Source organism: Lactuca virosa, chromosome 5, assembly GCF_052849685.1.
Source record: "Lactuca virosa cultivar CGN04683 chromosome 5, Lactuca_virosa_CGN04683_v6, whole genome shotgun sequence".
Taxonomy (NCBI): Eukaryota; Viridiplantae; Streptophyta; class Magnoliopsida; order Asterales; family Asteraceae; genus Lactuca; species Lactuca virosa.
Window position 1 is genome coordinate 31,498,140 of NC_136430.1, and position 72,089 is coordinate 31,570,228.

The 72,089-nt window shown below is 39.6% G+C and overlaps 1 protein-coding gene across 1 annotated transcript; it reads right to left on the bottom strand.

Moving 5' to 3' along the window:
* Positions 1 to 264: 264 nt before the first annotated feature.
* On the bottom strand, positions 265 to 3,579 carry LOC145116497 (uncharacterized). Its single transcript, XM_079052838.1, has 2 exons — positions 3,360 to 3,579; positions 265 to 2,622 (listed from the first exon to the last, which is right to left on the bottom strand). The coding sequence occupies exon 2, from the start codon at positions 2,502 to 2,504 to the stop codon at positions 507 to 509; it is 1,998 nt and encodes a 665-aa protein (XP_078908964.1). The 5' UTR covers positions 2,505 to 2,622; positions 3,360 to 3,579; the 3' UTR covers positions 265 to 506.
* Positions 3,580 to 72,089: the final 68,510 nt, after the last annotated feature.

Genomic DNA, 72,089 nt, shown 5'->3' on the forward strand with positions numbered 1-72,089 from the left:
GTAGACATATAATTTAATAAATATATTAAAAAAAAAAAAAAAAAAACTGACCAACCAGAGGAGGAGAGAGAATGTGGGGAGCATTCCCCTCAACTCCTTCCAGCACCCTTGGTGTAGTGTTCCGAGGTGTGTGTTCGGGAACTTTCCCGCTACACTGCGCACAGCCTAATACTTATTGCGTTTAGTTATATGATACAACCATATGAGTGTTAAAAAAAAAAAAAAACAAAAAAACAAAAAACAAACAGGGCGCTTCAAACGAAATAGCAATTGAAACATGGAATTTGAGATTGAAACTAAAATGGAAACAAATGAACCAATAACCTGCTCATTTGTACATCTTCCAATCTTTTTACGTTATTTTCCTCAGTCCTCACTATGTACAAATCCTATGACAAATATCCAGGGGTCAATTCAGCAATAATCTTACAACAATTGTCTTAGATACCGCAGCCTACAATAGAATCTGAATCTCCCCCTTGGCCCTTATAGATTATCAGTGAGTTTCAGGTATTTGGTGGTGGTAAAGCCACCGGTTCTAAATGCCAAGAACTCTCCGGAATCCCATGCCCTCCAATTCCGGGCACCCGGAAAGCCGGAATCCGGTGCGAAAAACACAACATTTCTCTCTTTGAAAACCCACGAACCATTTCAAACCCATCTTCACCTTGCAATCGCTCATAAAAAGTCAAACAACCCTTGACTTCCACCAATCTAACCACCATCATCTTCTCCCCTTCAGAAAAATCAGACAAAATCTCAACCACCCAACATTTATAATTATCATAATTCAGTCGATTAAATCCCGATTTACAATTTTTGAACACCGCCCAAACCTCCCCCTTTAACGGAAAGATCTTGTAAACCGAAGCACTCATGCTTTTGTAGCAGTTAACCGAATGCGAGAGTTGACTTAAGTCAAAATTGAGTACGGTGTCTTTCGCTCTAAACATACCACAAACAATCGGGAAATTCCGGTTTTTCCAGCTCAGATCGATGTCCGGAACGGGCTCCGGTTCGAGAACCGTTGCAGATAACCGGGTCGGTGAAATCATGCTATTGATTACAACGTATTGGCGAGGCATCAGGTCTTTCCCGGTGTACACGGACCAAACCTGGCCCATTGTGAAGTCATTTACAGACCAATTTGGGCCCAAAACCGTGCTATCTGGGCCAGGTGTAGGGTCCACAAACTCGGGCTCTTTCTCTTTAGCCACAGTTGAATCCTCGGGTTCTTGACTTGAGTTTCTCAGAGCTAATTGATCGAGCTCAAACATGCCGTTGCGGACCCCATCGATCTCGCCACCTGTAAATCTATACGCTGGAATGTTGTGGGCCAGCATGTATAGGTCTCGTGGCCCGACATGTAGAATGACATTTTCGTCCTCGGTTCGTTCAAAAATGCTTTTGAAACCGTTCACTTTAACCAATGGACAGCACTCGACTCCTGTGTATATCGAATAATCGGATACGATTTCAAATGGTTTAAAAGAACAGTCTTGTATGACATCAGGATTGTAGGACCATTCTTCGAGGTCAAAATCTTGATATAACGCCCAAACTTCGCCCTTTTTCGGGTAAATCTCGAATAACTCCTCTGTAACTCCGGAATCCCATGAGCATTTGTACGAAAATACCCCTTTCGACCCGATGATTCCATTTGTTTCTGTATCCAAACAAAACGATCCACAAGCAACAGGCAAACCCGCATCAAACCATCTTCTTTCACCTTCAGTAACTGGAATCGGTTTCAACCATGTAACTTCAATTTCACCTCCTGATTTTTTACAAATTTGCCCGTATCTACCACCAATGAAAGGCTCACGTAAACAGCAATGAACAGCCCAAATATCTCTTAATTCAAAACATTCGTGTGTCCTGAAACTATCAAAACCGTAATAATCCTGTTCGACCCTTTTTAAAACACCCTTTAGTGTACGTGATACCGAATTAATATCCATGTCTTGACCTTTATGCCCTTCGGAAACAACATCCGAAGAGGAAGAACCAGATTCTTGTAATATGTTATTGACATGAACTTTGTCACCATTGTTATCGGAAATCGCATTCGGGTTGAGTTCAAAAGATTCGTAATTTACCCAACTTATACCTCGTTTTATATCAAAAGTCACGCGCTTCTTCTTATCAGAAAGCACAGAATATGCTTCATGTAAAAGCTTAAGGGCCAATTCGGTAGCAGGGAACTTGTATTTTATAGGTTGTAATAAGGACACGAGTTTCTGATATTGAGAAGTTATATCTGTGAGGTTTGATGAAGGCATAAGCTGAAGAACCCAGTAGTAATCGGTTTCATAACCTGGGATTATGTTTGTGGAGGCTGAAAGAATCTCACAAACAGTAAGCATTGGGGCAATGTGATCCAGTGCTGGAAAAAGTTGTTGGGCTTTCTTGAGTTTTGTTCTAGCAGCAACATAATCATTAGAAAGAATCAACTTTTCAGCATCTGATTTTTCTCGAACTGCTTCTACTTTATTGTAAGACATGATAGCCTGATTGTTATTGTCTTTTATATTATATCAGTTCATACTCAACAAAGCTTCTAAAGAAACGAAGAGCATAACTGAGTAAACCAACAACATATAGAGCTATCTTTATCTTTTCCTGCATTATAGTTTTATGTTATGAATTTCTTGTAGAAAAAGAGCACTTAAAATGCAGTAGAGAAATAGAAGCATATATGATAATTGATATACCTTTTGGCTTAAAACCATACCAATTGCAGTTACATTGTAAATTCAAATATCAAAACAAAGATTTTCTAACCAATTTAGCATCAAAGATTTTCTAGATCTGGTATTTTTCTTCAAGCTAAAGATGGTCAACACTTTGATGTTAAAAACTGATCCATCGGATCAAAATAATTCAATTTCTATTAGGAACAACGGATGCATAATGCAACATATTGCCAATTGAAATCCTTAGGACAGCATTTTCGAAGTACTAGTGAGATAAGTTTCTACTCATATGATTAACTTGGATGCTTAACCTATTTAGGTAACTAATTGAAGTAATTTTCAGTAGCCAAATCAAACTCTTTCTTCCAGGTCTGGTTTGAATTATCAACTTTAGGGTAAACATCCTACAAATCCTTAAAAACTCCCAATTATTCACAAAAAAGGAGCAGACACCGAAGATCATAAAAATGCACCCTAAAATAATTTCGTAGTCAATCTTTTGCTAAAAAACCTAACTAACTCAACATTCATAGAAAACGTAAGAAATCAGCTAGCATTTAAATACCAAATGAATCCAACAAGAATTCAGATAAATTGACAGCAAAGCAACTAAAATGCATGGAAATCAAAGCAGAAATTGATATCACTGTGTGTAGAGTATACCTTTTCTCAGACATGAAGCTTCAATTCTTGACCAAATTCATAAATTAGAGCTGAAAATACATAATATATGGGGTGAAATTGAGCAGCTAAACAAATTTGGTTACAATGAAACATGCATGTAGAATGTAAAGAAAGAAGGTTGGGAGAAAAAATTGGGAATATTTTGGTGTTGTGTTTTAGTAATTGGGGGAGACGAGGGTGTGGAATGCGTGCTATTGCAATGTTTTCCACTTCCTCGAACCCATCGATGGGTCCCATAAAGTACTGACATTCAAAACCGGCCCGATATAAATTGGGCCGGACTCAACTATTTTAATTATATATCAATAAAAGTTTTAAATTAAACTAATAGTAAATTACAGAAATAGTCCATATAATTTCACAAAATTTATAGTTTTGATCTATAAATTTAAATCATTATATTAGACTATCATAGTTATCCAAGTTTCTGTTTATTTGAACAAAATATTAAAAATAATGTAAACGAACAAAACAACATTAAATAATATATTAGAATAAAACGTCAACAATATTAAAAGATATTTAAACCATAAAAAATAAATGAATAAAGTTATGAATAAATAATAATATGATATATATAATTTAGATAATTAATTTAAAAAATAAAAAAATTATAAATAATCTATATTAGTTTTATTAAAATAAAATTGATATATATATATATATATATATATATATATATATATATATATATATATATATATATATATATATATATATATATATGAAAAAAATGACAAATTAGTCTTTTTATATGGAAAAATGACCTGAAGTGCAATATTCATAAACCATAGAGATCCAACCTATCAATTTTTGAACTTAGGGACCGAAACTACAAATTTAACCAAACCACATGGACCATTTCTATAATTTACTCTAAAATAAAGTAAAACTTATATTGAAAAATTATTTAATTTTTTAATAATAGCACATAATAGATGTAGGGTGAGCATAGTTGGGTACCCGACCAAATTTACTAGAACCGGAATCGATGGTTCCTAGGAGGTTGGAACCAGAACCGGAACCGGTTACACTGGTTCCAAAGATTTCAGAATCTCTCCCGGAATCGCTTCTGATTCCGGATACCCGATGTCTAATTTATAAAAATAAAAATAATCACAAAACTTACATTAAAAAGGTTATTTTTATAGACTTTCGGTGTGTGTATTTTAAATAAAAATAAATACTATATGTTTCTCTTGTTACGGAACATAAAGAACATAAATGAATTATGGATATGCATATCTTTTTTTTTGAACCGACAAATATAAATATATAATCTTGTAACGACCCAATTTTACGAAGAAAATTTTCATTTTTGATTATTCAAACACACTTTGCATACATTAAGAAATCCAGTTATAATTGTTTTCAAAACATAAGTCAAATACAACTTTTATTCCAACATCAGAGTGTCCCATAAAATGCCTGTGAGAGAGTGTATGCCGCGCCATTAAGTCTAGCCCTTGCCTTTAGGATCCGATGTACCCGAAACAAATCCACAACCTGTAAGCTAATGCTTAGTGAGTTCCCTAGAGCAAACCCCACACACAATCCACATATCATGTTAGCTATAAAAGCTACCTCTACCACATAACACATATCGATTAGCTATAAAAGCTACCTCTACCACATATCACATAACAATTAGCTATAAAAGCTACCTCTACCACATATCATATATCAATCAGCTATCAAAGCTATCTCTACCATTAGCCAAGAAGGCTATCTCTACACTTAGCCATAATGGCTATCTCTACCCTTAGCCGTGAATGCTATCTCTACCATTAGCCCTGAAGGCTATCTCTACCATTAGCCGCGAAAGTTATCTCTACCACATAACATTGCATAATTATGCCACACACCTCTACACAGCAAGTAAACCAACTATCATAAAATGGGCCGACCTTGGTGCCTTATACCCATTATTATGGTGAGGAGACTCACCTCTCGAATGCTGAACTGGTAAGCTGAAGTCAAATATATCCCACACGCTGCTCCTTCTCAACTGCCTATAATCATCAAGTGATTATCTTAACACCATCCCATAAATACTCTCAGATCAACCCTGGTCAAAGTCAAGGTCAAGGTCAAAGTCCACAGTCAAGGTCAACAGTCCATGTTGACCTCGACTCGTCGAGTATAACCAGCCACTCGTCGAGTTCCTTGCTTAACTCGTCAAATCGCCGAGTCACTTGAGTGACTCTTCGAGTTCCTTAATGTTCGCGACTTCAAACTCTCAACCGCAAACCCCTGGCCGTAAACTCTTTGGCCGACTCGTCGAGTCAATTAAAGGACTCGACGAGTTCCTTTAGTCTTTTTCGTTTTCGGCCTCTTCAAGTGGGATCTAGAGTCCCAAACTTCAGATCTAGCCTTCCCTAGTGTAGATGTCACGTAAAGTTGCAAACTTTACGTGCATGCAAGGCCTCACATGACCATAACACCAAAACTATCTTCATACAAGGATCTTATGCATGAAAAGGGCTGAACTGCATAAAGGGAGCAACTTTATGCCATTGGGGACCTAAAGAGGTCCAGATCTGGGACCATAAGTCCAGATCCAAGCTTGACTCCATTTTTCCCAGAAATGGTCATTCACTTCCAAGAAATGAGATCTAAACAACTAGAGGTCAAGGTCATGACTTTTTACCTTAGAATGGTGACCAATACATTGTAAATGTCGGGTCCACTGCTTCCCTTCTTGTTCCTTCTTCTAAATCCCTTCTTCAACATTCCAAGTTTGCTAAACCAAGCTCTTCTTCTCACTCAAGGGGGGTTTACGGCCGAAAACTACTTTTTGTAGGGAGATAAGGTGTTAGGGGAGGACACAAGGGCAGTTAATGATCTTTATATAGGGGGCAAACCCCGAAATTAGGGTTTTCTCTTTACAGCTCCAACTCGTCGAGCTGGTCCCGATCCGCGTCCATGATTAAATGCCGCTACTCGACAAGTTGAACTCCCAACTTGCCGAGTCCACGCATCAAAACCTTAAAAATTTAAATAAAAATAAGTAATACCTGGAACTGGTGTTACAAATCTCCCCCACTTGAACTAGACTTCGTCCTCGAAGTCTTCTGCGGTTACCCATCTCGGATACTCCCCACGCGTCATGTCCTCGGCTTCCGCTATCAATCACCTACCATGCTGTGACAACCGTCAAATTTCGGTCAATTCAAAGTCAACAAGTCAAACCGGTCAACTCCAATAACCCTTGTATGCTAGGGTTTACGTTATGAAATCACTATACAATTCGCTATTTTAATGAGAAATCATCATTTGGAAAGTTCATGTGTTTGATTTTCCTTAGCCTTAACAAGTGCTAAACAACGAACCAAAGCGATAAAACACTATTACACAATCATCGGGATTGTGTAAGACACTAAAACACGGTTTAATGGGGTTTACGAACCTTGCGTTGTGAAGCCGGACACTCAAATTAATCACAAACGAAACCTCTCTAAATCGTTTTCACTCTATCTCTTTCTATTTGAAATCTCTCCCAAATCTCTCCCAAATCTCTCTCAAAAGTTACTTTAACTTTTTGTAATCATTTGGGTCATCTCGACCCTTGACCGGGTCAAAAATCGCTTGAAACGGGGTAAAAACGAGTAAAATAGCTTTAAGGATCCGAAACCGAAGCTTCTGGACCGAAGCCTCGCATCCGAAGCCTCGCATCCGAGGCCTCTGATCCGAAGCGAGGGTCCGAAGATCCGAAGCGAGGGTCCGAGGGTCCGAAGGTCCGCAGACAGCTCCTTTTTACCGGTTTTTCGACTACGACTTCGTTTTAACTCCGTTTTTCATTATTTTAACGTGGGATTTTCACCCAAAACTTTATTTTATAAACTAAGGCCCCAAAATATATAAATCTCCAGGGTTTTTATAAAATATATTAAAAGAATTGGTGATTGAACTAATTATTGAAGGAATATTTGCTTTTCCTTAATTTATGGCAAAAGCAAACCACTACCACCTCACTCTATGATTAGCCACTCTTTCCCACTACCCCTTGTCTCCTTAGTGGACCTTTACAGCCAATCTCCAGCTCTTCCCACGTTCTAAGAGCTGGAGGATTGATCCTCTCTCCTCATTCTCCATAAAACTCTTTCATTCTACACTTAGCAACCTAGAACACTCTCCAAAATTCTCTCATCTTTTCTCTTAACTTCAAGAACTTCAAGGCTTTCTCCAGGGATTTCTTTCTTCAATTAGTAAGTATCTTCATCATTCACATAATTATTAAACTCCATTCTACTCAAATCATTGATATCTTACACAAGTTCCATCTTATTCGGTGTTAGATTCTCGAATCATCAAGACATCTTCTTAGTGTTCTTGAGTTGAACACTTCCTCTCTCTCACTTTCATCTACTGAAACCACATAAGGTGAGTTCATACCCATACATTTACATGTTTTTCTTAAGTTTTAAGGGGGGAATACAAGTAAAATCATGAAGAACACAATTAAACTTTTTCTAACAGATTACATCAGAAAAGATGGACGTTAATCACAGACTGTTTTGGTCAACTTAATTATTTTAGTTTTCAAAACTGTTTCAGGTGCAAGTAGTTCAAACTCTTAGCTTTAAAATGACTACTTGCACATCTCCATATGATTTTTCTACAATTTATGGTGATTTTTACAAAACTGCCTGTCATTTCAGAGGCAAACCCGGACCAGTCTGTGATTATGAACCTTTTCACCTCTGTTAGAGATCACTAAAAATCATGATAAAATTTACGAACAAACTAGACTCATATTCCAAACTCTCAAAATTTGCGGATTTGGATTTAGAGCTTTGATGATTTTTCTATAAATTTTCTAAGAACGGTAACAGAAACTGTTTTTAACGAAAAGTTGCTGTTAATTTCATTTCACCTTGTAACATGTTGAGCAAGGTGTATATCTTTATGTGATTATATGTTACTGCAATATATGACATTTTATCTTAATATTTAGACACACATCAGTTTACAAATGGATTTGGTCATATAAAATATAAAGAATAACAAGTGATTATAATCAAAGTACAATCGATACATTCAAACATTAAATAAACTATTTTGAATATAGTTTGCATACATTACCACGTACTACCCTTGGTTGATAAACTATAATAGGTATAGTTTATGATACATTACATAACACATACATTTAAAAAGGGTACATTTATACAAAAGATATTTTCATTAAGCAAGGTACGGCCATATGGTACCAAGTTTTCATAACACGTAATTCCGTTAATGACTTTGTGAGACATTTACTTCAAATTACCATTAAGTCCTGTATTGTAACCAGAGTCTCCTTGAGGGAGAGCGTGATACTTGTGTATAGATCTATATTGGGTTTGACAAACCCACACCTAAACTGCATGCAACAGTTAGACCGATAGGTCTGGGGTGACAAATGTCATAACATTTCCGACGCCTGAAGAACGTCGTTTTAGGCAACCTTGGTCATAGTATGGTTATAATAAACTCACATAAAGTATTAACAAACATTGGAATTTACGGGGACTTCATTAAAATTTAACGAGTTTATGTCGATTTAAACTTGCATTGTTTTACTATAAATATGATAAATTACTTGTACATTTCGGTCTTTGGGTTTTAAGACTACATTTACACATTAAGGAAAATATTGGATTTTTCTAACACAAATACTACTTTTACAAACGAAAAGCTTATGAACTCACCAACCTTTGTGTTGACACTTTTTCAAACAACTTGTATTCTCAGGAAATCATTAAACAGGTAATCAAGTGCTTTTGAGGATGGGACGCTAAGGCGTCTACTATTTCATATCTTATCAACATATTGTAATTGATTCGTAAACATGTAATTCATACAATGATGTAATTTTTCTCAATTATATATATGTTGGTTGTGTTTGCTTGAATTACTATTACAATTGCTGTTATGATACTATACATGAAGTCCTCCACCCCTGGACGTTTCCGCCATCCTTGGTTTGGGGGTGTGACAGATTGGTATCAGAGCGCAGTTTATAGTGAATTAAGTATATCAAACCACATAAGATATACAAACTATAAACACAATTGGGACTAATAGTCTCTGATTTGTGCATTTTTCAAATAAATATACTTTTAGAAAATAAATGATTTTTTTTTATTAAAAGTATAAATACATGCATACATGCTCACATAGTGTCATAACTAGAAAAACATAAAATAAAAGAAGAGGAGTTGTACATTATGGGTATGCCTTGGTATATGTAAATCAAGTCTTGGAAGGATATAGCCTGATCAACTATATCTGTCCGGGAATTGACTTGCATATACCGGGGGATGGTCAGGATGGACAACAAATCTAACAAACCTAATAACATACTACAAAGGATACTTTAAGAACTCAAAACTAAACATTTACAAATACTATAGGAGTATTTTGTGTTACTATAATAAAAATATTTTATACTTTCATTTTACCTCATAACCCAATGTATTGGGTCAATAAAAAGTATAAAATCGTATGTATCGTAAACATACCGGAAAACAACGTAATAATATACTTTATGTATAAAAAGATTTCTCTCCCTATAAATACACTTTTACTAAAAGTACATTGGTTTACGACTTATGCCAGAACCATGCCGCCAAGGAGAAGACCAAGACCTTCCAGCAACACAGCAACACCTCCTCCGCCGCCGCCTCCACAGTTTGATCCCGCGATGTTCCAGGCTGCAGTAACAGCAGCCGTAGCGGCCGCAATGTCGCAGATAGGGACCAACGGAGCTGGTGGTTCGGGATCGGGAGCTACACACTCTAACCACGGAGACAGTACGTGGCGTGCAAAAGAGTGTTCATACAAAGACTTCACAAATGGCAAACCCGACAACTTCAATGGAAGCGGGGGAGTCATCGCTTTGATGCAATGGTTTGAAAAGACCGAAGTAGTCTTTCAGGTGTGCTCTTGCCCCGAAGCGAGCAAAGTTAAGTTCGCAGCCTTCACCTTCACCGGCCGGGCCCTTACTTGGTGGAACTGCCGGATTAAGTCACTTACTCTCGAAGTGGCTAGCTCCATAACCTGGGCAGAACTAAAAGCGTTGATGATGAAGGAGTACTGCCCGAGAGGTGAAATTCAAAAGCTGGAACAAGAACTTTGGAACCTCAGGATGACGGGCTCTGACCTTGAAACCTACACCACCCGATTCAATGAATTGGCTCTCCTCTGCCCAACAATGGTTACTCCGGAGGAGAAAAAGGTGGAGCGATACCTTTGGGGACTGTCTCTCCACGTGCAAAGTAGTGTCCTGGCTTCAAGGCCAACTACTTTTGACAGTGCCAGGGAGCTGGCACAACAACTTGTTGACCACCGAGCCGGTCATAATACTACAACCACCACCACTGATAAATCAAAAGGAGGAAACAACAAAAGGAAGTTCTGGAACGAAAAGAAGAGCCAACCAGCACAGGACCCCGCTAAGAAGCAACAAATTGTTGCTGTCCATGCTGCCACTAATACTGTCACTACTGCTACCACTCCAGCACCACCGAAGCCATATGCGGGAAAACTACCTAAGTGCAACAAGTGCAACTTTCACCACAATGGTGCTTGTAGGGAGATGCACTGTAACAACTGCGACAGGAAGGGGCACACTGCTCGTTTCTGTAAAGCGCCGGCTCAACCAATCAACCAAGTCGCCAGTACGGGGGCAACCCGGACCTGCTACAACTGTGGAGACGCAGGTCACTTCAAAAGAGACTGCCCCAAAGCACAAGCCCCTAATGCTGGTGGAGTAGGAAGAGTCCTGGCAATAGGACATGGGGAAGCAGTCGAGGATCCCACGGTGGTTACCGGTACGTTTCTCCTCAATAACTCTTATGCATGCGTACTATTCGATAGTGGAGCGGAGAGGAGTTTCGTGAGCCACCAATATAAACATTTACTTGAACAAAATCCCCAATCACTAAAGGATACTTATGTAGTAGAAATGGCAAATGGGAAAGTAGAACGCACTAGCGATATATACTCAGAATGTACTCTCACTCTAGACAACCATACATTTAAAATTGACCTGATGCCAGTCACCATAAAAAGCTTCGACGTAATCATCGGGATGGATTGGTTAGTTCCTCACCGTGCCGACATTCTATGTTACGAAAGGGCCGTTCGCCTCAATCTACCAAATGACGAAACCCTTCTCATCTATGGTGACAAACCTAGTGCGAATTTACAAATCATCTCATGCATCAAAGCCCAAAAGTATCTCCGGAAGGAGTACCACGCCTTCTTAGCCCATGTAGTAGACAAGAAACAAGACGTGAAAGACATCAAAGACATCCCCGAAGTGTGTAACTTCCCGGATGTGTTCCCAGAGGATCTTCCTGGTGTACCACTCGCACGACAAGTCGATTTCAGAATTGACTTAATACCCGGAGCTACCCCCGTAGCCAGAGCTCCATACCGCCTCGCACCATCAGAAATGCAGGAGTTGTCCAGTCAGTTGACCGAGCTTTTGAGCAAAGGGTTCATCAGACCAAGCTTCTCACCTTGGGGAGCACCAGTCCTTTTTGTAAAGAAGAAGGACGGATCCTTTCGCATGTGCATCGACTATCGGGAACTAAACAAACTCACCATCAAAAACCGATATCCTCTACCCCGAATCGACGACCTTTTCGACCAACTCCAAGGAGCAAATTTCTTCTCAAAAATCGACCTAAGGTCAGGCTACCATCAGCTACGAGTTCAAGAAGAAGATATTCCCAAAACTGCATTCAGAACTCGCTATGGGCACTTCGAGTTTGTGGTGATGTCCTTCGGTTTAACAAACGCACCTGCGGTATTCATGGACCTAATGAATAGAGTGTGTCGACCCTACCTAGACAAGTTTGTAATCGTATTCATCGGCGATATCTTGATCTACTCGCGAAGCGAAGAAGAGCATCGCCTACATCTACGCCAAGTGCTAGAGACACTAAGAGCGGAGAAGCTTTATGCTAAGTTCTCTAAGTGTGAATTCTGGATTAGAGAAGTGGATTTTCTTGGACATGTGGTAAGTGAGAAAGGCATACATGTGGATCCCTCCAAGATCAAGGCAATCGAGAATTGGTCAGCACCCAAGACGCCAACCGAAATTCGACAATTCCTTGGGCTTGCTGGCTACTACCGAAGATTTATACAAAACTTCTCCAAGATTGCGAAACCACTCACCACCTTGACGCAGAAAGGTGTGATATTCAAGTGGGAAAATAAACAAGAAACTGCTTTCCAAACGTTAAAACAAGCCCTATGCAGCGCACCGATCTTGTCTCTCCCAGAGGGAACCGAGGACTTCGTAGTGTACTGTGATGCTTCGAATCAAGGCCTCGGATGTGTGCTCATGCAGAGAGGGAAGGTTATCGCGTATGCATCAAGACAGCTTAAGACGCACGAGGTTAATTATACTACGCACGACCTGGAATTAGGAGCAGTGGTATTCGCTTTGAAGATCTGGAGACACTACCTCTACGGCACGAAATGCACTATCTTCACTGATCACAAAAGTCTTCAGCATATCCTCAATCAGAAAGAGCTCAACATGCGACAGAGGAGATGGGTAGAGTTGCTGAATGACTACGAGTGCGAAATTCGTTATCATCCGGGCAAGGCCAATGTAGTGGCCGATGCTCTAAGCAGGAAGGAGTACTCGGGCCGCCGAGTAAAATCCTTAACAATGACAATCCATTCCCACCTGACCATACAAATCAAGGAAGCTCAACTGGAAGCTTTGAAACCAGAAAATGTGGCAGGAGAGACATTAAGGGGAATGGATAAAAACTTAGAAGTCAAGGATGATGGAGCACGTTATATCATGAACCGGATTTGGACACCGAAGTTCGGTGGACTCCGAGATGTCGTCATGAATGAAGCACACAAGACTCGATACTCCATCCATCCCGGGTCGGATAAGATGTATCTGGACCTCAAGAGATTATACTGGTGGCCGAACATGAAAGCTGAGATTGCTACCTATGTGAGCAAGTGCCTGACTTGCGCTAAGGTCAAAATCGAATACCAGAAACCATCCGGGCTATTACAACAGCCGGATATACCTGAGTGGAAGTGCGAACGAATAACCATGGACTTCATAACCAAGCTGCCTAAGACATCGGGCGGGCTTGACACAATATGGGTAATTGTAGACAGATTGACCAAATCAGCACACTTCCTACCAATGAAAGAAACCGACAAGATGGAGAAGCTGACTAGAACGTACATCAGAGAGATTGTACGACTCCATGGTGTGCCGATATCCATTATCTCCGATAGAGATAGTAGATTTACCTCACGGTTTTGGCAGTCTCTACAAAAATCATTGGGAACTAGGCTTGACATGAGTTCGGCCTACCACCCACAAACCGACGGACAGAGCGAACGAACCATTCAAACGTTGGAAGACATGTTAAGAGCTTGTGTGATAGACTTCGGTAAAGCATGGGATACCCATCTACCGCTTATCGAATTCTCCTACAATAACAGCTATCATACTAGCATCAAAGTCGCTCCATTCGAAGCTCTTTACGATCGCAAATGCAGATCACCCCTGTGTTGGGCTGAGGTGGGGGATACACAGCTAGCTAGAGGGCAAGTCTCTAATAGCACCCTCACTGGCCCTGAAATCATAAGGGAAACCACAGAAAAGATCGTTCAAATTCGAGAGAGACTGAAAGCGTCTCGCGATCGGCAAAAGAGTTACGCAGACAAACGACGCAAACCCTTGGAATTCCAGGTGGGTGATCGAGTACTACTAAAAGTTTCCCCTTGGAAAGGAATGATACGATTCGGCAAACGCGGGAAACTAAATCCAAGGTACATCGGGCCATTCGAAATCCTTGCTAGGATTGGGCCAGTAGCATACAAACTTCGATTACCTCAGGAACTCGACAAAGTACATCCCACATTTCACGTGTCGAACCTAAAGAAGTGTTTGTCTGATGAGACACTCGTAATACCACTCGACGAAATCAAAGTTAACGAAAATCTCCACTTCGTGGAGGAACCAGTCGAAATCATGGATCGGGAAATCAAACGAACGAAACAAAGTCGTATTCCCATCGTGAAGGTACGTTGGAACGCTAAACGAGGACCCGAATTCACCTGGGAACGCGAGGATCAGATGAAACAAAAGTATCCACATCTCTTCCCAAACTCTTGAAATCCGAGTCAAAATGAAAATTTCGGGACGAAATTCCTTCTAACGGGGGGATGATGTGACAACCGTCAAATTTCGGTCAATTCAAAGTCAACAAGTCAAACCGGTCAACTCCAATAACCCTTGTATGCTAGGGTTTACGTTATGAAATCACTATACAATTCGCTATTTTAATGAGAAATCATCATTTGGAAAGTTCATGTGTTTGATTTTCCTTAGCCTTAACAAGTGCTAAACAACGAACCAAAGCGATAAAACACTATTACACAATCATCGGGATTGTGTAAGACACTAAAACACGGTTTAATGGGGTTTACGAACCTTGCGTTGTGAAGCCGGACACTCAAATTAATCACAAACGAAACCTCTCTAAATCGTTTTCACTCTATCTCTTTCTATTTGAAATCTCTCCCAAATCTCTCCCAAATCTCTCTCAAAAGTTACTTTAACTTTTTGTAATCATTTGGGTCATCTCGACCCTTGACCGGGTCAAAAATCGCTTGAAACGGGGTAAAAACGAGTAAAATAGCTTTAAGGATCCGAAACCGAAGCTTCTGGACCGAAGCCTCGCATCCGAAGCCTCGCATCCGAAGCCTCGCATCCGAGGCCTCTGATCCGAAGCGAGGGTCCGAAGATCCGAAGCGAGGGTCCGAGGGTCCGAAGGTCCGAAGGTCCGAAGGTCCGCAGACAGCTCCTTTTTACCGGTTTTTCGACTACGACTTCGTTTTAACTCCGTTTTTCATTATTTTAACGTGGGATTTTCACCCAAAACTTTATTTTATAAACTAAGGCCCCAAAATATATAAATCTCCAGGGTTTTTATAAAATATATTAAAAGAATTGGTGATTGAACTAATTATTGAGGGAATATTTGCTTTTCCTTAATTTATGGCAAAAGCAAACCACTACCACCTCACTCTATGATTAGCCACTCTTTCCCACTACCCCTTGTCTCCTTAGTGGACCTTTACAACCAATCTCCAGCTCTTCCCACGTTCTAAGAGCTGGAGGATTGATCCTCTCTCCTCATTCTCCATAAAACTCTTTCATTCTACACTTAGCAACCTAGAACACTCTCCAAAATTCTCTCATCTTTTCTCTTAACTTCAAGAACTTCAAGGCTTTCTCCAGGGATTTCTTTCTTTAATTAGTAAGTATCTTCATCATTCACATAATTATTAAACTCCATTCTACTCAAATCATTGATATCTTACACAAGTTCCATCTTATTCGGTGTTAGATTCTCGAATCATCAAGACATCTTCTTAGTGTTCTTGAGTTGAACACTTCCTCTCTCTCACTTTCATCTACTGAAACCACATAAGGTGAGTTCATACCCATACATTTACATGTTTTTCTTAAGTTTTAAGGGGGGAATACAAGTAAAATCATGAAGAACACAATTAAACTTTTTCTAACAGATTACATCAGAAAAGATGGACGTTAATCACAGACTGTTTTGGTCAACTTAAATATTTTAGTTTTCAAAACTGTTTTAGGTGCAAGTAGTTCAAACTCTTAGCTTTAAAATGACTACTTGCACATCTCTATATGATTTTTCTACAATTTATGGTGATTTTTACAAAACTGCCTGTCATTTCAGAGGCAAACCCGGACCAGTCTGTGATTATGAACCTTTTCACCTCTGTTAGAGATCACTAAAAATCATGATAAAATTTACGAACAAACTAGACTCATATTCCAAACTCTCAAAATTTGCGGATTTGGATTTAGAGCTTTGATGATTTTTCTATAAATTTTCTAAGAACGGTAACAGAAACTGTTTTTAACGAAAAGTTGCTGTTAATTTCATTTCACCTTGTAACATGTTGAGCAAGGTGTATATCTTTATGTGATTATATGTTACTGCAATATATGACATTTTATCTTAATATTTAGACACACATCAGTTTACAAATGGATTTGGTCATATAAAATATAAAGAATAACAAGTGATTATAATCAAAGTACAATCGATACATTCAAACATTAAATAAACTATTTTGAATATAGTTTGCATACATTACCACGTACTACCCTTGGTTGATAAACTATAATAGGTATAGTTTATGATACATTACATAACACATACATTTAAAAAGGGCACATTTATACAAAGGATATTTTCATTAAGCAAGGTACGGCCATACGGTACCAAGTTTTCATAACACGTAATTCCGTTAATGACTTTGTGAGACATTTACTTCAAATTACCATTAAGTCCTGTATTGTAACCAGAGTCTCCTTGAGGGAGAGCGTGATACTTGTGTATAGATCTATATTGGGTTTGACAAACCCACACCTAAACTGCATGCAACAGTTAGACCGATAGGTCTGGGGTGACAAATGTCATAACATTTCCGACGCCTGAAGAACGTCGTTTTAGGCAACCTTGGTCATAGTATGGTTATAATAAACTCACATAAAGTATTAACAAACATTGGAATTTACGGGGACTTCATTAAAATTTAACGAGTTTATGTCGATTTAAACTTGCATTGTTTTACTATAAATATGATAAATTACTTGTACATTTCGGTCTTTGGGTTTTAAGACTACATTTACACATTAAGGAAAATATTGGATTTTTCTAACACAAATACTACTTTTACAAACGAAAAGCTTATGAACTCACCAACCTTTGTGTTGACACTTTTTCAAACAACTTGTATTCTCAGGAAATCATTAAACAGGTAATCAAGTGCTTTTGAGGATGGGACGCTAAGGCGTCTACTATTTCATATTTTATCAACATATTGTAATTGATTCGTAAACATGTAATTCATACAATGATGTAATTTTTCTCAATTATATATATGTTGGTTGTGTTTGCTTGAATTACTATTACAATTGCTGTTATGATACTATACATGAAGTCCTCCACCCCCGGTCGTTTCCGCCATCCTTGGTTTGGGGGTGTGACAGATACATACATCTCATAACAGTTATATACAATGCATAACTCTGTCTCCGCGGTCCAATCCTCGAAAGACCTCTTCTATTGGCCTTCCGTCATGTGTTCCTGAGCGAAAAGCTAACCCTTAGAGTTAAAAATCTTGAAGATTCTCTAAACACTGTCAATCCTGGATACATCACTCTTACACAACCAACAATCCTTCTGGTACTCCCCACTTGACATCCAAGGGGTTCACCCTTTACCATGCGCAGTCCACGGGCTTCCCAAGGCTACTGTTTTATACGCAACAACCCTTCCTATTCCTTGTGAAGGATAGATCCTTCACTGAAACTAAATTTCCAGCCACTCCCAGTGCAGGTCACCACGTTGCTACTTACTGACTGCTTCCACTTACTATGTGTCGATGCTGAATACCCAACTCAACATGCGGATCAGATAATCCTTCGAGTAAAAGACTCATCCATAAAATGGTTAGACTCAGACGAGAGCTGCGCAACAGGGTCAGATCAACCACTCTGAGATTATTTAATCCAACTACAAACAACTTAGTGTATCACCCAAATATAAGCGACTCCACACACAATTCCCAAGTCACTAAACCCACCTCGACTCTTCTTGCTACTACTTGCTGCTCTCTAAAGGCAGCCGAGACCACCCTGATCTCACCTTATCTGTCAACTGCTCGAAACATCGGACACCTAACCAATTGCTGGGCCAGGACACACACACAACATTCCCACATGACCTCTGAAGGATACCTCGTCTGAAAATCGTTGCCCTATCAATACCGCCACTCATGGCTCCTTCAATCCTTTGATCCATACGATCATAATAGGCTGACAACCTGTCGCCACTGAATCTGATGCAAAAAGGTGTATGCTCCTAGAATAACTGTAGTCTTACATCATACCTGGTCCCCTTCGATCTACCGTTTCCTACTCTGCTTCCATCATGTCGTGGTTCTATTACGGATAGAGCCACCCAAGACACATCACAATGGTTTAAACTACCATCAAAACAACGCGTTCATCACCCTGGGGTTCTGCCCTCGATGCCCTTGGCATATAGGTGCCCCACATCCCATCTCACTGAAACAAAATCCTGCACCAAACATGCGCGAATTCCGATTTGGGTTCCTATCCAAAACCGAATTGATACTTCGCTCCTATCCAGAGATCCTCGAATCGGCATTTCATAATGCACCATGACTTCCCGTCATTCTTTACTTGACCGATTAATAAATCTCCTTAGCTGATTCCCTGAGACTACCAGTCTCGCACACGGTCCAACCATCAGGTTCCCAAGAGACTAAACATTAGGACTACGCAGCTGTAGCCCTACTGTGTCACATACCACTCATCCACGAGACCCTGCAACTCAAGATCCAAACCCTTGACTCAACGGTCTCTACCAGTTCAATTCCGAATTCCCTTAAGCATTCGGGCTCGCCCACGGATAATCGATCGAATAATCATCTCCGATCCTGATTCTACTTAAACTGTGGCTTCCCACAACCTTGCGAACTGGTCTACTCTGTAGTCTTACCACACTTTCACCCTGACTGTCCATTAGTGATTGCTACAGCTCCCTCGTAGTCTTACAACACCTTCATACCACATGATCGCTGCCCCTGGCCCTTCTGCTTACATATCAATCCGAACACATCTCCACGTTGAGCACCCACGTGGTCTATCCTCCCAACTAAACTTGAATACTAACCGGATCAATACATGGTTCCGTCCTTCGAAGCCTGCTATAAAGCGTCAAGAAGACGCGATTCAAATGTTGGGGAGTTTACCGAACCCCCATCCTTCGATATCCTATATTCAGTCGGCCCCTAAGGCCGCCTTTCCACCCCCAATGGGAATGTGAAACGCATCCTTGTCTCACAATCGCGGCACTCGCCGTGTATTCATTTGCAATCTCTACCTCGAGCGGGAATCCAGAGTTCCTGGCGCGTCCCGAAACTTCTTGCTAAGCGCAAGTGACATGAACGATCGGGTAGCACCCGAACCAACCAAGACATGCACCGACATACCATTGACCAAAAAGATCCTCATACAAACATACTATACACATAAATCATACGAATAATAAAGAGCAGAGAATAATAAATGCGTACAGCCACAACGTCTGGCGCTGCCCGAGCCTCCTCCATGATCAACTGGAATGCGCGACTCTTCACCGCTGGAGCATCCGACTTGGCAGGGCGGCCATCTGTAATCCTCATCGTGGCGGGTGCAGTCGCCGCCACCGCTCCTCCCCCTCCCTGCAACCTCGGACACTTGACCCGCTTATGGCCGGTCTGGTGGCAGTGAAAACAAATCAAGCCCTTCGTGGGGCAGTCCCTGCTCAAGTGGCCCTGCTGGCCACATGCATAGCATCCCGAGCCTGTGATACAACAAGCTCCACTATGCTCCCTACTGCACTTGGCACACTGGCCCTGACCCTGCTGACCCCTGCTGAAAATGTCTGAGGTCTTAGGCTTCTTAGCCTGACCCACTGCTGCCTATGCCTGCTCCGGCTTCCGCTTGGTGCAGAAGTCCAACTCCATTTCCCATTCCCAGGCCTTCTCTACCATCTCATTAAGGGTTTTGCACCCTGTAAAGCTCACAAACTCCCGTATATCATCCCTCAGCATGGAATGATATCTCGTCCTGCACATATTCTCGTCAGTAGCATACTGAGGAATAAACAATGCTCGCTCATGAAACTTGGCGGTGATCTCTGCCACAGTCTCGGTGGTCTGCTGGAGTTCCTGGAACTCCCTCACTATCCTCTGCACCTCAATGGCTCGTGCAAACTCCAAGTCAAATCGCCAAACGAACTCAGCCCATGTCATCTCAGCCACACCGGCTGCTCCCAGCTGGCTGGTAACCTCGCCCCACCAATCCCGGGCCCTGTCTCTCAGCATACAAGAAGCAAATCCCACCTTTGCCGCATTCGGGCAAGAACTCGTGCGCTCTACGTTCTCGATATCCGCCACCCAACATCGGCTAACAATGGGGTCCCTGACCCCGATAAACTCTGGTACTCTACACGCCTTGAACTCCCGAAACGAGGGAGTTTGGGCCCCGATCTGGCCTGCATCAATCTCGGCTCTGAATGACCTGAGCCTCTCCTCCATGATCTCCATAATACCCTCCTTGACCGTCCCAAAGATCACTGGGGAAGTGTCAAGGATACCCTTCGTAACCTCAGCTGCAATGATCTCGCCCAGCCTCTCATCAACGGGCTCTGCATCGCTACCCGATCCGGATCCTGATCCTGATCCCCGTGCTCCAAATCGTGTCACCACCATGCTGAACTGAAATATCATAAACCATGATGATCAGGATTTCCATAATAGGGATCTTCCCTCACCGGTCCTCCTTGAAGTCGTCAGATCTAACACTGGTTCGGGTACAGGTCCTGTGCTTTCAGTAGTACAGGCCCAATACTACCTTCCACACCTACCTGTACCTTTCCCTAATGCTCTACCTGATAACTCCAATTCATCCCAAAACTAAACCATATCCATAAGCTACCACTTATATCAATCTCAGGCTGTCCTAAGATTTGTCCTACTCATATCGATCAAACCAATCATAACAGGTTGCCTTTATGCATGCAAATTGTACACAGAAGAGGATCAAATAGACTTTAGAATAAGAGATTCTGCCCTAGGACCAACACCAAACAAGGAATAGGAAATAAGGCTAGATCAATCCTTCTGAGGCTATAAGCTCCTAACCGTATACAATTTTAAAAGCATACACATAACAATTCCATATGATCAATAAAGCTCAAATATTAGTATAACATGGCTAACATATTGGGGAAACTACTTACTTGGCTCGGCTGGTCACGCGCGTTGCACTCTCATATTTTCCTTCCTTTTAAAAACCTTTTATGTTATTTTTGAAAACAATTTTACCATTTCTTTAGTTTGACTCCTGACATACCCGAGAGTGTGGTCGAATCCCTCAAACCAAGGCTTTGATACCAACTTGTAACGACCCAATTTTAAAAAGAAAATTTTCATTTTTGATTATTCAAACACATTTCCATACATTAAGAAATCCAGTTATAATTGTTTTCAAAACATAAGTCAAATACAACTTTTATTCCAACATCAGAGTGTCCCATAAAACGCCTGTGAGAGAGTGCACGCCGCGCCATCAAGCCTTGCCCTTTCCTTTAGGATTCGATGTACCTGAAACAAATCCACAACATGTAAGCTAATGCTTAGTGAGTTCCCCAGAGCATACCCCACACACAATCCACATATCATGTTAGCTATAAAAGCTACCTCTACAACATAACACATATCGATTAGCTATAAAAGCTACCTCTACCACATATCACATAACAATTAGCTAAAAAAGCTACCTCTACCACATATCACATATCAATCAGCTATCAAAGCTATCTCTACCATTAGCCACAAAAGGCTATCTCTACACTTAGCCATAATGGCTATCTCTACCCTTAGCCGTGAAGGCTATCTCTACCATTAGCCCTGAAGGTTATCTCTACCATTAGCTGCGAAAGCTATATCTACCACATAACACTGCATAATTATGCCACACACCTCTACATAGAAAGTAAACCAACTTTCATAAAATAGGCCGGCCTTGGTGCCTTAGACCCATTGGTATGGTGATGAGACTCACCTCTCGAATGCTGAACTGGTAAGCTGAAGTTAAATATATCCCACACGTTTCTCCTTCTCAACTGCCTATAATCATCAAGTGATTATCTTAACACCATCCCATAAATACTCTCAGATCAACCCTGGTCAAAGTCAAGGTCAAGGTCAAAGTCCACAGTCAAGGTCAACAGTCAATGTTGACCTCGACTCGTCGAGTATAACCAGCCACTCGTCGAGTTCCTTGCTTAACTCATAATCTCGCCGAGTCACTTGAGTGACTCGTCGAGTTCCTTAATGTTCGCGACTTCAAACTCTCAACCGCAAACCCCTGGCTGTAAACTCTTTGGCTGACTCGTCGAGTCGATTAAAGGACTCGGCGAGTTCCTTTCGTCCTTCTCGTTTTTGGCCTCTTCTAGTGGGATCTAGAGTCCTAAACTTCAGATCTAGCCTTCCCTAGTGTAGATGTCACGTAAAGTTTCAAACTTTACGTGCATGCAAGGCCTCAGATGGCCATAACACCAAAACTAGTCTTCATACAAGGATCTTGTGCATGGAAAGGGCTGAACTGCATAAAGGGAGCAACTTTATGCCACTGGGGACCTAAAGAGGTCCAGATCTGGGACCATCAGTCCAGATTCAAGCTTGACTCCATTTTTCCCAAAAATGGTCATTCACTTCCAAGAAATGAGATCTAAACAACTAGAGGTCAATGTCATGACTTTTTACCTTAGAATGGTGACCAATACAGTGTAAATGCCGGATCCACTACTTCCCTTCTTGTTCCTTCTTCTAAATCCCTTCTTCAACACTCCAAGTTTGTTAAACCAAGCTCTTCTTCTCACTTAAGGGGGGGGGGGGGGGTTTACGGCCAAAAACTACTTTCTGCAGGGAGATAAGGTGGTAGGGGAGGCCACAAGGGTAGTTAATGATCTTTATATAGGGGGCAAACCCCGAAATTAGGGTTTTCTCTTTACAGCTCCAACTCGCCGAGTCGGGCCTTTCGACTCGCCGAGTTGGTCCCGATCCGTGTCCATGATTAAATGCCCCTAGTCGACGAGTTGAACTCCCAACTCGCCGAGTCCACACATCAAAACCTTAAAACTTTAAATAAAAATAAGTAAAACCTGGAACAGGTGTTACAAATCTACTCTTAAACTAACATCTAATTCCACCTATGTCCACCACGGGACTTGAACCCTCGACCTCGAAGAGGGAGGGCACCAAATGATACCACTGAGCTAAAAGCCCTTTGGACATGCATAACTACTTGATAGTTTTGGCGATACATATATATATATATATATATATATATATATATATATATATATATATATATATATATATATATATATATATATATATATATATATATATATATATATATTGTAACATCCCAAATTCCAAGCCCAAAATTTCATTTTTAATTAAGTAATTCACAACATAGTTTACCAAAACATGTCCCATATCATGTCATTTGTAAAAGGAAACATAACAATGTGTTTGAAAATCATATTGTCAAAAGTAGAATAAATTAGAGTACATTCCCAGAAAACTCCATGCGGAAAGCATGTGTGTGTGTGTGTGATGCGCTGCTACACTGCCGGCTCCTTCCCCTTAGACGAAGAGGTACCTGAAACCAAAACTAAAACTGTAAGCACAAAGCTTAGTGAGTTCCCCCATCATACCGCATACCATACAATCACATAGCATACATACTGCCGGGAAATTCTGGGGCGCCCGTCCTACCCATGTCAAGCCATTCAGGGATGCTGACCTACCCATGTCAAGCCATTCTGGGGTGCTGACCTACCCATGTCGAGCCATTCTGGGGTGCTGACCTACCCATGTCAGGCTATTCTGGGGTGCCGACCTACCTTCCGGTCTTTCAACCGAACACGGGGACTATTTCACCCCTACTGCTAACACATAATATCATATCTCAATCATGTTGTCAGACGTATCTAGGGTGTCGGACCTACCCGTTGGTCCTAACGACCGATTCAGGGACTAGTCCCCTCCTACTGATACTATCTCACATAACATAGCAAACTAGCATAGTCACATATCAAGCAAACTAGCATACTCACATATCAAACAATAGCAGACCAGACAATTATCACAAAGACAATCATGTCAGCTAAACAACTACTAGTGGGCCGGCCTTGGTGCCGTAGACCCACTTCCACTAGAAGGTAACTCACCTCGATGTCGTGTAGTGTCACAACTGTCCTCTGCGTGAAGGTCAGCTCTTCTCGAATCCTAAATCCCTACACGACAACCCTCAAGTCATCAGATGGAACATACAACCCTAACCAGGGTCAATGCCAAACCAGGCAAAGTCAACATTAGTCAAAGTCAACACCCAGTTGACCTGACTCGCCTATTTGTTCTACCAACTTGTCGAGTCCATGCCCCACTAACCTGATCCAACCCCGACTTCACTCGTCGAGTCTAGCAAGAACTCGACGGGTTCTCCTTCATCCAAACCATCGGGACCGTCTTCATCCGACTCGTCGAGTTCCTCCTTGAACTCGGCGTGCTCATCTCCCTCATAAGAATGTGTACGGTCTATGACTCGCCGAGTTGTATGAACAACTCGTCGAGTCCATCTTCAAAGATTGGGAGATTGCCTTGGACTCACCGAGTCTGTTCATCCACTCGTCGAGTCCCATGATTCCCAGGTCCCTTTTATGACTAACATCTACGGGACCTTTCCTTCCTAACAACTAATCCCTCCACAGAAAGAATTTGGTGGTCATTACACCGCAACTCGCCGAGTCCCAAGAGCAACTCGTCGAGCCCATCCATGACCATTACTATACAGTCGATTTAAATGGGTCTTAACTCATCAGAACCATAGATCTGGCCTCCTAATGTCCATTTTACACGTAAAGCTCCAAACTTGGTGCACATGAATGAGGTCTTTGGCTCAAAAAGCCATAAAAGGTGTTCTACCAAATGCATGGGGCTCTCATGGCCTTAAAGTTGGCACCTTTATGCCATGAGACCCCTCCAATGACTCAGATCTAAAGTCAAGATTCCATGTACACCTCACAAATCCGAAAATGGCTTGGAAAGCCCTAAATGTACCCAAAACCCAAGTCCAAAGATGAATAAACACATAGAAGACCAAGACAGGGGCATTTTACCTTGATTGAGCTGAAAATGGAACTAGATCCCTGAATCTCTAAGCCCCAACTCGAACTATCAACTTCTTTCTTCTTCTCCAAGCTACACCAACCACCAAATGTACCAAAATGGCCTTAAAACACACAAAAACGGCTAGGGTTTCGTTACACAACTTTCTGGGAGTGATAAGGGCGATGGAGGTTGAGATAAGGTGTTTAAATAGGGTGCAAAGCCTCAGATTTAGGGTTTCACTCAACCAACACCTACTCACCGAGTCAGTATCCCGACACGTCGAGTAGGCCACTTAAACTGTCCGCGGATCTCGACTCTACTCGACGAGTCGGGCCTCCAACTCGTCGAGTCCCAGAGAAAAACACAAGAAATGCTTGAATTAACTGCGTACCAGGAATCGGGTGTTACAAATCTCCCCCAATTATCTTAGAATTTGTCCTCGAAGTCTGCCGCTGAATCCGGAAAAAGCTCGGGGTAATGTTCCCTCATCTCGTCCTCCGGCTCCCAGGTCCATTCCGAGCCCTTGCGGTGCTGCCACTGCACCTTTACCAGCTCCACCCTCTTGTTCCTCAGATCCCTTGACTTCCTGTCAAGGATTGCCACTGGCTGCTCGATGTAGTTTAGGCTGTCATCAACCTGAATATCCTCTAGAGGCACCCCCGCCGAATCGTCTACCAGACATTTCCGCAACTGGGAGAGATGAAATGTGCTATGAATCTGACTGAGTTCGACTGACAGATCCAGCCTATATGCCACCTTGCCCACCTGGGCTATAACCCTGAAGGGTCCAATATACCTAGGCCCCAGCTTGCCCCGCTTCCTGAATCGAATGACGCCCTTCCAAGGCGACACCTTCAGGAGCACCATATCCCCGACCTGGAACTCCATGTCCGATCGACGCTTGTGGGCATAACTTTTCTGCCGACTCTGAGTAGTCTGAAGCCTGCTCCGAACCTGCTGGATCCTCTCCGTAGTTTTGAGTACCACTTCGGTACTTCCCATGACTCTCTGTTCGACCTCTCCCCAGCATATCGGGGTCCTGCACTTCCTCCCATACAACATCTCGAAAGGAGGACGGTCGATGCTCGCATGATAGCTATTATTATAAGAGACCTCCGCCAACGGGAGGTAAGTATCCCAACTACCTCCGAAATCTAAAACACACGCCAGCAGCATATCCTTTAGCGTCTGGATGGTCCGCTCGCTCTGTCCATCCGTCTGCGGGTGAAAGGCGGTGCTAAAATGCAGACGAGTACCCAGCTCGTCATGAAACTTCTTCCAAAACCTGGAAGTGAACCGCACATCCCTGTCGGAAATCACTGAAACTGGCACCCCGTGCCGTGCCACTACCACTCTGATGTAGATGTCGACCAACTTTTCAGCCAAAATACTCTCCTGAATCGGAATAAATTGGGCGCTCTTGGTTAACCGATCAACGATGACCTAAATCAAATCCACTGCACGCGCGGTCCTAGTAAGCTTCGTAATGAAGTCCATCGTAATATCCTCCCATTTCCACAACGGGATATCCAACGGCTGGACCTTGCCGTGAGGTCTCTGGTGCTTAACCTTGACCTTCCTGCAGGCCAGACACCTCTCCACAACCCAAGCTATGTCCCTCTTCACACATAGCCACCAATAATCGAGACGAAGATCCCTGTACATCTTCGTCGCCCCGGGATGGATAGAAAACCTGGATTTGTGCACCTCTGCCATCAATACATGACGCACACCCTCATGATAAGGGACCCACACCCTACGGTGAAGAGTCAACAACCCCCGACTATCATAGTCGAAGGAGGAAATCTGTCCCACAATATGCTCGCTCTTCCGATGTTTCTCCTTCGGCCTCCTGCTGGGCCTCCCGAATCTGCTCTAACAGCGGAGTCACAACTGTTATCCTCAGACAGATGTCCCTGATCGGCGCTACCTTGCGGCTAAGCGCATCGACTACGACATTGGCCTTCCCCGGGTGGTAAAGGATCTCGCAATCGTAATCCTTCACCACATCTAACCACCGACGCTGTCTCATGTTTAGATTCGGCTGATCCATGAGGTACCTCAAACTCTTGTGGTCCGTGTAGATAGTACAACGGACCCCATAGAGGCAGTGTCGCCAAATCTTGAGGGCGAAAACAACAGCCCCAACTCCAAATCGTGCGTCGGATAATTCGCCTCGTGAAGCTTCAGCTGCCTCGAAGCATAGGCAATAACATGCCCCCTCTGCATCAATATTGCGCCCAAACCTGAGATGGACGCGTCACAGTATACAACAAAATCCTCCATGCTCTCCGGCAGGGCTAAGATTTGCGCCTCGCACAATCTCTGTCTCAAACGCAGCCTGCTGCTCGGGCCCCCAACGAAAGACCATGGCTTTCCTTGTCAGCCTGGTCAGGGGAAAGGCTATCTTGGAGAAGTCCTGAATGAATCTCCGATAGTAGCCTGCCAATCCCAGGAAGCTCCGAATCTCAGATGGAGACCTCGGAACCTCCCACCTCATCACGGCCTCAACCTTGGCCGGATCAACTGATATCCCGTCCTGGTTGACAAGGTGCCCAAGAAACTGCACCTCGTGTAAGCAGAATGCACACTTGGAGAACTTAGCATACAAGCGTTCCCTCCTCAAGGTACCCAAAACCTCTCGCAAGTGCTCCTCATGCTGCTCTTGCGTCTTGGAGTAAACCAAGATGTCATCGATGAAAACTATCACGTACCGATCCAACATCGGTCTGCACACGCGGTTCATGAGGTCCATGAATGCGGCAGGAGCATTGGTGACCCCGAAAGGCATCACCACGAACTCATAGTGGCCATAACGCGTCCGAAACGCAGTCTTCTGCACATCCTCCTCTCTGACCCTCATCTGATGATACCCTGAACGCAAATCAATATTGGAGAACCAAGATGCTCCTTGTAGCTGGTCAAAGAGGTTATCAATCCTCGGGAGTGGGTAACTGTTGGGTCAAAATTATGGTTTATACTTTAGTTTTCTAAGAAAATGTATTTTTCAGTGTTTACGGTTTCGTTTACGGTCAGGGTGTTTACGGTCTGTTGTGACCGTAAACCTGTTTACGGTCTGCCTAACCGTAATTAGGTTTATGGTCCGTCTTCCTATAAATATAGGTGTAAGGGGTGAGGAGTGGGGGGAATGCATGAGTGGAGGGGAGCTTAAGTGTGTGTATTCCAAGGTGTTCTAGAGAAGGAAACAAGAGAGAAGAAGAGAGTGTGTGTGAATCTATTGTAAGGATCTTCATTCATATCTTCAATACATCATAGATTCAAGTTATTCTTCTTCTCCTTCTTCTTCATTTGATCTGGCATCATCCAATTGATTGGGATTCCGCACCATCAATTGGATCTGATTGATACACAAGCAGATTTTGGGACTTACAATTGGTATCAGAGCTTGGTTGTATCAATCAATTTTGTCAGATATGGAGCTTATTTGATCTTATTTTGGAAGGATTTTTGCGTTTTTGGATAGATCTTGGCAAAATAAGGGGGGGTTTGTTCTTCGTGTTTTTGATAAAAACGAGTTTTTGATCGAGTTTTGGAGCAAAAAGGGTGAAAAACGCTGTTTTTGGTCGTAACCAGCGAGGGGGTGACGGCGTGTACGGTCAGCAGCTAGGGTTTCCGAGGTTTACGGCCTGGAGTTTACGGTCCGAGGTTTACGATCCGGAGTATACGGTCCGAGGTTTACGGTCCGGTCCTCGCACGTGTACGGTCAGAGTTTGTGGTCCTTGGTGGTTTGCGGTCCAGCAGCGTTTCCGGTTCGCACCTCGGTCTCGTGTACGGTCCAGCATCTTCGCTTCGTTCTCCCACCTCGTCCTCGCATCTCGCTTTGCAGAAGCATCCTCACATCGCACTTAAAAATTGGAAACGGAATTGGGGGTGCCGAGATTCGAACCCGGGTCCCTTAAGTCTACAAGCAGGCGGCTTACTAGTTGATCTACCAAGCTTCTTGTTCCATTCCCCTCGATTTTAATTCAAAAACACTCCTTTTCGTATCTATTTTCGCAAAATTGTCAATTTCAGCCCAAAATTCAAATTTCTTTTAATTTTAAATTCTATTTTCTTCCAAAATTTTAGCTTTTAATTTTTAAATTTCTATATTAACTTTTGACCTTAAATTTTGACTTTGACTTTCAAGTTTGACCTTTGACTTGAAATTTGACTTTCTCGTTTGACTTTCAAATTTTCAAATTTAGCTTTTCGGTTTGACTTTGAAGTTTGACTTTTTAAATTTGACTTTTAAGGTTGACTTTTGAGTTTTTAGTCAAAGGGCATAATTTTTAAAAATGAGTTCCTCATCCATTCCGGTAAATGAAGTTTCATGTACTCCATCTTGTGATGCTACGATTAAATTTCTTCGCGAACAAATTGATTTGCTAAAAAGAGAAAATGAGGACCTCAAATACGAAGGCTATACCCTTAGGAAAGGTCAGAAACCTCTAAAAGCTCAATTAGAGACCAAAACCAAGGATTTCTGAAAACTGCAAGAAGATTACAACAACAAGTGTGAAAATTACGATCACATTATGAAAAAACTTGCTGCTGTAACTGCCGAACTTGATGCATTGAAAGCTAAATATAATGATGTTGAATTTACATTTAAGAAATTTGATGTATCAAGTGAGGTAGTTGCGTCCATGATGGAACATAGTATGAAATTTAAGGATAACCAGCAAAAGGGTCTAGGTTATGAGGGTGTCCCTCCTCCCTTCAATCATAACTACACTGCTAAACCTTTGACTCAGGAAGAGATTGACCGAGAACCATTTATGGTATACGGTAAACCGGCTGCTGAACAGCCAACTGAGGGTGTTGAGGTGAAGAATACCGATGCATCTACTTCATGTGCAGGTAAAGTAGCGGAAGATGAGATCAAGGAGAATACCACTGAACAAACTAATGACTCCTTGAACTCTGAATCTGTTGCTTCGAACTCAATTGCTTCTAATCAACCTGCTGTTGAGAAATACAGGCCACCAAAACAAGCGAAACCGACAGCCTGTTGCAACTGTGCGTGTGGGAAAAGCAAGAGACAAGGCAAAGATACGCCACCAGGGGCAGTAAGAAACAACTTCACAGTGAAGAAAAAGACATGTTTTCACTGTGGAACACCTGGACACATTGCCATAAATTGTCCTAATCGCGCATACGTTCCCTACTATGCACAAGGGTGGCAGAACACGCCAATAGGGAGATTTTCCAAAAGAAACCCCTCAAGGTCACGTTCAGACAATGGTGACTGGAACGCGCAGAAGGACAAGAATCAAACCCACAAGGCCAAGAATCCGAATCCCAAGGGCAAGAAGGGAATGCCGGCCAAGAAGCCAAATCCAAGAGATGCTCCCGTGAAGCCAAAATCAAAAGTCATCTCAACGGCCGACATCAAGATCAAAAGCAAGTACCGAGGCACCCATCGGATCGAAAAAGAAATGGGTCAAACCCAACTACAAATGGGTTCCAAAGGTTCAATCTCCCAAATCACCTAATGACTCTAATATTTCTACATCTTCTGTTTGTGATAAACAGGACATGTCGTGGGAGAATGTTCCTTGCAAAGATGACAAAGGTCGACCTAGTTTCAAAATGGACTGGGTTCCAAAGACCAACTGATCCCGCTCTGTGTCGGAGAAGCTATGGAGGCATATCATCAAACTTCAGTTTGTTGGTAGTGGCTGTTCCAGGCACATGATAGGGGACATCTCTCAACTGTACAACATTCAGACCTTTGTTTGAGAGTATGTGTCCTTTTGCGGGAAAGGAGGAAAGGAAGAGATCACAAATGGGGTCAATGCTTAATGACATGAAGAATTTTCGGATATGTTCTGAGATTATGCGTGCTGTTCTCAGACCTTCTGGATGCAAATTCAATTGGTGACTTACGGTTTGAGTTTTCTTCTCTATACTCCTGAGTTTATCTTTCATTGATTCTTTTTAAAGACAATTTTCTTTATTTTCTTATAGTTTTTCGTTAGTTTTGTTTTGGGAAGTGATATAAAAATAAAGTGATAACGGGCAGTCTAAAACTTGTGTAAGGGACTGAATCTGAATTGTCTAGACTCTGTGTTCAATGTGCTGGTAGGCACGAAGGATTTGACAGTGTGGATTTGGATAGAATTGTTTGGACTGACCATACGACGCTCGGGTAGATTGAGCAGTGAGATAAACACGGGAACCTACGGGATACACTAAATTAATACGCATCTAGAACAGTGGTTCGAATTTTCCTTGATGTACGGACTTATGTCCTTAATTCTGGTTCTGATAGGGCGACTGCGGGGTTCTGATAAAGTAGGTCTGTAGGAAATTATTTTCTTGCTTTCTATCTGTCAGTCATATGTTGCTTCCTCTGCGTGATTGGAAGATCCGACCTGGAATGCAACATATGCAACTCTATCTCTACACACCTTCTTATCTATGAAACTATTTCTATCTGTTAGCCATATGCTGTCCCCTCTGCGTGATCGGAAGATCCGACCTGGGACACAGCATATGCAATATTCTACCTCTCAATCCCTCTATCCTAGTTAGCCATATGTTGTCCCCTCCGTGTGATTGAAAGAGATCCGACCTGGGACACAACATATGCACCTATTTCTAAATCTAACTTCCTCCTTAATAATTGTTTACTCACCTAAAGTAAGGAGTCCTTAGGAAGCTCTTGATAACCAGGGTATATAGGGAAGTGGGGAACACGTTCTAGTGCAACTAAAATTGAATCATTTAGAGGTAGTCTGTAGATCCCGCTGCTTAATTTAAGTGGACAACAATACCCGTGGTCGTCGTCAGCTAAATGGTTTATTTAGAAAAGTTTGTCAATATTCTTCGTGTTTAAGTAGACCACAATACCGGCAATTGACCAGATCTATTCATAAAGGTGAAGGTACTGATAAACAAGTTCAGGCTGTCTCACAACTTTGATCCCAAATATTTTTGTTTTTGTTAAATTTGTTCATAGTTTTTCTCTATGCACAAATTTAGGGGGAGAATTAAAAAAAAAATCAAACAAAAATTAAAAAAATCCAAAAATAGTGTTATTTCTTTTTCAGAAAATATGAAAAACCCAAAAATATTGTGTGCTAAAGTTTTCTTTTAGTTTTGTTTTGTCTTGAAAAATGAATTCAGATGTAGATGAGACTCACGAAGTCTGTATCGAGATTTCTGAGCCGAAGCTTCATCCGTGAGCATCAAAGAATTCTCATTCGAAGGAGCAAGAAATGAAGATTATTCTTTCAACATTCAATCCTTCAACCCCAGAAGCAAGGTGAAGCTGACTTGAAGATTATGTGACAGATTGCATTGAAGTCTCCTCAATCAATTTGCTGCTATCTATAAACCTGCTGAAGCGATCCAGAAGATTTGTTCTCTCTGATGTTCTCTCTGAAGATTCTCAAGCTGAAAGCGCCATCTTTCAAGAATCTCTACAAGAAGCCTCCTCACCCAATGTGCATTCAGAGTCAAAATTTGAAGACAAGGCCAACTGCTCAAGATGAAGTCATTCGTTGAAGATTCATCAAGTTCATCTTGAAGTTTTGAAGAATTTGAAGATTAATGCTGAAGCCAAGCTATCGATGAAGATTGATAAGAAAAGCCAGCTACTTTTTAGGGGGAGCTTGTTGGGTCAATTAAGAAAAGAAAGCTATAAACCAAGGGGAGATTGTTGGGTCAAAATTATGGTTTATACTTTACTTTTCTAAGAAAATGTATTTTTCAGTGTTTACGGTTTCGTTTACGGTCAGGGTGTTTACGGTCTGTTGTAACCGTAAACCTGTTTACGGTCTGCCTAACCATAATCAGGTTTACGGTCCGTCTTCCTATAAATATAGGTGTAAGGGGTGAGGAGTGGGGGGAATGCATGAGTGGAGGGGAGCTTAAGTGTGTGTATTCCAAGGTGTTCTAGAGAGGGAAACAAGAGAGAAGAAGAGAGTGTGTGTGAATCTATTGTAAGGATCTTCATTCATATCTTCAATACATCATAGATTCAAGTTATTATTCTTCTCCTTCTTCTTCATTTGATCTGGCATCATCCAATTGATTGGGATTCCGCACCATCAATTGGATCTGATTGATACACAAGCAGATTTGGGGACTTACAGTAATGGTTCTTCACCGTTACCTTATTCAGCTCCCTATAATCTATACACATCCGATGCGACCCGTCCTTCTTCTTCACAAACAGAATCGGGGCTCCCCAGGGTGAACTGCTCGGTCTAATGAATCCCTTGTCTAACAGCTCCAGTAACTGTGTAGACAATTCTTGCATCTCAGGAGGAGCCAACCGATACGATGCCTTGGCTATCGGAGCCTCACCAGGGACTAGGTCGATCCTGAACTCTACCTGCCGTTCTGGAGGTATCCCAGGCAACTCCTCGGGGAATACATCTGCGAACTCTCGTACCACTGGCACGTCGCCCACCGCCGCCTTACCCGCCTCCCGGGTGTCCATAACATAGGCGACATATCCTGCGCAACCCTACTGAAGGTAGCGCCTAGCCCTTGCTGTTGAACATAAAGCTGGTCCTCGCTGTGGCCTCTCGCCCTGAATCACCAGCTCTCCCCCACTTGGGGTCCTGATCCGCACTAACTGCTGCGCACAGTCAATCACTGCCCCATTGGGGCTTAGCCAATCCATACCAATAAGAATCTTGTTCCCCCGCAAAGGTATGGGAACCAAATCTACCGGATAACGCTCCTCGAACAGCCGCAAAACACAATCTCGGTAGACCTCTGATGCTCGCACTGACCGGTCGTCCGCAATCTCGACCTCTAGAGGGCAATCCAACATGCCCGAAGACTCATGAAAACTTCTTGCTAAGCACAAGAGAGACAAACGATCTGGTAGCACCCGAATCAAACAATACCGAACTGGGATACCGTTCACATGGAACGATCCTAAACAGAGCGCATACATAACATATCAAAGTCACAGCGTCATAACATAAAAGCTTAAGAAAGAAATTGTACCCGTCACCACATCGGGTGCAGCGCATGCCTCCTCGGCTGTCAACTGAAATGCTCGGCTCCGCACCACCAGAGCCTCTGCCTTAGCCTTCCGTCCATCTGTAACCCGCGCTGTCGCTGGAGTCGACGCCACCGCTGGCGCTGCTGTCAATCTAGGGCAGTTGGCCTTCTTATGGCCCCTCTAACTGCAATGGAAGCAAATCAGGTCTGACATCTGCACTGTGGGGGCGGGGGCAGTACAATCCCTGCCAAAGTGCCCCATCTTGCCGCACTTGTAGCAGCCTGACGATCCCGCTCTACAAGCTCCATCATGCGGCCTTCTGCATTTCCTGGAGCGGCTTTGGCCCGACTGGCCCTTCAACCTAACGTCGGATCCCTTGGGTTTCTTCCCCGAAACCCTTGCCACCTGCTCAGACTCTGCTTTTCTCTTCCCGACGTGATCCAAATCGAGCTCCCTCTCCCACGCCCTGGAAATCATGGACTCCAAGGTCCGGCAGGCTGAATAGCTGACATGCTCCTGAATATCAGCCCTCAACATATCATGGTAGCGGGTCTTCCGCATCTCCTCATCCCCCGCATATTGGGGTACCAACAGGGCCTTCTCCCTGAACTTGGCGGTGATCTCCGCCACTGTCTCAGTCGTCTGCCTCATATCCAAAAACTCCCTGGCTAGCTGCTGAAGCTACACAGCCGGCGCAAACTCAGCCCTGTGTCTGGTCACGAAATCTGACCAAGTCATAGCCTCGACGGCTGGGGCTCCCAATGAGTCACCAACCGCCTCCCACCAGTCTCTATCTCTATCCCTCAAACATCCTGCAGCAAAGCGGACCTTCGACCCCTCCGGGCAGAAGCTCGTCAACTGTGCAAACTCGATGTCTGCGATCCATCTCCTGGCAGCAATGGGGTCCTTGACCCCATGAAAATCCGGCGCACCACTCCCTCTAAAGTCCTTGAAGGACAGTGTGCACGTACCCGACTGGCTGGTCGCCAAGTCACTCCTGAATGCTCGGAGGCGATCCTCCATCAGCTCAACAATCCGTTCCTTGATCGACCTGAAAATAACCGGGGTCAACTCAAGGATGCCTCTCGTGATCTCAGACGCGATGAACTCGCGTAGCCCGTCATCGACCTGCTCGGATCCTGCACCCGAGCCTGATCCTGATCCTGATCCTGAACGTCCTGCTCCACGTCGTGTGATTGCCATACTGCAAATAAACACATAAACGTCAGGATCATACATGCTCTCGAGAGGTCTTGCATACTCTCCAAGTTCCCTGGTTCCATCTCGGCTCTCCCTGACTCGAGTACGGATCCTCTGCTTCCAGTAGTACGGTCCCATACTACCTTCCACATCTATCCGTACTTTCCTCAAGGATTGCTTCAACTTCACCAAGTCCCTTTACCTATACCCTTTTCCACTAATCTCGTCCTAGGCTCTCCTAGGGCACCCTTTGACATACTCTCCGCCATCAGCTGCACTAGGGGTCCCTGCTATCCTTCCCTATCTATCTTGCGAATACTGTTACATATTCGCTTACTAGATAGTTAAAGTTAGCCAGAACTCTTATAGCACAAAGCAAGCAACATTCGTGCATTGAGTAACCAATTCAGGCATAACCTATCCAGGTCATCCTACTGTTGACTAAACAGTCCTAGCATACACACTACTAGAAAACAACCCTTTAATGACGCGCAAACAATGACACACGCCGATAGAGGACGCGCATTTGTGCGTGCCCTAAAAAATAATGTCACTTTTGCAAAATTTGAAGGATAGACGATACACATTTATGCGTGACCTAAAATTAGTGTCCAAAAAAAAAATTACAAACACGGAGGGCGCTTATCTTAAATGTGCGTCCTCTATTATCGTCGCTTTATAATTTTTTAGACAAACGCGCGTTTTTAAAGAGGGAAATTGAAATCGTCTGAAATTCTAAAATTTTGAAGTTCCCTGCTTCTGTACAGTCTCCTGTAGATCTATCTCCCTTCATTCTTTCACTCCATTTTCTCTGCAAACCGTAATCCATCACCACCACCATTGAACCCTAAAAACTCAATCCACACTTCACGCTTCTGTGATTCTCTCCTCTTCGGCTCTCCAGTCTTTGATTTCACTCTAAAAACATCGATCGAACTCCTCGCTTTACCTATCGTCTACCAAAAATAAATGTTGATTGCAACCACCTTCAAGCACGATACCTCTCAGCTACACATCCAGAACAAGAACATACATCACTCTCAAACACCCCCTTAGCTTCTTCATTATTCTTGACGTCGTCTGATTTCTAGGGCTCGAAGCAACCTCCTCTATCTTACATTGAAAATCGTTTCCCCCTCCCCTCGTCGACCCCTTTGGAGCGATTTCGGGGGCTTGAATCAACATTTACCCATGTCGACACTCCATCTGATGCCGTCATCGCCTTTTGTTACCTTTCGAGAATTCGCTTGATGTACTTTGTATCCTTTGTGAGATAGGGATGAACCGTCGAGATCTTCAATATATTTGAACATGTAAGAACATCTCTTAATCCATTTATTTGAAGGTTAATGATATATATAAGTTTTCAATATTTATCCCTTTAATTTCTCCTTTTTCTTTATATCGTGGCTTCTAATCTGATAATGGTTACCAAATATTGATGTCTGTGAGGATCAATTCGATAATTTACACTTTATCTTTTAAGCCTTCGAGTTTCAGTAATACAAGCCCTAGGGTGCGACTTGCTCCTGTAAGAATACAATATGGATATTACCAAGGTACATAAGATGAAAAAAAAACTGATTAACAGGGGAGAATGGAAGAAGAACAGGGGACAAATTGCTTTTTGGGAAAATTGCTTTGTTGGTAAGCCTTATTAATAAAAAAACGAGAATGTGATGCCTTTCCTTTTGTTCCATGTTTGATGAGTTAGAAGAAATAAGTGTTGTTTTTTATTTAACTTACTGAAGAAAGAACGACTTAGCAGAACGACTTAGCCATCAATTCCAATGCAGTCGACTGTTTTTTAGAATCTTTATGATTTGTATTTAGTTTAATCTTCTATCCAGACCAAATTATCATTGAAAGGACTTATTAATGATGATCATTTTTGGTAATACATGATATGGCATCCTGTGAAATTGTTCATACTTGGGCTGTTAATGTTCCTGTTTGTTTTCATTTATGTAGGTAACAATCTTGTTGAATTAGAGGTGAAGAACACATGGCTTTCTATGGACCATATGAATAAGATGTAAATGGTAACAAGTTGAACACTCGAGTCCATACGATCAGATGTTAATGGTAACAAGTTTAACACATGTGTCTTTGTTATACATACAAATTAGGAAGGTAGATCCGACTTTGGACATGGATGATTATTTGTTAGTTTTATAGGAATGTATAACCCATGTTAGCAATGTATTATTTTTGTTTAACATTTGAATGATTCTTTGTATGACATATTATAATTTGTGCAATTTATTTTATTTTTTGAGTATGAAATTTTATTTTATATTATGCAATGGATTGTATTTTTTCTATATGGTATTTTATTTCTATTATGAGACATTAAATGCAAATTTAATTTAAAAATTAAGAAATATATAAATATATTTTTTTAAACATTTAAATTTACGATACGCAAAAATGTGTGTCATCTTCGTTTATGACATGGCCTTTCTTGACAGGGGTTTTAATGATACGCATTGCGTGTCATAAATGCGCGTCGTAAATGCGCGTCATCTATAGACGATGCACAAAAGCGTGTCGTCTCTCGTTATGACAGGGCCTTTCTTGACATGCATTTGCACGTCGTCTGAGCGTTTTACGACACGCATTGCACGTCATAAAAGGCTGTTTTTCTAGTAGTGCCTAGCAATGCCACACTATAAAAGTGACCCTTTAACAGCTAAAATCGGCCAAGGCATACTAAAGGATAACCATAACCGATTTTGTGCTTCCCAAACTCTCTCTCATAAGCATCCTCTTGCTTTTGGTGTTTGTGACACATTAGAGGCATCACATTTGAGGTGCTAAGCTTTTGAAAGGCCAAGAACTACAAGCTACAAATAAGAGGTATTCTTCTAACTAGTTTTTATGTTGTATATCTCCAATTGCATGCTAGTTAGGGTATATGCTTTGGAAAATGAAATTGCATGTATAATTAGAGAAAACTTAGATCCAAAGCATCTAGGGTTCTATGTGCACCATAGGCGTGTTATAGTACTTAAAACCTAACAGTTGTATCAGAGCCTAGGGTGTTTTCTATTATATTGATGCGATTGTGTTATTTTCAAAGCTGAAAAAATTGCAATTCTGGACTCTGACTGCTGGACTCGATGAGTCCTATGATTGGACTCAACGAGTTGGATGATTTTGGTGATGAACTCGACGAGTCCATTTCCAGACTCGACGAGTTGGATCATCAGATGGCAGTTTTTCCGAGTTTTTGGCCAGAATTGGATTAGGATCATTACCACAAACTGTTTTGATTGATAAAAGTCGGTTTTTTATGATAAGGTAATGCTTATCCTCATCCAATTAAAGGATGATTGTCAAATTATTTATAATTACTTGATTTTTTAAAGAATGTTAATTATTTGTAGAATTTGAATCATCTTGCTATATGAGTTAAATTAGGTCAATTTAGTAGATGATAAATTATATGATAATTTTATTAGTTAAATTTGATCTAAATGTTTCTTGAAGAGTTTCATAACTTGCCCTCCAGTTTTGGAATTTGAAAATTCTCATTCATGAAACATTAACTCCTTAAATTATGGAATTCAAGAGTTTTTGAAGAGTTTCAAAACTTGCCCTCAAGTTTTTGAATTTGAAAAGTCTCATTTATGAAACTTTAATTCTAAATCCTAGAATTTTAAAAGTTTAAATTTCAACCCTTATACATTTATAATATTAAAAGATTAATACTTATATAATATGTATAAGACAAGTCAGTCTTACCATTAGTAGGCCTCATTCACGAAGCTGGTCTATAAGGGGGTTATAAGGAAATTGCCTATAAAATGGCGATTGAATGAGTGTCCACTCTCACCCACTGCTTCCTTGACTAGTGGAGGGTCGTTAGTCGAACGGGTAGGATAGAACATGAATTCTTATTTAAAAGTATAATGATAATTATAAAAGTAACTAAATTTTATAAATTCTTAATCTTAGTTACTTTAGGAAAAATGTGAAAATGGTGCTACTCCATGAAATTGCACTTCGCACCTTGTCAATTCGTTAGTGGCGCATGTGTGGTTAACTGGCACACTAATTTGGGACTAACAAGGGTGGCAAAGGTTAGCTCGAGAATTGTCATAGATCAATAGAGCGTGTGTGATTTGCCGGCACATTGATTAGGTGGTAAATGACTCGAGAGTAACAAGCACATTTGCATGGTTATTCACACCTTGTTTGTGATCCTCGGTATCCCAGTCACAAACTTGAAGGGCATAATTGAGATTTAAACATGCCATTGAAAAGTACAATGAATCTCAAAGAATCTAGGAATTTCAATTCATTTAAAATCTAATCTTCATTTTCGTTTTTAATGGTGGAAATTGGTAAATCGTAATTTACGTACCTTCAAATATTTTGCAATTGGATTACAGCATACCTCTTCCGAATTGTGAAATATTGTGTTGGGTCCTAGCCTTAATATTTCATATGGGTGTAATATTAAGGATCCTTATCTAATCTAAAATGTCTTTCTTTTCAGATGTCTACTTCGAACACTGCTTCAAACTCAAATGCTTCTTGCTCTTTCTCCCTCATGAATTTATGTGGGAGGGTCATCTTTGATGGATCGAATTTCAATGACTGGATTCGAAACATCTGCATGGTTATTCGATACGAGGAAAAGGAATATGTCCTCGACAAAGAGCTAAAGGAGATTTATGAGTCTACTACCACTCCTGAACAGATAGTTGAGTATAAGGCTCATGAGAAGGACGCCACAAAGGTGTCGTGCATCATGATATCCACTATGACTCTTGAGCTATAGAAGTCATATGAGGACTTTTGGCCTTACGAGATGCACCAAGACTTGATGGAGAGGTACCATCAAAGTGCTTTAAAGGAAAGGTATGAGATCATTGCCTCCATGATCACAACAAAGATGAAGGATGGAGATTCCATCACGGGTCACTTGCAAAGGATGCAAATGTTTGTGGACCGCCTGCTGAAGTTGAATGTTAACTTCGATGAAGAGTTGGCTATTGACATTATCCTACACTCTTTGCCTCCTTGTTATGATCAGTTCAGAATGACTTATCATATGAACAAGGAGCAAGTCACTCTTAGCAAGCTTCAAGGCCTTTAGAGGACTACTGAAAGGAGTTTAAAAGGCAAATCTGTTGTGCCTACTCCTACTACTACTGCCCCTGTCTTGGTAATTGGACATGGGAAGGGAAAGAAGAGGAAAGCTTCGTCAAAGAGTCACAATGGAAAGTCTCATGATGGATCCTCTTCTAGTGGGTCCAAAAGTGGTTTTGCTACTCCCTCATCCAATCCAAAGGAAGCACAGTGCTTCCATTGTCATGAAAAGGGGCACTGGAAACGAAGCTGCCCCAAATACTTGAAGGACCTAAAGGATGGAAAGATCAAGCCCACATTTGTAGGTATTTGCACTATTCATTCTAAAAACTCATCACATGCTAATTCTTGGGTCGTTGACACAGGATGTGGTTTTCACATTTGTTCTCATTTGCAGGGTCTAAAAAGAAGTAGGGATGTGGAGCACAGGAAGATGAACTTAATCATGGGGAATAGGAAAGTGTTGCCTGTCACCAAGATTGGAGTTTATACTTTATTGCTTAGTAGTGGGTTAAATTTAGAGTTGAATAATTGTTGCTACTCATCTGATATGGCAAGAAACATTATTTCTATTCATGGTTTATATAAAGAAGGTTTTAGATTTTTGTTTAATAATGAAATTGGTTCTATTAATGCTTTTTATAATGGTACTTTTTATTTTGAAGCATTGCCTTGTAATGGTATATATGAAACTGTGATGGTTGTAGATAACTTAGGAAATAATGTGTTACATATCAATTCGTCCAATGGTTTGGACAAAGCATGCTTGTGGCATTGTCATCTTGGACATGTCAAAAAGAAGCACATAGCCCAAATCCAAAAAGGATGGAGTGTTGGAGTGATTTGACCTAAAGTCAGGTGACACATGTGAATCTTGTTTTCTTGGAAAGATGACCAAGTCACCCTTCACTGGTTCATGTGAAATGGGTGAGATTTTGGTTGATCTCATACACACTGATGTGTGTGGACCCTTCAAATCCGCCACAAAGGATGCTAACCGCTTCTATGTGACTTTTACTGATGATTATAGCAAATATGGTTATATCTACTTAATCAAGCATAAATTAGAAACCTTTGAAAAGTTCAAAGATTTTAAGCAAGAAGTGGAGAATCAATTGGGCAGGAAAATAAAGGTGCTCTGATCCGATCGAGGTGGGGAGTATCTTAGTATTGAGTTCCATGACTATCTTAAGGAATGTGGAATTATTTCACAATTGACGCCACCTAGGACAACGCAGCTTAATGGTGTGGCTGAGAGGCTTAATTGAACCTTGTTGGACATGGTTCGGTCCTTGATGATTCGAGCTTCGTTACCTATCTCATTCTGGGGGTATGCCTTAGAGACTGCCGCCCATATCCTTAATCTATTCCCAACTAAGAAGGTTACCAAAACACCTAACGAGACGTGGACAGGGAAGGTTCCCTCATTAGCACATATCAAGGTTTGGGTTTGTGAGTCTTTCGTAAGACGAGAGACTCACGAAAAGCTTGAACCTTGTAGTGAGCATTGTATTTTCATCGGCTACCCACATAAATCCTTTGGATATCTCTTCTATAGACCGAGTGACATTGTTGTCTTCGTTGCGAGGAGAGGGGTTTTCTACAAAAGAGAACTCATATGCCAAGAGGACAGTGGGAGGAAAATTGACCTTGAAGAGCTTCAAGAGTTAAGTGATGAAGGAACCTCAAACACTAGCGCTCAACCTGAGGAGGAAACTCCAGTTGAACCAGTTGACGGGTCCTTACTTCTGAGACGTTCCAGTAGAGTTAGAATAGCACCTGAGTTTCATGGTTTCCATATTACTACAGATGGTGATACATTTATCAGTGATAGAACACTGAGAAATTTGGATGAACCTAACCACTACAAGGAAGCCATGGCAAGCCCAGAGTCTGCAAAATGGAAAGAGGCGATGGACAGCGAGATTCAGTCCATGTATGACAATCAAGTTTGGAACTTGGTTGACAATGTACCAGGTCGTAAGACAGTCGGGTGAAATTGGATCTGCAACAAGAAGACTGACATGGATGGGAAAGTACACACTTATAAGGAGTGATTGGTTGTGAAGGGATTTACTCAAACTCTTGGAGTTGACTACGACGATACGTTCTCACCAGTAGCAAAGATTAAATCTATAAGGGTTATGCTAGCCATAACTGCATTTCATGATTATGAAATATGGAAAATGGATGTCAAAACTGTTGGATAAGGTGTCTAAGTCCATAACTATTTCTGGTATGTACTTGACCCGACCCGGCATGGTCCATTTGGGTTGCATGGCATCATGCATTTGTATAGACTAAATGAGAAAAATAACACTTGTGGTTTATTAATATATTATAAGTTCTAATATATTAATAATATTATTTAGTTAGTATTGATCAAGAATTAATCTAGAATTAATTAAGTGATCAAAAAGAGAATAATTAAATATATGGGTTGATTGTGTAAATTATCAATACTTGTATAGTGGGCTTGATGCTCCATGGATTATCTAGTTGGGCTAAGGTCCATAGGATGCTCCATGGATGCTCCATGGGAGTTACAAACCCATGGGTCATGGAAATGAAGAGCCATGTTACATTAGGGTTTACATGGTGTAACCCTAATGCAACATACTATATAAGCATACTTAGAGCAACCAAAATTTGCTACACTAGTGAGACAAGAGGGCAAGGCCGATTTCAAGTGTTATACAATTCTCTCAAAGTTTATTCCAAGAGCATTTGGTGTTGTGTGAAACATTTGAGGCATCAGACTTGGGGTGCTAGGCTCTCAAGGTTTTCAAGGAATCAAATCAACTACAAGGTATGTAATTCTAGCCATATTTTATGTTTAAAGTTCCCCATGTATGCTAGATAGGATTATGAACCTTGGTGTGACAACCCGAAATTTTCTATTGCCTAGAAAGCTCAGCCAGTCAACCCAATTAGTGTTAGACTTATTCCTGCTATCATTTAGCACAATTTAGAGTCTGTTCGAGCGTTCTGAGCCCAGTACACTTAAGGAATAAGTGTTGGGGTTTATCTGCCGAAGCTATAGTACAACGCACGAGCCTGAAACCCATTGACCTGGAGTTCACGGCCACCACATGGGAGTTTACGGCCGTAAACTCCATGTGGGCCGTAAACTCCACTTTATATGGTGGGAAGTTGGCCATTTGTTCATTCCACCCTTTCCTTTGGCTCAAATCCTCTCAACTATCATCCCGTTCTTCGTCCCCGATCTCCAAAACTCGTAAGTTTCTCGTCCTAACTAGTTGATATCCTACTTGAACTAGTGATCTTACATGTTTTCATCCATGAAATTCATGTTTTCATAGATCTTCAAGTTTCACCAAGAACACCAAGAACACACACTAGTGTTCTTGGCCAAAACCGACCATTCAAGCTCCTAGATCGTAAGTACTCTTGTCCTAACTCGTTGTACACTAGGTTTAACATGTTTAGGCCTTAGAAACATCAAGAAACAAGGGTTGGAAGAGAGTTTACGGCCAAGGCATGTTCTTGGGCCATAAACTCCCTTTAAGGGTGCAAAGTTGCCCTTTCTTCCTTTCCTTATGCCCAGAACTTAGCCTAGAACCAACCACCATTGAACTAGGGACCTTAAACATCAAAGAAACCATGTCCTCATAGAGTTTACGGCCGTAAACCCTTAAGGAAATGGTCCTTTGGCCGTAAACTCTATAAAGGGGTCATATTGTGCCCCTAACACCTCCTATGGCTTGTATAAATGACTAGAACCTTGCATGCTTAACCTAGGAACACCAAAACATGGAATGGGTGGGCAAACATGAGTTTACGGCCGTAAACTCATGTGTTTACGACCGCAAACTCCACCAAGGGTCCATTTGGAGCCCTAGTCACTTCCTAAGCCCTTGATTCGAGTCTAGCTTAATTCCTTGAGTGGTTTAAGACCTTAGAACACCCAATGGCACCACTTCCATGATTTTACGGCCGTAAACTCATGGGGGAAGTGGTCCAGAAACCGTAAACACCCCTAAGGGCCACCATTTGAGGAGTAAACTCCAATATGAGGCCATACACTCTTTATATGCAACCCTTGGTACTCCTAACACTTGTATCAAAGTGTTTTCATGCATTAGGATGTCCTTACTTGCATAATTAGTTATTAAATGACTAATTAGATACTTAAATGTATCATTACATGTTAAATAGGATTCGCGTGTGTGTTCAAGTCCTCACTTGACACTTAGCATCCTATACCATCCGTTCATCCGAATCACCCACGTCAGGTGAGTTCATACCCCTGAATCAACCTTTTAAATGATTTTAAATACTTTTATGGGGGGGGGGGGGGAATACAAGTTGAACTAGAAGGTTATTAGATCAATCACATATGATTAATAACTGCCTAGCAAATAGATTTCTACATGATAAACTGTTTTTATCCAGCTAAAGGTTTTCAAAGCTTGTTTTATAAACTGACATCAAGTCATAAAAACTTACTTATAAATTTTCCAAAGGTTTTACCAAAACTTCTTTTTATACTTTTTATATTGTCAAATGCATGCCTGTATATGTATAGTTATATAAGTAATGTTTAAAGGACTTAGGAAGGCTAACTCGCTTTAACTCCTTTTCCTTGTTTGGATGTGGCTTTAGGGTATCGATTATCCGGCCGAAGGTCGTTTAAATATTAGTTATATATCATGTATACATATATAGTCATAAAAGTTCTATCAGCCAGTTCAGTACCTTTGGGTAGCAAAGGCATCCTTCCATTATTCATATACCTAAAATACTAGTAACTATTATAGGAATAGTTAGGAGATTCTATTTACTATTTCTAGTACGAAGAATTACACATGAGTCAGTTCATTCGTGAGTCTATACCATTATTTTAATACTATAAATAGAATGTGGCGTACTACTTCCCGATACGACGCTTCCTAGCGCTATCACCTTGTAACCAGAGTCTCCTGGAGGGAGAGCGGACATCATGTGTATAGATCTATACGGGACAAACACTCCCACATCCTGACTGCTAGCTACAGTCCGAGCCGACTAGGCCCAGGGGTGACATAATGTCACCATACTACGCGTGACCTGGAGAGTCATCAGGTATTCGATCGTCAATCAGCATGGTTACATACGAGTTCACATTCACCCTTTTATTTATTTTAGGCTTTGCTAGGCGTCCCGCCTGGAGTCTATGCTTTATTTATTTTAGGCTTTGCTAGGCGTCCCGCCTGGAGTCTATGCTTTATTTACTTTTAGGCTTTGCTAGGCGTCCCGCCTGGAGTCTATGCTTTATTTACTTTTAGGCTTTGCTAGGCGTCCCGCCTGGAGTCTATGCTTTATTTATTTTAGGCTTTGCTAGGCGTCCCGCCTGGAGTCTATGTTTTATTTATTTTAGGCTTTGCTAGGCGTCCCGCCTGGAGTATATGTTTTATTTATTTTAGGCTTTGCTAGGCGTCCCGCCTGGAGTCTATGTTTTATTTACCTTTAGGCTTTGCGAGGCGTCCCTCCTGGAGTCTATGTTTATTTACTTTTAGCCAGCAATGTTACTGCTGAGGTAAAATATTATTTTTCCCTATTACTTTTACTTGTGATTTTTCTCACAATTTCTTTAAAGTAAAAACTATATTTTGATAATGATAGTACCTGTAAGGGAAATTACTCTTTAAAAATAGAACAGTTGGGTCTTGGTAGAAGGCTGCTTTTAATAGAGAAACTCACTTGCTTAAACATAAAATAACTGTGTCTTGGTAGAAGACTACTTTTATTTAGAAAATATTGGATTTTCTGGAAAGGATTCTAATACTCTGTAAATTCTAAACCACCATGTTTTATGAGATTATTTTGAAGAAAAACACGTATTTATAACAATGCCATTAAATACTTATGAACTCACCAGCATTAAAATGCTGATACTCGCTTTCAAAATAACTTGTATTCTCAGGTCATAAATAGACAGGTACACTTCGGGAGCTTTTGCGAAGTCAGCCTAGTACCAAGCTGTAGCTTATGCTATTTCTATATCTACTTTGATATTATTGTTAAATGTAACCTATGTAAAATTATTACTATTAATGCAATGGTTGTTGTACTTTGATTACTATACTACATATGTTGTGATACTTGACATGACGTCCTCCACCCCAGAACGTTTCCGCCGTTCCGGTTTTGGGGTGTGACAGATTGGTATCAGAGCATTGTTTATAGTGAGCTCAGTATATCTAATCATAAAAGATATACGACCTATAAATACATTGGGATAAAATACTCTGACCAAGAATTATACTTTAAAATATAACCATATTTTACAAAAGTATAAGAACATCCATAATCTAAAACACCCGAACAAAGTATCACAAGAGGAATAAGAATAAAAGTCTTTGGATGTTGACCATTACCGTCAAACCTGGGCAGTTATGTAATCGTAAGCTGGAATAAATATAACCTGATCAACTATATTTATTCGAGATGCGACTAACGTGTGCTTGGGAGTGATAGTGGTGTTGCAACAAATCTGAAACTTACCAAATAGGAATGCTAGAGCCGAACATAAAGTTTAAAAATACTATGGGAGTATTTTAGGATACTAAAAGACTCACAATAAACCCAGAAGCATGTTCAGAAGTTAAGAATCAAGCATGTAATTAACATACCATAGGGGTATTTTAGGAACCATAAATAACCTTGCGTGAGAACTAAAAAGATCCTTATTGATAGACCTATGATTACAAAGTGTATACTTCCAAGATTATATATAGTAAGGATCTCATAGGCTAAGAATGTGTGGTTGCGCTCTACTTCCTTTTCCTTGTTTGGATGTGGATATAGAATAGTATCACATATTCGAAGGCCTATCAGATCTAAGTTATATATGATTTGTGTACGCTGTGTAATTGCAGCAGGACTCGATATGGATCACCCAGTGAAATGTTTTAATAATCTCTTAGGATTCTTTAGACATTTCCATTCTCGCACGAACCCCTTTTAGAAAACCTTATCCACTTCAGTAATCGGCAGGAGAGTCGATACAGACCCAGAAGAGGTTCATTGAGAAGATTTCCATTCAGGAAATAAATGAACAGGGACGAGACTATTGAAATCACCATGTGCCTATACCTTTTAGGGACATCGGTGGGAAATTCGCCTGAACTTCCGAGATTCCAGTCCTCCATTGTGAAGGGATGATGACACTCAGAGTAAGAATCAGAAGTAAGGCGGAGCAGAAATTCAATATGTCTGCAAGAGAAGAAAACCCTAGGAAAATACCCGAAGAAAACCAACGCCTGTTCCAGTCAAGGATAAGAGGTGGACAGAGGGAGCCAATACATGGAACCCGAGAAGTGTCTTTTCCTCGTTATCGTCACACTAATAAATCCATAAAATAATACAATGTAGTGAGTTAGTGATTACACTGCTCACACTATGTGTTAGGCAAATCGTCTTTCCCGTCGCAATTAATACGAATAGATCGGATCTCAAAACCTCGGTTGAGGGTGTTTAGCCATAAGTTTTCATGAGCCTTTTCTTCTATGATCTTCGTTCCGAACTTCTCTCAAATCTTTTCAAGGCCGGAGAGTGAACCTCTCCAACGTAAAGATAACTTAGTAGGAACGACACCCATTTTATGGCTTTCCGATACACTTACTCCCACCCTGTTACCCAGACTGCATCATAGGGATGTAGGTCGGCACTCAGATAACCATACATCAAGGCGCGGGAAAATTTGTGCCTATCATAGTAAAGAAGATACGTCTAGGGTTAACCATCGTCTCTCATCAGCTTGTGTTCCTTTTCGTGTGGGAAAAACCATGCCTCCGAAGAAACGTAACCAACCCGCTGGTAAGGCACCGATCCTTCAATTCGAAGAAGCTACGTTCCGAGCTGCAGTCTCAGCAGCCGTAGCAGCTGTCATGGCTCACCTGAATGCTAACAACGCCGATGTTAGCAAGAGCCCTATCGGGAATCCCGATCTTAGCAATGGACAGCAGCAACCAACACCTGTGTACCCAACCACCCAAGAACCCCAACCAAATCCACCGAAGAGAAAGGTTAAGAATGATGAGGGAAGTACCTCGACTCAAGGACCTTCCAAAGGGCAACGAGCTGAGGTAGTCAATACCCCTGTCAACCCTTCCGTCTCGACTACAAGAAGACCATAACTAGGAAACCTCCCCCGTTGCAGCAAGTGTAGCTACCATCATCATGGTATCTGTCGAGAATTTCTTTGTGTCAGATGCAACAGGAAGGGGCATACCTCTCGTATCTGCAGAACCCCGATTGAGTTCATTACATCAACCACCAATGTTGGGACCAGTCCAATATGCCATCTTTGTGGTGAAATTGGGCACTTCAAGAGGGACTGCCCAACTGAAAGAAACGACAAAGGCGCAGGAGGAGTTTAACCCTAATGCCTAGGAGAACCACCAAGGAACCCGGTAGAATTTTGGCACGTCTCTCGACCTTAAGTAGCTAACCGAGAACTTTAAATAAATCAATTCTAACTATAATTACTCCCTCGTTAAGGCAAAAGTCGCAACACTGTTGTAAGAATTCAAAAACCCATTAGGTAAAGCTATGATGGCTTGATATATACGTTAAGGCCATTTATAATTAAGATTGACAGACGTCGAGTGAGTGATGCTGCCTTATCTCCTGTTCCTCGTTGGGTTGTGGATTTAGGGCGGAGTCGCTCAGTCAACAGTCCTTTTAATCTTAATTATACATGACTAGTGTATACTAGGCGATTATAGAGAGGCCTCGTGAGAAATCCATTCATGAAAAGTACATTACTCCAAAACATCAGGACCCCCTAGAGTTCCTCGTCAATTCTATCGGTCCGAGTATCCGCGATAGTGATACCATGGATGAAACCCCAGACGCTAAGAACTTGTGTGCCCTGTTCAACACATGGTCCTATCGATATTCATTCCATATCATGTCGATGTTTGTTAAATTCGACACTACCGTCAATCATGGTTCGACTTGGTGCGACCATGTGAAAATTCCTAGTGCTGTGTAAAGAGAACTTTCACCATAGCTTATGCGTCAAATAAAGGTTCTTCCGAACCTAATAAGAAAACCTAATGCGATCCGTCAGTCGTCTCTCTTATCCAAACCTTCCGAAGTACCCAGGAGAAGGGTACCACGCGCTGTTAACCAACCCCTCTTTAGACATTAAAACCAGAAGTGGAAGACACCACAGATTCTCCAGAAGACAACAACCGCCCGAAACCTACTCGATAGATCCTCCAAAAAGGCCGTCCGCACCGCACAATTAGGTTCGTGAATCAAGAGAAAGAACTCATGGGATTAACTTACTACTACTGAGTATATGCATATGAGTGGTATATAATTTAGATCAATAAGATTTAAGATGTGTGCTTCCTCCCTACTCCCTGTTCCTCGTTGGGTTATGGGTCTGGGGTGGGGCCACACATCTGAACATCCCGTCAAATCTCAATTATATACGACTTGCATACACCGAGTATTAGTGATTAAGCCGAGTATGAGGTCGACCACGAACCTTATCATAAGACCCTTCATCCTATCCCCTAGAAAAGGAACTGGAGTCAAGAGAACCACTGCGGGTTGAGCTACTAAAATGACCACAAATTCGAAATTGTAGTCATCTCGGTTAAGTCAACATAGTAGCTAACACCCTCGGTTAGGAAAGGTAACTCAAGTCGTAAGAGTCAAAACATTGACTACGACCATCCATTCACGCTTAATCCCACAAATTAAGCATCTCAGTAGTGAGCCCAGAAACCAGAAAGATTCGACAGGTTAAACTCTGGGGAGAATGGATGAAGAAATTAGAGGTTCTGTGTAGCAGAATCCATTTCTATCTAGATTAAATCTAAAAGGAGAATCCCGGTAACACCTGAAGAGTAGTTGCAAGGGAAACTCGCACTACTCAGGCACTTCGTCCATCCAGTTACAGACGAATAGTGCCTAGGACACACCGCCTCCTCATGCGAGAAAAGTCACCGTCGCCCTGTAGACGATAGACTATATTCTCCGAAGTTAATACTAGGACGCTAAGAACCACATAACCACCTCCGCAACCAAGAATACTTGAATAAAGTAAAATGGTATGTTGCGTTAAGCCTTATAACCCGGATCATAAAGAGATTGTAGACTCGACACCAGTTTAGGTGTTGGTCGATGGGTTATGCAAGAACACGTGCTTCCTACAAACTGGAGGGAGCCAACTCATTGAGAATAGGGCATATCGTAGAGATTTGTTGGACTACTAGGTGTCCAAGGAATACTATCCCTAAAGAGATAGTAGAACCACCTCCTGAAATAGTCCAGCACTCCAGAAAATTTCTAAGGGCTAAGATAGCCCTGACCAGAGACTGCTATCCATGAAACAGCGAAGCGAGTAAGAGAATGATTCTTTCCAGTTAGGAATCATACTGTGAAAGCATCGTCTGGTAAAACCCCCTATCACACCGACTTTGAGAGTTTCCGTTAGAAACACCTCAAGAGTCAGAAGTGCAGGTCCATTTTGCACTAGGTCGAGATAGATGCCACATAACCAATAGGTACCAGTATATAGCCATTACCTCCGATGATCCAAAAAACCTCCGAAAGCCAATCAGTAGGAGATACAAATCCGAAAACGACCTGAGCTTTCTAAGAACCAACCCGGGAACTACACCCTCAGTAAGAGAGAACTTTTGGAACTTCAAAATGGTGATCACGCCAGTGATGATCTCACCATAGAAGTACATTATGTTCTAAATACTGAAACATCCTATCTTCCCAAGAGCTTAGGACCACCGGAGATTCTTGACAAGAATCGGTCCCGCTTCCGTCAGACCTCGGCTACTTTAGGAATTCCATAAATTCCACCCTAGTCTATTCACGTCTCCAACATGGACAAAGTGCTTGTCCGACGTGACTCGTATAATCCCATTCGTCGAGATTGAAACCATTGAGAACCCCAACTTCGTGGAAGAACCTGTAGAAATCATGGACCGAGAGGCCAAGCGAACGAAACGAATCCGCATCCCAATCGTGAAGGTTCACTGGAACGCCCAGTGCGGACCGGAGTCACTTGGGAGCACGAGGACCAATCGAATAGGAAGTACCCTCATCTCTTTACTCGATTGTTCATACCTACTTCCTTGCCTAAACTCTAATTTCGGGACGAAATTCCCTCTAACGGGGGGATGATGTGACAACCCGAAATTTTCTATTGCCTAGAAAGCTCAGCCAGTCAACCCAATTAGTGTCAGACTTATTCCTGCTATCATTTAGCACAATTTAGAGTCTGTTCGAGCGTTCTGAGCCCAATACACTTAAGGAATAAGTGTTGGGGTTTATCTGCCGAAGCTATAGTACAACGAACGAGCCTGAAACCCATTGACCTGGAGTTCACGGCCACCACATGGGAGTTTACGGCCGTAAACTCCATGTGGGCCGTAAACTCCACTTTATATGGTGGGAAGTTGGCCATTTGTTCATTCCACCCTTTCCTTTGGCTCAAATCCTCTCAACTATCATCCCGTTCTTCGTCCCCGATCTCCAAAACTCGTAAGTTTCTCGTCCTAACTAGTTGATATCCTACTTGAACAAGTGATCTTACATGTTTTCATCCATGAAATTCATGTTTTCATTGATCTTCAAGTTTCACCAAGAACACCAAGAACACACACTAGTGTTCTTGGCCAAAACCGACCATTCAAGCTCCTAGATCGTAAGTACTCTTGTCCTAACTCATTGTACACTAGGTTTAACATGTTTAGGCCTTAGAAACATCAAGAAACAAGGGTTGGAAGAGAGTTTACGGCCAAGGCATGTTCTTGGGCCATAAACTCCCTTTAAGGGTGCAAAGTTGCCCTTTCTTCCTTTCCTTATGCCCAGAACTTAGCCTAGAACCAACCACCATTGAACTAGGGACCTTAAACATCAAAGAAACCATGTCCTCATAGAGTTTACGGCCGTAAACCCTTAAGGAAATGGTCCTTTGGCCGTAAACTCTATAAAGGGGTCATATTGTGCCCCTAACACATCCTATGGCTTGTATAAATGACTAGAACCTTGCATGCTTAACCTAGGAACACCAAAACATGGAATGGGTGGGCAAACATGATTTTACGGCCGTAAACTCATGTGTTTACGACCGCAAACTCCACCAAGGGTCCATTTGGAGCCCTAGTCACTTCCTAAGCCCTTGATTCGAGTCTAGCTTAATTCCTTGAGTGGTTTAAGACCTTAGAACACCCAATGGCACCACTTCCATGATTTTACGGCCGTAAACCCATGGGGGAAGTGGTCCAGAAACCGTAAACACCCCTAAGGGCCACCATTTGAGGAGTAAACTCCAATATGAGGCCATACACTCTTTATATGCAACCCTTGGTACTCCTAACACTTGTATCAAAGTGTTTTCATGCATTAGGATGTCCTTACTTGCATAATTAGTTATTAAATGACTAATTAGATACTTAAATGTATCATTACATGTTAAATAGGATTCGCGTGTGTGTTCAAGTCCTCACTTGACACTTAGCATCCTATACCATCCGTTCATCCGAATCACCCACGTCAGGTGAGTTCATACCCCTGAATCAACCTTTTAAATGATTTTAAATACTTTTATGGGGGAGGGGGGGGAATACAAGTTGAACTAGAAGGTTATTAGATCAATCACATATGATTAATAACTGCCTAGCAAATAGATTTCTACATGATAAACTGTTTTTATCCAGCTAAAGGTTTTCAAAGCTTGTTTTATAAACTGACATCAAGTCATAAAAACTTACTTATAAATTTTCCAAAGGTTTTACCAAAACTTCTTTTTATACTTTTTATATTGTCAAATGCATGCCTGTATATGTATAGTTATATAAGTAATGTTTAAAGGACTTAGGAAGGCTAACTCGCTTTAACTCCTTTTCCTTGTTTGGATGTGGCTTTAGGGTATCGGTTATCCGGCCGAAGGTCGTTTAAATATTAGTTATATATCATGTATACATATATAGTCATAAAAGTTCTATCAGCCAGTTCAGTACCTTTGGGTAGCAAAGGCATCCTTCCATTATTCATATACCTAAAATACTAGTAACTATTATAGGAATAGTTAGGAGATTCTATTTACTATTTCTAGTACGAAGAATTACACATGAGTCAGTTCATTCGTGAGTCTATACCATTATTTTAATACTATAAATAGAATGTGGCGTACTACTTCCCGATACGACGCTTCCTAGCGCTATCACCTTGTAACCAGAGTCTCCTGGAGGGAGAGCGGACATCATGTGTATAGATCTATACGGGACAAACACTCCCACATCCTGACTGCTAGCTACAGTCCGAGCCGACTAGGCCCAGGGGTGACATAATGTCACCATACTACGCGTGACCTGGAGGGTCATCAGGTATTCGATCGTCAATCAGCATGGTTACATACGAGTTCACATTCACCCTTTTATTTATTTTAGGCTTTGCTAGGCGTCCCGCCTGGAGTCTATGCTTTATTTATTTTAGGCTTTGCTAGGCGTCCCGCCTGGAGTCTATGCTTTATTTACTTTTAGGCTTTGCTAGGCGTCCCGCCTGGAGTCTATGCTTTATTTACTTTTAGGCTTTGCTAGGCGTCCCGCCTGGAGTCTATGCTTTATTTATTTTAGGCTTTGCTAGGCGTCCCGCCTGGAGTCTATGTTTTATTTATTTTAGGCTTTGCTAGGCGTCCCGCCTGGAGTATATGTTTTATTTATTTTAGGCTTTGCTAGGCGTCCCGCCTGGAGTCTATGTTTTATTTACCTTTAGGCTTTGCGAGGCGTCCCGCCTGTAGATGACATACTGCTCATAGGAAACGACGTCCCAACTTTGTAGGATGTTAGGTCCTGGCTTGGGAAGTGTTTCACTATGAAGGACCTTGGGGAAGCTGCTTACATTCTAGGGATAAGGATATTGAGAAATAGGAGTAAAAGACTATTAAGTCTTAGCTTTCTTGTATTATATGTAAATGAGATACTGCTCATAAGAAACGACGTCCCAACTTTGCAGGATGTTAAGTCCTGGCATGGGAAGTGTTTCACTATGAAGGACCTTGGGGAAGCTGCTTACATTCTAGGGATAAGGATATTAAGAAATAGGAGTAAAAGACTAATAGGACTTAGTCAAAGTACCTACTTGGACAAGGTATTGAAACGTTTCAGCATGGAGAATTCCACGAAAGGAAATTGCCTATCCAGAGCAATACCAAACTGAGTAAGACTCAGAGTCCGAGTACCGATGCCGAAATGGCAGAAATGAGTTGAATACCATATGCTTCCGTAGTTAGCTCGATCATGTATGCTATGACATGTACTCGCCTTGATGTAGCCTTTGCTTTGAGCATAGTTAGTCGATATCAAGGAATCCTGGTAAAGCTCACTGGACGACAGTTAAGAACATTCTTAAATACATGCGAAGGACTAAGGACTGGGTCCTTAACCACGGTGGGAGTGATGACTTGAGAGTGATACGGTATAGTGACGCCAGCTTTCAGACGGACATAGATAATTTCCGCTCTCAGTCGGGCTGGGTATTTACCCTAAATGGAGGAGCAGTAAAACGGAAAAGTTTCAAACATGAGACTCTAGCTGATTCAACGTGCGAATCATAGTACATAGCAGCAAGCGAAGCGTCGAAGGAGGCAATATGGCTGAAGAATTTCATTGCAGACCTTCGGGTTGTACCAGCTGTAAAGGAGCCTATGGATATTTTTGTTGGATTAGGTGTCTAAGCCCATAACTATAAGTGGTATGTACTTGACCCGATACAAGCATGGTCCATTTGGGTTATAACACTCTGGAACAATTTGATAGGATGGATATTTGATAAAGTGGTTAACGTGCTTTATTAATATATTATAAGTATAATATATTAATTGAGAAATCATATTATTTAATTAGTATTGATCAAGAATTAATTTAGTGCTCAAAAGAGACTAATTAAATTAACAGTGACTGATTGTGTAAATCAATGATATATATAGTTTGGGCTAATGATCCATATTGGTTAGTAATGGACTAAGTTCATGTAAGACTCCATGAAGAGTTATTACAAAGGGCTTATCATATGGATTTTTGGATTAAGACCCAAGGAAGTGGATTAGGGTTTAACTCTTGGATTCTACACTATATAAATGTAACCCCTAAGCCAAAAATCATGCAATAGTGATTCCAAGAAGCTCTAGACTATTTTTGTGTCTCCAAACCTCTCTCTCAAGTTCCTCCTATTGTTCTTGGTTTGTTATAAGACATTTGAGGCATCAAACTTGAGGTTCTAGGCTCTTGAAAGACCAATTCCTACAAGCTACAACAAAGAGGTAATCTTCTAACTTACTTTTTATGATTCATATGTCAAATTGTATGGTAGTTGTAGGTTTCAAGCTTCGGAAATTTTATTGCATGTGTAACTAGAGAAAACTTAGATCGAAAGATATTAGGGTTGTATGTGCACCATATGAGTGTTATAGTACACAAAAACCCAACAGTGGTATCAGAGCCATGGGTAGTTTTCTGTTATATTCATGTATAGCTAATTGTTCAAAGTTGAAGCAAAATGAAAACACCGTTTCTATCAGCATGAACTCGACGAGTCCACTATTGGACTCGACGAGTTGGATGATTTTGGTCATGAACTCGACGAGTCCATAGCCTGGCTCGACGAGTTGGATCAACAGATGGCAGTTTTTCGGGTTTTTTTTTTGGCATGAATTGGATTAGGATCATTACCACAATTTTTTTTGTTTCATAAAATTTGATTTTACTAATATGGTAATGACTATCCCCATCCAATAACATGATTATTATCAAATTTTAAGATAATTGATTTTATGAAAAACTAATTATTTGTAAAATTTGAATCATTTTGCTACAAGAGTTAAATTAGATCAATTTAGTAAAAGATAAAATGATATAATTGTTTTATTAGTTTAAAGTTTGATCTAAATGTTTTAAGGAGTTACAAATTTTTTCGTCAAATTTGGAACTCAAAAGTTTTTAAGGAGTTACAAATAAATATTAGTTAAATTGATCTTAATCTTTTTGAAGAGTTCCATAAGCTATGGAACATGAAAAGTCTCATCTTCATAAAACAAATTAACTCCTTAAGTTATGGATTTCAAAAGTTTTTCAAGAATTACAAAACTTACTCTCAAGTTTTAAAAAGTTGAAAAGTATTAATTAAGAAACATTGAATTCATAAAAACCCTAGTAATTTGAAAAGTTTTCAAAAATGTAACTCATGGGTTCATAACTTAAAATTAATTAAATAGTTTTAATTTGATTTAGCATCTTGACATTTTTTTTGAATAGTTCAATTAACTCTTATGGACTTTATTAATAGTTAATTAAAAGTTTAATTAAAAGAGTATTATTAAATCCATAATCATATGCTTTAAGTTTAATTAAATTAAGAGTATAATTTATTAATAGATTAAACCACCTAGTATTTTAAATAAAATACACCCTTATACTATATAAAATTAAAAGTTTAATATATTATATATGTATAAGGTAAAAGTCATTCTTACTGTTAGTAGGCCTCATTCACGAAGCTGGTCTATAAGGGGTGTTCAAGGAAACGGCCTATAAAATGACCGCCATTGGGTGTACACTCTTACCCACCACACTCTTGACCAGTGGAGGGTCGTTAGCCAAACGGGTTTGACATGACATTAATCTTCATTAATAAGTATAATGATATTATAATGTAACTAGACTTTTATAAATTCCCAATCTTATTTACTTTAGGAAAAATGTGAAAATGGTGCTATTCCATGAAATTGCACTTTGCACCTTGTTAAGTCGTTAGTGGAGCGTGTGTGGTTAACCGGTACACTACTTTGGGACTGACAATGTGTGGCAAAGGGTAGCTTGATGTTAATCATGGATCAATGGAGCGTGTGTGGTTAACCGGCACATTGATTAGGTGATTTGAAACATTAAGTATATCAAGATAATTTGCATGGTTATTCACACCTTGTTTGTGATCCTCGGCATCCCAGTCACAAACTTGAATGGCATAATCGAGATTTAAACATTCCATTGAAAAGTTCAATGAATCTCAAAGAATCTAGGAATTTCAATTCATTTAAAACCTAAAATTCATTTTCGTTTTTCATGGTGGAAATTGGTAAATCGTCATTTACCTACCTTCAAATATTTTGCAATTGGATTACGACATCCCTCTTCCGAATTGTGAAATATTATGTTGGGTCCTAGCCTTAATATTTCATTTTGGGTGTTATATTAAGGACGTAAATCAACTAACTTGAATTTCTCCCTGTAGATGTCTAGTTCTGACAACTATGGTCTTCCCGAATCTTATGGAAAAAGCTTTCCTCATGAAGATGATGTTCCCAGAAATCATACTTCACTTCCTCCACCTCCTCCAATAATTCTCCCTAACCCACATGTTCGTAGACTTGAAAAGTTCAAGGTCATTAAAACCCTATTGGCAAGCAAACACCAAGATGGAAGGTATGTGTGTGCACATGTCTTAGAGATGAAGTCACACATTGATAAGCTGAGAATGTTAGGTGTCGTTGTCTCGAGGAAGTTGGCTGTTGACTTGGTTCTTCAATCACGTCCTAAGTCCTATAGTGAGATCGTTAGAGATTACTATATGACAGACCGCGACGTGACCCTTAATGATCTTACCTATTTACTAACTGGTATTGAATCAGAAATGATTTGGTGCACTGGTAAAGCAAATTTAATTGGAAGATCAATTTCCCAAATTTCCACGGACATTGAAAATGGCGACATTGGAAGTCCAGAAAAGCTTTCTCTTCCCAATGGAAAGGCCAAGGTCAAACCGTTTGACCAAGAGAAAGGCTAAGTCTGTGATTGTCCCGTGTACCATTCCGACAGAGTCTATTTGTTTCTATTGCCAAGAGAAGGGGCATTGGATGCGAATCTGCCGTATCTACCTGAAGGACCATAAGTATGGTAAAGTCAAAATGTATGACTCTGCTTCAGGAAAGTCCACTATCTAACTCTATTAAGTTCCTATTTGAATATTCTTAATACATGATGTGATGAGATCACATTTTGATATTTTGTAGGATCGAAGAAGAGAAAGGAAGCTTAAAGAAAGAGCAGGCTGAGTCTGATCGCGAAAAGATGGATTCCGATCGCATGATTCGATGATCAGAATCGTGAGCTGCTGCTTAAGAGTTATGATAGATTGCTTAGGAATATTTAGAAACATAGTTTTCGTATGTACTTGCATTGTAAGGACAAGATTTTCCGAATTTTGTAAATAAATAAAAATGTTGATTTTATCTTGTTTTATATTTCCTTGCAATGGCATTTGTGAAAATTGATGTTTGTATGTTTCTATTTTTAGGAATATGGATTTGATTCTTTCGTTTGTGGTAGTGTCAAAATTTGCCAAATAAGGAAATATTCTCATCATCCAAGTTTCAATTGGATAGAAACTTGAAATCTTGCATCTTGTATTGTATGATGAATGAGAACCTTCGTCTTTGGGAAATTAAGACTAATTCTTTGTTCACATGTATATGTGAGTCAAGTGAAGGACTAGGGGATCAGGTACACTTGGTTGTGCACTGGTCAGGTCCACCATAAAGAACGATAAGATTATTCGTCATGATTTACTAAAATTTTAGTAGAACATGGTTCTACTTACAAGATTAAGTGTAATTCTGAATCATTGAAAAAGTTTCGATGTGTGGCAGAATGAATAAGAAGAATCAAATTAGGCAGAAAGATAAAAATTTCTCCAAACTAAAAAGTAGGGAGAGTAATTTCCCATCATGTTTTATGATCATCTTAATGATTATGAAAATCATACCACAATTGATCCTCTAAGGACATCTTAGTGCATTTGTATGGCTAAGAAGAGGAATCAGGAATTGTTGAAATGGTTAAATGAATTAAGGTGAATCATACTTCGTTCCAAAATCAAGTCTTAGAGTCATACTCCGAGATTGTGCCTTGAGTGACATATCTTAAGTAGGTTTATTACACATTCAAATTGGTAGTTGTGATGTTTTGGATAAAATAAAGACCAACTAAGACCAATGGTGTGAAGTGTTACTCTTGATAAGAATCCGCACTAACTCTTGAATATTTGTTTGTCAAGGAATGTTTCCTGACAAGAGAATCTTATATGTCAAGAGGTCAGTGGGAGTCTTAAAGATCTTGAAAGGTTTCAAGAACTAATTAAGAATAAACCTATTGTTTATCACTAGCACACGACTTAAGGTTTATAACCTATCGTGGTTACATATTCTTGTTTATGTGCCCATTCCAATTAAAGATGACTATGCATGTGAGTTCTATGAGTTCACAATTGATTGCATAAGGCAAAGCACCTTAATCAGTGAAGGTTCATTGATCAGTAAGGGTGATCTGCTCAACAACTTGGAAGACATGGTAGGCCCTTGTGCTGCCAAGTGGAAAGAAATTAAGATTGAACAAGTTCAGTCCATATGAGTTTGAATTTGTCATAGACCTTATAATATGATAATGGTTAGAAATAACAAATTCACATGGATAGGAACACATACACCATAAATTCAAAGTGACATAAGGTTTCTCTCCAATTCATGAAAATGATTGTGATGAAACACTTTCACTAAGTCGATTTTAAGAAGATAGCGGTTGTGTTAATTGCATTCTCAAATTCGATTATGATTACGACATCCATCTTCATAGTTTGAATTATGAGAAATGGAAAACAGTTTGAACATTCGGAATGTATTGCTGTAACTTCTGAAATAGTTTAGACACACATGTAAGCTTTCTTATAAAAGATGTATGAGGTTAGATAAAGGATTATCGAAGCATTTCGTATCAGAAATTTGAACTTTGGTAAGGAAATCAATAAGTATTGATTTCTAGAAGTCCAGCTTATTTCTGGGTACATGTCAATGCTAGTGGGAGCATAAATGTTATGCTAGTAAGAAAGTAATTATTATGCTAGTAGGAGCACAATTATTACCTTAAGTGTTGCGAGTTAGCAATGTTAATTATAGAGAACAAAAGTTTCAATTCGCAAAGTTGTAGAGTTTGAAAAATTGTTTTGCTATAATTAAGGGAGAGGAAATTATACTTTATTTCAAATCTAAAAGCTTAGATTGAAATATTAATTAGACTTAGTCATGGACATATGTAATTACCATGTTGAAATGTTTCAACATTGGAATTCTATGTATGGAAATACTATAAGAAAACGATTGGTCAAGTATCATGTCTTTATGTAAGACATTATGAATCGTATCCCATATGCTTCCGGTATAGGATCGATTGCATATGTTATAATATTTATGTGTTCTGCTTTTTCCAAATGCCTAGGGCATTAAGAGGGGAAATGGACCAGAACCGTATTTGACTAAAGTTGTTAAACAATTGTCAAGGACAATCTAAGGTTCGCCAAGGATTGGTTGCTTAAGGACAGTTGGAAGTATAGTAATGAATGGACTGTATTGACATTATTACGAATAGACAGGATTCTATTAATAATGAGTTGTCATATGGAAAATATGGAAATGTTTCGATAATGAGAGTTGGATATTAAGAATCTATGAGAAAGTTAGAACTTTTATGCAAGAAGGATGTTCAAAGGAATGTACTTTGAATGTGGGACTTTATTTCCGGGGAATTGTCTTGTAACAATCTCCAATGGAATACTATGTAATATCGTTGGCAAAGTATCTGTGACTTCTGTACCTCGACACTACGAAAGGAATCATTCCATAATAGTTTAGAATCTGACGCATTCTAATAGTGGCAAGAATTTGGCATTCTTACACTTGTAATAAGAATTTCGAATTGTGAAATGAGTTTCATTGGAAATGTCTTCTATTAATCTATTTCACAAAGTAAGGACCATAGATAAACATAGTGTGCATGCTTGGAGCATGGGATAACTATTGTTTTAATTCAAGTATTAAGTTGATAAATCGAAACATTATACAATGAATAATGTGTAATCAATATGGTGATTAAATAAAAAGTGTTTTATTTACATTCAAAAGTTTGAGACCATATTGGATTCGATTATTCTTGTGTTTCACTTTGCATGTTTTGACTTCTCGAATATTAAATTATTCAAACTATCTACAGTCGATCATACTTTGGAAGTAGGTATTGAAGCTAGACTGTCATGAATGGGTCTGTAGATTGTCTAAAGGTGTTTAGACATAACACAAGTTTGCTGCAGTATTCATGAGTACTTCTGTAATAAGATTTGAGTATTAGACTAAACCCACTCTCATTCGAATCACTTCATGTATTTTATCACGAGTGATCATGAGACGATAATATCTTATATTCTTGAAACAAAGAGATATGAGTTGCAGTTTACAAGTCGGTTGCACATTGATGATATGTAAACGCACCAGTAACTCAGTGTTATAAAACGTATCATTGTGTGGGATTTGATGAGTAAATAGAGCAAGCACATAAGTCGAATTTTATCCATAGATAAAAGCGATATATGTGGCCCCCTCGATGATTTAGTGATGACAACCCTAAGCGCTTGGCCAAGCCTGGACTGATTTGATTTGTTCAATTAGTCGGTCGTCATAAATCGGAAATCGGGAAACAACACATGAATAGAGAGAATGATTATAATCCATGTCTCAGTTCATATGATATCTAGAATGGAGGAATATATGATCCCTTATCTTATGGACGCATTACTAACAAGATCAAAGTTCGACAACAGTTTTTTTGAGAGCTACGATTGCTAATCGGATTTTGAAGTCGTACTTGCAATAATAGTTATTAGACTTATCCAAGTGGGAGACTATTGGATTAGGCGTCTAAGCCCATAACTATAATTGGTATATACTTGACCCGATACAAGCATGGTCCATTTGGGTTGTAACACTCTGGAACAATTTGATAGGATGGATATTTGAGAAAGAGGTTAATGTGCTTTATTAATATATTATAAGTATAATATATTAATTGAGAAATCATATTATTTAATTAGTATTGATCAAGCATTAATTTAGTGATCAAAAGAGATTAATTAAATTAACGGGGACTGATTGTGTAAATCAGTGATATATATAGTTTGGGCTAATGATGCATATTGATTAGTAATGGACTAAGTTCATGTAAGACTCCATGAAGAGTTAGTCCAAAGGGCTTATCATATGGATTATTGGATTAAGGCCCAAGGAAGTGGATTAGGGTTTAATCTTGGATTCTACACTATATAAACGTAACCCCTAAGCCACAAATCGTGCACTAGTGATTCCAAAAAGCTCTAGACGATTTTTGTGTCTCCAAACCTCTCTCTCAAGTTCCTCCTCTTGTTATTGGTTTGTTATAAGACATTTGAGGCATCACACTTGAGGTGTTAGGCTCTTGAAAGACCAATTCCTGCAAGCTACAACAAAAAGGTAATCTTCTAACTTACTTTTATGATTCATATGTCAAATTGTATGCTAGTTATAGGTTTCAAGCTTTGGAAATTTTATTGCATATATAACTATAGAAAACTTAGATCCAAAGCTATGACGGTTGTATGTGCACCATAGGAGCGTTATAGTACACAAAAACCCAACAATTTTCCGTGATAACGAGGGTTCGGTCGCCTTAACCAAGGAACCAAGGGATCATTGCAGATCCAGACACATCGACAAAAAGTATCACTTAATAAGACATCGAGTAGAGGAAGGACTCCTCGCAGTGAAGAGGGTATCGTCATAGGAGAACCCAACAGATCCCCTTACGAAGGGATTGAGTAGGGTTATGCACTTGCAACACTCTAGGAGTATCGGGCTGAAGGACGATATTAGTTTTAGTGATTAGATAGATATTTAGAAATTTGTAATAGCTAAAATGTAATTGATATTTGATGATTGTATACAAGGAGTTTTATTTATAAGTAAAGTTACTATCTGGTGTCAATTGTTTACTATTGTTTCACTTTTGCATGTTTTGACTTCCAGAATAATAAGATTATTCAAATTATCCATAGTCGATCATACTTTGGAAGTAGGTTATGAGGCTAGACTGTCATGAATGGGTTTGTAAGATTGTCTAAGGTGTTAGACATAACAAAAGTTTGCTACAACATTCTTGAGTGCTCTTGAAATAAAATTTGAGTATTGGATTAAACCCACGCTCACATGAATCACTTCATGGAATTTATCACGAGTGATTGTGAGATGATAATACTGTATAGTCTTCAAACGGAGATATATGAGTTGTTGATTACGAGATGGTTGTCCATTTATAATATGAAAACGCATCAATAACTTAATGTTATAAAACATATTGTTGTGTATGATTTAACGAGTAGTTAGTACAAGCATATAAGTCGAAGTTTATCTGTTCCTTTTATCCTAAGAGGATTAAAAGCGATATCTTGGGCCCCTCGATGATTTTTTTTGACTTATGTGTTGGGCCCGGTCAGGAATCAATTGATGTGTTCGATTAAGTTCTATGTCAAACAAATTAGAAATCGGGAAACAAATTGTTGGACAATGAGGATGACTTTATTCCATGTCTTTGTCCACATGATATCTTGTAGAATAGAGGATTATATGATCCCTTATCTAAAGGACGCGTAATTGACTAGGTCAGAGTTCGACAATGGCTTTTGAGAGCTACGATTGCTAATCGGTTTTTGAAGTTACATTGGCAGTTATAGTTATTAGACTTATCCAAGTGGGAGACTGTTGGATTAGGTGTCTAAGCCCATAACTATGATTGGTATGTACTTGACCCGATAGTAGCATGGTCCTTTTGGGTTGCCTTCACTGGAGCAATTTGACAGGATGGATATTTGAGAAAGAGGTTATTTGTGATTTATTAATATATTATATGAATAATATATTAATTGAGAAATAATATTATTTAATTAGTATTGATCAAGAATTAATTTGGAAATAATTTAGTGATCAAAAGAGACTAATTAAATTTGCGGGGACTGATTAAGTAAATTAGTAATACTTATAGTTTGGGCTAATGATCCATGTTGATTAGGGATGGGCTAAACCTATATGAGAGTCCATGAAGGTTTAATCCAAAGGGCCTAAGAAATATGAAGAGTCATGGTGAATTAGAGTTTGCATGGAAGAAACCTTAGCAATGCTACACTATAAAAGTGACCCTTTAACACCTAAAATCGGCTAAGGCATCCAAAAGGAGAACCATAACCTATGCTTCCTAACCTATCTCTCATAAGCCTCCTCTTGCTTTTGGTGTTTGTGACACATTAGAAGCATCAAATTTGAGGTGGTAAGAATTTGAAAGGCCAAGAACTACAAGCTACAAATAAGAGGTATTCTTCTAACTAGTTTTTATGTTGTATATCTCCAATTGCATGCTAGTTAGGGTATATGCTTTAGAAAATGAAATTGCATGTATAATTAGAGAAAACTTAGATCCAAAGCATCTAGGGTTGTATGTGCACCATATGAGTGTTATAGTACTTAAAACCCAACACCATCAGGTCAGGGTTAGGAAGGAGGACGCGGAGAAGACCGCATTCAGGACTCTTTATGGACATTATGAGTTTGTGGTGATGCCATTCGGGCTCACCAACGTGCCGGAAGTATTTATGGAACTGATGAATCGGGTCTGCAGAACGATGCTTTGTTCATAGTTTTGAGATGAGCATCTTCGAGAGCTATTAGGAGTTTTGAGATGAGAACGACTTTATGTCAAGTTATCGAAGTACGAGTTTTGGTTACAAAGGGTTCAGTTCCTTGGACATCTCGTTAACCAGGAGGGGATTTTGGTTGATCCGGCCAAGATCGAGGCCGTTATGCAGTGGGAGGTTCCGAAATCTCCCTCGGATATCAGGAGCTTCTTGGGATTGGCAGGGTACTACTGGAGATTCATACAGGATTTCTCCAAGATTGCAGTACCCCTCACTTGTCTAACGAGGAAGGGGTAAATCATAAAAAACCTTTAGAAACTCTTAAAATGATATATAACAATTTTCGCAGTTGCTACCAGAGGTATAAGACTCAGAAAAATACTTTCAGAATTTTTCATAATGCATTCCCATTTTTCCCCGATTTTTGTATTTATAATGGCCTAAAAATAGAAAAAATAGTTCTGCTCATCCAAAATTCATGAAAATTTACCAGAACACCTTGTAGTACATTAGGAGGCCACATAAACAGTTTAATGAGTTTTCTATTCTGTATACTATTTTTCTCCTATTTTCTAAGATTAAATACACTTAAATACACAAAATCGGATTTCAGTATATAAAAACCACATTTGATATTTTTCCCAGATTATTTACTCTGTAAATAAAGTGTACAAAATTTTTTATAATTTACTTTAACTGTTTAATAATTATTCTCCAATTAATGATTATTTAAGAGGATAAAACAAAGAAAAATAGAAACACTAATTGAAAAATATCCTTTATATTTTTCACTGCTTCTACATGTATAGTAAAAGTGGTACAAAAATTTTGGGCAATTTTGGAAACTGTTTTCTATTTATTTCAATTTTTATTAGAATAAATGCTCAAAAATATAAAATTGGGTTAAACAGTTTAGAAATCAATTTTTATATTTTTCCCAACTTAAGAATGTTTAATAACAATATCACAAAAAGTTTGGGTAATTTTGGAAACTGTTTTCTATTTATCCCCATTTTTATTAGAATAAATGCATAAAAATCATAAAATTTGGGTTAAACAGTTTAGAAACCCCTTTTTATATTTTTCACAGCTTAAGTATGTGTAATGACATTGTTATAAAAAGTTTGGGGTATTTTCATAACTGATTTTTATTTTTCATGAATTTGTATCTATTTAGAGAATTAAATATGTGAAAAATGGTTACACATATTCATAATCCATGAAAATTTATCTAGAAGTCTTTTAGTACATTTAGAACCAAAATCTGAAGTTTGGTAATTTTTATTAACTATTTAGTATTTTTCATGATTTTATGGTTATTCAAGAAACTAAAATCGTGAAAAATAGTCAGACAAATCAAAAATTCAAGAAAATTTATCTTAAGGTCTTTGACTTCAATTAAAACTTAAATGCAAAGTTTGGAAAAGTTTAGAACTAAATTGATTTAGTTTTGAATATTTAATCATTGGAACACCTCTAAAATGTTAAATATTAACATTTCAATAATGGAAATTTTCCACTTAAATTGTTATATAACAATTGATTCTTTGAAACTTAATTTCCACAGAAAAATGTTTGTAACTTATCAATATTAAATTTTGACACATTATTGGCATAATTCTATTGTAGTAGTAAGTATACTAGTGTTAGATTTCGATTAGAGACTCACTAGCGAATACCATTATTGTAGGAATCGGTAGTGGTACACGTGGAACGTAGTTCAAGGCACCATTTGCATCATCTAAATGCATTGTGAGTATTCACGACTCCCCTTATTTTCAGTTTTTATGTTTTGGGGTGGAAAAGCATGTCCAAAAACCATTTATTATTCGTTGTATTTTATTTGACTCGTATAAACTTGGTTGCTATATTTTGCATATTGTGAGTATTCACGCACTCCCCTATTTTCAGTTTTTTTTATGTTTTGGGGTGGAAAAGCATGTCCCGAAAAACTATTATTTGAATGTTGTATTTAAATTGATTTGTATCAAACATGATTGCTATTTTATTGCTATGTCTCTCTATGTATGTCTATGCAACACGAAACATGAGAACTTATCGTATTAAGGCCCTTCCCTTATCTCTAACCATTAACTCTTTGAGCCAATGGTCATTATGGATAGCGCTATTAGGAATTGACAACTCCTCACTCGCCCTATTGCTGGAGTGCATGATACCATATTCATCTATGGAACGATAAGCATAGATCTTGATAGGGCATCAGTCATAGGTTTGGTTGAGACTCATTGTTTGCTCATACACATACAAACTTGTTTCTCGTTATAGTAATAAACTTGTTATTAATTATAGCAATGAACTTTGTTTCTCATTACAACAACGAACTTTTATTACTGAAAACTTATATACATGTTTTAGCAATGAAATTGTTTGCTCCTTGTAGCAACGAAATTGATTACTCATTTTAGCAATGAAACTTGTTTACTCGTTTGAGTAACGAACTTTATCTTCCATGAGAATATGAATGTTGCATCTTATTTGGGCAACATACTTTATCTCTCATGATGACAAAGAACTTTGTTTTTACAAACTTATTTACTCATTTTAACAATATACTTTTATTATTGGAAACTTTTATCAAAACTTTGATTTCAATTCATGGAACCAATATTATTTTGTTTATCTGTGAGTACTCACCAACTATTTTTATAGTTGACGCTCGTTTTACATGCTTTTTCAGGAATCATCGAGTAAGTGACACTTAGGGACACTTCACTTTTAGGAGCATTCGCATGTGTTGTATTTCAATTTACATTGTAATTTCTTTTAAAAGTTGTTCAAACCCATTGTAAAATTGTAATGATTTTTAATACTATGGTTGGTGTTGTCTTTTAACTTTTGCTATGAAACCCTTTATACTGCCACGCCTCGTGTTTCCGCTTTAGCGGGGTGTGACAGAAAATGGTATCAGAGCCGAAGGTTATAGAGAATACCGGTTTTCCTTTGGAGAACCACAACTATAGCCAAAAATTTTCTAAGCATTTTTAAAATACTGAACATACTACTGGTATAGCTAATTCGAGAACGCATTATCAGACTTTAATTAAGTATAGCCTGGCCAACTATGCTTAATTAAGGAAAGTTAATGTGAGGCTGGAAACGGTTATAGTAGAATTATGTTCAAAACAATTTTCAACTTAAACTTTTGAAAAACAAAATTTTTCGGTGTGCGTACGGGCATTGCATATTATAGGCATTCATTTAGATACACTTAGAAACTAAGTGCACTTTTATAACAATGCCTTTATTTAGAAATATTCTTGTCCCTTATCAAGTGCTAGGTTAACCACTTAGGTTATATCACTAGCCACTCTAGGAGCAATGCACATAGTACTAAGAATGGGTATTCCTCGGTAGCTATTGAATTTAGATGTAAGATTAGTAGCTAGATATACACTAGTAATTATCTTAAGTTGAAACATATACCAATTATTCCTCAATACCTCTTCATCGTCTTCAAGAGTTACAACTAGGAAAAAGCGTTTCGATACCGACACGAATGATAACTGGAGCATCTCGTAAGGAGGTAGATGAGTCACCACTAAGTAATCACTTGTATACCATTGGCGGGCATTCCGGATTCGACTCACAAGGAGACATGGAAGTTTAACCCATACATGAGACTTCTCTACTACGCTACGAATTTAGCTTTAGGTTGTTTCCACCTTGAGCTTAAAACTTAACATAGGATATCCCTTTGACCTCTATAAAAGGTCGGAAATTACATTGACACTTTAAAACGTCTTTCAAATTTTTTTTTTGTCCTTTATCTTGGGGAAAAAGACGCCGGTACTCGCCTTAGACTTGCCTTGTACTCGCCTTAGTATTTAGGTACGATCAGCTACACTAACATACTTATTCCTTACTTCTTAATCTTCCATCGAAAAATTATTTCGCTTCATCGGTTTTATTTATCATCAATAAAATATTTCATAACCACTTCAATCAACTTAGTAGACATTTCTTAACAATGTAAGCCATATTCTCGCTAAAAATCTTCTGACAACTTGCTTTAACTTAACACTTTTCTTCAAAACTCAATTTAACCATTATTGGTTTTAACCTTGCTATTTCAATTTTATTTCAAATCCATTTCAAATCCATTTCAATGGATAGATGTGTTTTTAAGGGCATATAAACCATTTTAAACCTTGCTTACCATTTTGACACGTTTTCGAAAAACTTAGAAACATTTTCTTTTATAAAAGTGTTTAAACTCTATGCTATAAAACTTAAACATATAACATTGAAGTCCTATTATATGTAAAAGCATCCTCGGATTTCCCAAACCACTTTTGCTTTGACACATTTAACCGCTTTCTCATTTAGACATTGTAATTTACTTTAATGTGTTTCTCGAAAACACAACATGATATTTATGCAAATGTCTACTTCAAACATGTTTATAAGACATATCTAACGCTTGTAATTCAAAACATCCCTTATTTGTGTACTTTGCTTCAATATAGTTTTATAATCTATAAAGATTCTAAAATATAAAGCATTGCAAAACTTAGTGTTCACTTTTAAAGTTCCAGTGGCGCACTTTCGACAATGCACAATTATTCATCTAAATATGTTAAGTCTTTACCTTATCCGTTTTAAGCCTTGTTGGACTCCGGTCAAAAAGGTCAAAACTGTCAGATTTTCAATTACAAGTTTTAGTGTTTCTTCTTTTTCACAAATGGAGTTTAACTTAATAGATAACTCGTGAATTTTTAGCAAACCTTAGAAAACACTTTAAAACTTCTTCATTTCTATTTAATCATCAATATACATCACATGTTGAAGTTTGAAATATATCTCAACCTGGTTTTAAATCTACCTATATGTATTGTTCTTATAATTTCAACAATAACAATCATTGCCGCCGCTACCTTCCTTTTTCTTTCCCCCGAACTTGATTTCTCGCTCTCTTTTTGATTTTAGATCTCGCACGCCCATAACAGTAACATAATACATTGTCTAACTTTGTTTCTGTCTATGTTGCTTCTCGTGGTATCATGTTCGTATACATAAAGACTAGAAGTCTACCCTTTCGTTTTGAGCGATTAATACGTATATAGTCGTAAGGCATACTTTTGATTTAGTCAGCTCTAATATATTCAATTACACCTTTTATCATATACATCTTGTTTTTATTTTGAAATCTCTATAAACAAGTGATCCTTATTTACATTGCTCTTTCGTCCTAGATTCGGAAACTTGATTTAAAATGTAATTTTCATTGTATTTTTCTTACAATTAATACACAAGAAGAATACCATTGTTCTTATCATTTTTCTAAATCCATAAAATATATGTGAAGGATATGTTTCCTTATGTTTTTTTTAAATACATCAAAAAGTTTTGAATTTTACGATTATCTATTCTCTAAATGATTGTTTTTGTAGAAACACTAAATTAAGAATCCACTATTTTCAATGATCGATATTCTTACACATTTCTTAAAATAGCATTCTACTTTGTAATTTTCAGTGAGTTCCTAAACTCTCAACTTTGTTTTTATAAATATTATGACTCATAAGCTTGAATTTGTCCTGACTTAGAGAATTAGACAATTTTTCAAAAGAGTAATCAAAATATTTTCGTATAAATTCCCTTATTGATGACTTAAACCTGTAACCTTAATTAATCTTTATACTATTTTACTACTTCGTTGGATTGCCAAACATGTATTTTCATTATCTTGGAATTATTACATATTTTGATAACAGTGAGATTTTTATCACTTCTAAAACACTTAAAATGCTATCTACACAATGTGATTCAATCGCCTCCATTTGCAACATTGACTCTCTAAATATATATATTCTTCGAATATAGTTCTATTATTGTAAGAGTAACCGTAGTAGTAATTATAGCCTCGGAGATCCTCAATCATTTCGTGACTTATTTTGTATACGACACTTAAATAGCCTTTACATTGGAGATGTACCAAAACTTCGTTGCCTACCCTTAGAACGTATTTTTAGGAACTTAACCTCGATCGCTTCCCTTTCATTCGTGATACCCCTTCTTATTTCGGAATATATCTTTTCCAGATATAGTAGCCAACCCGAAAGTGACCAAATTGTTCCTAATCTCTTCTTTATTAGGTGGCGAATTTACACTTAGTGCTAATTTAAAATGCGACTTGAGGATCAATGCGGATTTAACGCTCAGTGTAGTTCGTGCTTCTGCATAACTTGTACCGCTCTCTTAATTCAGATAATATATAACTAGATGATCTTTTTCGACTACGTCGCCGTGGTTGGATCATGATTCCATCAATCAAATTTTCCATAATCTAAATTGTAGAACTCGAATTAAGGAAACATTAATTTGACTATAGCTAAAGAATTGGGTTCTTCCTTTGAGGAAATAAACCCGAAATAATCAAAGAACACTGCAAGTCACCACCTCCCCAGCTATATAATTGTATTCGACTGAGTTCTAATAGAATACGTCACAAATTGAATTTCGGGGTGAAATTCTTTCAACCGGGGGAGAATGTGACAACCGTCAAAATTCGAGTCGGTTCTAAATTTGAATAAACTTAGTTGCACATATAGGCACGACACATAATAGACTTAGTAACTAGAAGCTAAGTTATAACCTATTAGAAATTTGGAAACAATTAGAAACAATGGATAATGTGCTTCGATTTCACATTGGTATGTGAATTCTACAACTACTTAACTGTAGTGACTATCCACACTCGGGTCATTCTTTGACTCGAACACCTTTTCATGAATCATATATACACATCATGCACTTGACCTAGTGGTAGAAATGAGGTCCTAGTCTCGTTGGAACTTAAGTTAGAGTTGAAAACTAGGACTAGTATACTTGATTCCTCAATTTCGCTTGAATCTCGAAACCACTACATAGAATGCCAATAAATCGATAAAAATAAATTACAAACATTATTTTTAACTAGAAAAGAGTTATGAAACTCTAACATAAATTGAAATCTCAAATAATTCAATTTATTTTGATATCCAAATATTTATTAAATC

Excerpts from the sequence above, each read along its gene's own strand:
- LOC145116497 (XM_079052838.1), bottom strand. The coding sequence starts at position 2,504 with ATGTCTTACAATAAAGTAGAAGCAGTTCGAGAAAAATCAGATGCTGAA.